General features: G+C 39.4%; 3 protein-coding genes across 3 annotated transcripts; 2 read left to right on the top strand and 1 right to left on the bottom strand.

The window, feature by feature from the left end:
- Window positions 1–23,953: 23,953 nt before the first annotated feature.
- Window positions 23,954–28,379, top strand: LOC149408084 (uncharacterized). The gene is made up of 5 exons (XM_089623807.1): window positions 23,954–24,468; window positions 24,513–24,844; window positions 24,943–25,427; window positions 27,421–27,840; window positions 27,945–28,379. The coding sequence occupies exons 1-5, from the start codon at window positions 23,954–23,956 to the stop codon at window positions 28,377–28,379; spliced, it is 2,187 nt and encodes a 728-aa protein (XP_089479933.1).
- A 1,994-nt stretch (window positions 28,380–30,373) lies between these two features.
- On the top strand, window positions 30,374–34,354 carry DGK6 (diacylglycerol kinase 6). The gene is made up of 13 exons (XM_089616213.1): window positions 30,374–30,520; window positions 31,064–31,278; window positions 31,379–31,501; window positions 31,568–31,696; window positions 31,774–31,859; window positions 31,959–32,082; window positions 32,166–32,214; window positions 32,298–32,380; window positions 32,599–32,666; window positions 33,044–33,118; window positions 33,260–33,347; window positions 33,470–33,586; window positions 33,748–34,354. The coding sequence occupies exons 2-13, from the start codon at window positions 31,084–31,086 to the stop codon at window positions 34,072–34,074; spliced, it is 1,464 nt and encodes a 487-aa protein (XP_089472339.1). The 5' UTR covers window positions 30,374–30,520; window positions 31,064–31,083; the 3' UTR covers window positions 34,075–34,354.
- Window positions 34,355–34,450: 96 nt separating this feature from the next.
- PSB29 (photosystem II reaction center PSB29 protein) lies at window positions 34,451–36,830 on the bottom strand. Its single transcript, XM_089616214.1, has 5 exons — window positions 36,471–36,830; window positions 35,675–35,942; window positions 35,284–35,497; window positions 35,073–35,188; window positions 34,451–34,854 (listed from the first exon to the last, which is right to left on the bottom strand). The coding sequence occupies exons 1-5, from the start codon at window positions 36,667–36,669 to the stop codon at window positions 34,764–34,766; spliced, it is 888 nt and encodes a 295-aa protein (XP_089472340.1). The 5' UTR covers window positions 36,670–36,830; the 3' UTR covers window positions 34,451–34,763.
- Between the last annotated feature and the right edge of the window lie 35,259 nt (window positions 36,831–72,089).

Below are 72,089 nucleotides of genomic sequence, written 5' to 3' on the forward strand. Positions count from 1 at the left end.
TTCATTTGCCGCTAGAATCAATCGATTTCAAGTTTTGTAGCTCGAGTTATGATGGCTTAAGCGCTAGTGGGTCAGGCTGTCGGGAATTCTTTTGACTTGTTTATGTTTGTCGAGCGTTCGATTCTTGTGACTTGATGGTTTATGAATGTTTGAAATTGGGGGTTTTTTATTTTGAACGTGGTATGGAGATTTTGAGGTTATTTTCATGATTATTGGTTTGATTTGAGGTTGGGTTTGTGTTTGTTTTGGATTTTTGGACGAGGTTGGTTTGAATTTTGTGATGTTGGCCGTGAGTTGTGCTTGGCCGCGAGTTGTGCTATCCACAGGTATTTCTCCGTCGTCGTCCCGAGCCCCTCCGAACCTCGCCGTACGCTCAGCCCCTGCTCACTCTCCGCCGTGCGCTCGCCTCGTCCCGAGTCTCTGCAGGTTAGTGTTTAGTTTAGAATTTGTGATTAGTTTGTGAAATTGTGAAATAGTAATATGTTTAGTTTAGTTTAGTTTGTGAAATTGTAATTAGTTTAGTTTGTGATATACTAATATCTTTAGGTTAGTGTTTACTTTAAATTTTTTTTAATTAGTTTTGATATATTGTAATTTATCAATTAGGAATTGTAATTAGTTAATGAAATTAAAATTAAGATTAATAATTGTAATAATGTAATAATGTGATTAGTTTATCAATTAGTTAATATATAATCAGCATATTAATTTTTTTTTTAAAGATAAAGAGCATCAGGTGCGACTAAGTCGCACCCAATAGTGTCGCACCTAATAGTATATACTATTGGGTGCGACATGTCGCACCCAATATTATTAGCTGCGGACTATTGTCGCACCTAAAGTCGCACCCGATAGTACTATCGGGTGCAACTTTGTGGGCATCAGGTGCGACTTTTGTCGTACCTGATGCCCATATTTGTAGTAGTGTTACGGATTGAGCTCACGAACTGAAACTTCAATCTTTCACAATCCGTCTTCAAACGCCTTGAGCTTCTTCTTCAAGTTTTCAGATCCTCGCACTCCTCTTGATGACACTGTAATATTCTGAGACGTAATCTCCTGATGAATAAAGAAAGACGGCGTGAGACCACACTCTTTAATCTCACTTGATCAAGAAACAATGTTGTTTCAAGATCTCACCCTTATTTTCTAAGAACGGAATTGAGTAATTTCAAGAGTTAGAGAGAGAGAGGGGGACGGCCACAGCTAGAGAGGTGGGCAAAAACTTGCTCTTCCAAAGACTTATATTTCTCTTCTCATGAACCCCTATTTATAGTAGTGCAAATGGTATATCCTTGGTAGTTTCCAAAATATATTATTTCATTTTATTGTGTTCACACTAACACTAGTGAATCAAAACTTAGCATTTGGATCTCATCTCATGAATCCTTCTTTCTCTCTTAACCATCAGATCAATATCTACGAGATTTTATTTTATGTTTAAATAGAGAATATTTAATTATGAGAGAATAAAAGAAATATCTTACTTATATTTAAATATTATTTTCTTCTAATATTCATGAGAGAGAATAAATGTCAATATCTTATTTCTTTTTAAGTATTATTTTCTCCTAATTTTCATGAGAGAGAATAAAGTACAATATCTTATTTCCTTTTAAATATTATTCTCTCTAAATATTCATGAGAGAGAATAAAAGACAATATCTTATTTCCTTTTAAATATTTTTCTCTTTCTTTTATTTAAACAACTAAAGAGAAAATATTGGTAAGTACTAATATGGTGATGAACGAATTAAACCACACGGCCAAGAGGGCATTGACGCAATCACTTGTGCTCATGTCACCAAATTTCGATTTCCTCATTTTGTGCAAGGCCCAATTGCTTAAAGCCCAATTAATTATTTATTTACTTGGTCCAACAATAAACAAATAAGTAATTGATTAATTATTTACTTGATCAAACAATAAATAAATAATGGATCAATTGATTATGTAATTGATCAAACAATAAATAAACAATTATACTATAAATACTTTATTAATTCAGTAAATACCCGTTTTCAGAATTTGATGCTGCCAGTCACCATTACAATCTATAATAATGAAACACAATATTATTAGAGGTTCTTTATTCGCTTATGGAAGCCGAATCGGGGACTATGGACCTAGTAATAGAAGCTTAACAAATCCGATGAAAAGACGAAAAAGTCATTTCTCTTTATCACATCGATTTGTCTAATCTTGGTAGACTCCACCTAGGTATGCCAAGACTGAACTCTCCTTTATACTAGAATTATATTTACTCATCGTGACGACTATTCACAAATCTAGTCAGTTCGTGATCAAGATCCTCCAGGTTCAACCCGTATCGAGAAAGGTCAATTAATCCGTTATACATTTCTTGATACTTATATACCCTAAGCATTGTCCCCAACGAAAGATTATTTCGAACGTACAGCCTTCGAAAGTGCTGGCAATCTATCGGTTCTATAATTAACCATTAGGTGAGTGAACATTGACATTCTTTTAGGAAGGTTGAATTCCATATCTGTCAACCACTTCACACTCGAATCATGCTTCGAAATTCCCAAGACATAAGCTGTGATTAGCATGATAGTAGCCTTTTAGCGAATGACTCAAAGAGCTGTTGTCAATGGTGCCCACAAGAAGAGTTGTAGTCTTTATTTTGTACATTTGATGTAATAAAGTCTCATGAAGACTCTTGCTTGTAATTGCCTATCTATTCATTAATAAAGTTGAAACGTTCATTCATTCTTTCTTTGTTTGAAGCTTTATGATAAAACCTTAGTCTTTTAGTCCATAAACAAACTTAACAACTTACGAAGAGACAAATGTAGATTTGCATGAACAAACTCTTCGTAGTTTGCTTAAAACGATATATTCGCAATCTTAGGGTCAAAGGACTATTGACCTCAGTATGATTGTTAGAAGAATCTATGATGTCTGGTTATGAGGCATTGAGAGTTGGAGACTCTATAGTTCTTCTAGGTATCTTCCGAAGGTACTGAATTGACCAGTGCACTTCTAGAGACAATATAAGAACAAACCATTTAAACTCTTATGTCTCGAAGTCACTATGTATGAATTGCATCATGCTTACCTTAATCCTGAAATGAGACATGCCATTTCACACCTTAGTATTCTCATTTGAGAAAGTCAAAGTTCGGACTCACTATGTGATTCCGAACAAGGCCTATTGGTGAAGTACTAAGTTGTGAGTCTGTCATGAGTAACTTTGTGAAGTTCTCATAGATATGGAATTCATGTACAAGATTGCTGAAATGCAATGTATGTCACCTCATGCTTTGTTCCTTGGAGTGTGAATAAATGAACTGGCCAGTGTCCAAATTGAGTCCTGACTCTTTTGGATGAAACAATGTGACTTGTTAGCTCCTCGTCAATACATTGTTTCTAACTTATTCACAAGCGACAAAGGAGTTGAGGAAATAACAGCTAGAAGGGTAAAATGGTAATTTAGTAAATCCCGACTAGCTAATGACATTCATGAAGGGTAAACATAGATAATATTCAGTGGATCCGCTCATCATAATTAGGTCGAATTCTTGAGTAGAAAATAAATTCATTTGAACCGAGAGAAAGTGTCAGCTCTTTAGTGGAGTCAGTTGGCATTAAGCTAAACTTGGAAAATGTTTGTGAACTTTTGAGTCCAAGTTTTTAGCTGAAGCTTTGTTCATTTGGGTCCATGAGGTCACTGTCACGAATCACATCGATATGAATAGTTAAACTGGAAGCTAAGTCAAAACAAGAACGAAAATTGGCAAAAGGGTATTTTTGTCTTTTGAGACATAGGATGAAATGGATGTCAATAAATTTTGACAAGTTCATTTGATGACTTAATGTCACTCGGCCATATTGAAATAATTGGGCCTGGTGAATTAATTTCATTTCATAAGAATTTTATTGAAAATTCTTAATGGGCCTTTTTCATGTTGTCATGAACAAATGGAAAAGCTTCTAGAAGCCTTTTCTAGAAGGCTATAGGCGCCCAACATACCCAAGAGATAGAGATAATATTTTGTGCATAAATGTATGAAGATACTTGCCAAAAGAAAAAGAGGAAATAAATTTCCTCTAAGGGAAACAAGAGGTAGGCGCCCAAGTTGAGAAAGAAGCAAGGCAAGGAACAAAAAAGGAAACAAATCCAAGGCTTAATGAAGCCTACCTTGGCCGAGTGCATCATAGAGGAAAAGAGGAAATTGGCTCATGAATATGTGATATTCTATAGAAGAGGAAACTACCTTATTGAAGGTGAGACCTCTCCTATAAATAGGAGCCTTATTCTTCTCATTTTTCTCATTCCACATAAGTTAGAGATTGAGAGCTTCTCTCTCTAGAACTTGTGGTTGCCGCCCCTCTTCTCTCTCTCTCTAAGTTTATTTTCGATTTTTCTTGTCTTGGGACCTAGGTCCTCACTCGACCTAGTGTTTAGCTATGCGACTTCGAGACTCGTTCTTAAGTCGAAGTGTTTAAAAGTGTCCACTCACTGATTCCTTCTTTTCGAGTGATTTAGTGATAGAAACTTTCGTGGTTGCTCGAGGTGCCGAGGAAAGAAAGAGAGACGTGCTGCGAGGGGAGACGAGCGTTGCCAACTTTCTAAGAGCTTCTCAAAGATCAAGCTTCAAGAAAGGTTAGTAAACTTCTTAGCTTATAATAGTTTTTAATTACATGTACTTGCTCTCTTGTCTAGGTTAGTAAAAACTGTTTTTACTTGTAAAAGAAAATTTTTAAAATTCCGCCGCTTACCGAAGCATTAATTATTTTCTCAAACCCTAGATCGATTCCAACAAGAGCGCGGTAACATGATCCAGTGTCCATGATCAATTCATGATTTAGACCATCATAGCGACCCTAGTTAGTGCGTCGTAACAGTACTTAAATGAGACATCTACAACCAAAGTCTGTCCGGGTCGTGCACTTTCCACAAGTGCAGAATGCTCGCACGTCGTGATCAATCTTCACTAGTGTTCCACATATATGACTTTAGATACAACTATCCAGACATGTATCAGTCATCGACCATTTTTTAGCTCACCGCCCAAACTCAGGTGCCCAACACGTGACTCAATTAAATACGGAGGCTACGGATGAAGCTTCTATTGATTCTGATATTCAGAGTTCAACCCACTAATCATATGATGCTAATAAAGTAAACTATTATACTATTTAGTAATCATATATGATTTATTCATTATCTCTCGTGGGCAAGAATCCCTAACAAAAACAACCCCTGCCAAGGCCCCGCCACACCTCCTCCGTGCTCCTCCGAGGTTGTGCTCCTCTGTCTTCAAGGTATTCTCTCTCTCTCTCTCTCTCTCCCCCAATCATTCTATTATTCTCTCTCTCTCTCTCTCTCTCTCTCTCTCTGAGCCTCCACAAACCTACCACAACCCAAAACAGCCCTGTCTAACACACCGAAACAGCCCCTTGAATACACCAAGCTCGAACACACCCACAACCCCACAACAGTCCCGCCACAGCCCTGCCTCGAACACAGTAAAACAATCCCTGCTTAACACTTTCATTTAGTGCAGCCCCCTCTTAGAATGCTCGCCGCTGTCTTTAAATACGTCGTTGCCTTTCAAACTCGTCGCTCCATTCGAGCTCTCGCTGCCTTGCGTTGCCTTCAAACTTGTCGCATCCAAATGTATCAACTCTCGCCATATAGAGTTTGGTGTAATTTGTATGGAATAGATTATGGATGCAACTTGTTGCATCCATGACATTTTTCTATATGGTATTGTATGTGATTTTTAATCGTATCCAATATCACATCTAAATGAATTTTGGATGCGAATTTTGGGCTTTTCGCATCTAAAGTCATCATTTGTCTTAGTGTGCCTACATATTATAGAATCTACCTCATAATTTTATGTTACTTTCGGGTAGGAACATCACTTTATGGTGTTGAGTAACAATTATTATTTTGCATCATGAATTCAAATTCAAAGGAAAAAAAAAATGTAAATTAATGCAAGGGTTTACTATGGGTGTGTACTCTTTTTATTTTATTTTAAAAAAATTAAGCCACCGCCGTTTGGAATCTTTGTAGACTGCAACTATATATAATATATCAATTTATCTATTTCCTTCAAGTTGCATTGCATAAAAAGAATTATGAATCAACATTAAGATGAAGGACAAAATAAAGGAATAAAAACAAACACAAAATATGAAACCAACTAACCAAGCAACCAAAGCCAGCAGGTCCAAAACAGACACTGTGTCACAGTTCTTGATGAGATCTGGCCACAACTAATAAACTAATAGTAGTTTCAATACTTTTGATATAAATAAATCAAACTATAGTTTTGGACACTTCTAGTAGTATATCTGATGTGCAATGTCCATCTTATCTTTAAATTAGTTTTCTTTACATTTTTTTTTCTTTTTTCTTTCTTTCCTTATAATTTTTACTCTCTCTCTCTCTCTGTGTTCTCTTCCATCTCTTCTCTCATCTTCGATCCTACCTCCCTCAACCTCCTCTCTTCCCTTTCTTTTTTTCCTTTTAAATCCTTTTCTCTTTAAGATATTTCATATGAAAATGGTTTATTTATTTATTTTTTATATACTTGTATTGGATGAATTTATTTATTAATTTTTTTTGTTTTTTTTTTCAGCTCATATCAATCCCATGTCTGCAATTATATTTTTATAATTTTAGACATACATGTCCACAAATTTTTGTAATTGTAGACATACATGTCTACAAATCTCAGATAAAATATTACTATTAATTTTAAAAAAATAAAATAATTCTAGAAATTTATGTCTACAATTTCGATAATTATAGATATGTATATCTATAATTTATATAATTGTAGACATGTATGTCTATAATTTTGATAATTTTAAACATTATGTCTATAATTATCGAAATTGTGGACATATATATCTACAATTATCGATATTCATATTAGAAATTTATATATATATATATATATATATATATATAATTATTGTAATTATAGACGCACATGTCTACAATAAAATGGGAAACGAAAAATAAATACATTTCTAAATATCAATACCGTTTTCTGTTTCTTAAACACCAATGCAAAATAAACACACATTCAGGGAAATTGAAATAAAATAAAATAATTCATTCCACAGATGAAAGAATAATTCATTCCGCACATCAGGCACACCAGGCAATCACCAATGAATGCAATTGGAGTTAGAGGCGGGTTTGAAAGGTTAGGCGCGCATCTCAGGCGCAGCAAATTGATTGGTGACTCTCTTAATTTATTACCATAAATGATCAAAACATATAAATGCAATGTCATGAAATCGTAAGACCATAGTATAAAGAGAATCTCGATAAAAAGCATATTATAAACAAACAATGAAATTAACAAAACAATGGACACAAATAAACATGCGTAACAGAAATGATCATCACCATGTATAGCAACAAAACTATACCATACCCTAATAAAACAAGTGAAAACATTTAGCATGGATTAATAGATTATGAACAAATGAAAGTGTGTCAAAGAAAAAGAAGAAAGAACCTGAATACGAGCAGTATCGTCTTGGCCAGACTGGAAAAGCAAAGCGATGAAACACCTCATCTGTTTCACCACGACCTCTCTTTGTTCTTCAGCAGCTTTATCCTCCCCACATCCATTTTTGCCGCCGTTTTGCTGTCAATATCACAATTTTTACTATCATTATTCACCCAATCAAGATAAAAATAAAATAAAAACCTAATTCTTGAAGAATAATATTTCAAGGATTCTTATCAATATGCACAAACCTCACCCAAATCGCTTCAAGTATTGACAAACAAATCATGGGGGACAGAAACGAACCATATGCGCTCCACAAACCTCCTTATCGTCCCAAGTCACTTATTTGAAACATTTTCTCTCTTCGTCAATCGAATTCCGAGCAATTTTCACTGAAACCAGCCCAAAACTAAAATTATCAACAAATACCAGGTACAAGAGAGCTAAGCAATCAAATGAACATGATGTACCCAAATTTACAGGAATCGGCCCAAACAGTAAATTCAAAGTCTTATATCGGCTCTATTTTTGGTTTTTTTTTCTGTTGGAATAAAGTTAATAAATATTATTTATTAACATGTGGATGGCTGATTTTGTTTGCCAAAAAACGGAACTAAGGTGAATGAGAAATTGACAAGGTCGAGCTGGACGAAGTGACGAAGTCATTCCAGCTCGACTGGGCGAGGTCGATCTGGACGACGTGACTAAGTCATTCCAGCTCGACTAGGTAGGTCGACTGGACGAAGTGACTAAGTCATTACAGCTCGACTGGGCTAGGTCGACTGGACGAAGTGACGAAGTCATTCCAGCTCGACAGGGCGATGCCAACGTACTCGAAGTGACGAAGTCATTCCAGCTCGACTGGACGAGCTCGACCAGACGAAGTGGTGACGAAGTCATTCCAGCTCGACTGGACGAGCTCGATTGAATGAGCTCGACCAGACGAGGTGACGAACTGTACATTTGAGAATTAAAGCCAACGGTTTGTGTGCTTTACTCAATGGTTTTGAGCTTTAAATGCGCATTATGGCTGTGTAATAATGCCATTAAGGCTGAAAAACGTTGGACTGTTCGCATGATTTGAATTCAGAACGTTGTGTTAAATGGTTGTAATAACCTGCGTCAAATGCCTTTAAGGCTGGACGGTTTTGAACTTCAAATCTACATAACCTAGCCTTGGCCTATATAAAGAGGCTTCAGCTCTCATTCAAAAGAAACAGAGATATACGAATTCCATAATTCTTCCACTGTTCCCGAGCTCTCTTTTTCCCAGAAAAATATTTTCTTCTGTTTGTCGTGGTGGTAGTTTTCTCACAGGTTCTAGTTCGCCGAGAGACAAGTGTATTTGTGCTAAGCTTGTCTCTGCTAGTCGTTGTATCCTGGGAGGCTTTCGCTCTCGTGTTCCAACATCCGTGGGAGAGCGATAAAAAGCTTTAAGGAAACCGTCAAACGGGCCTCGGCTATTTTTCCAGTTTTTGGTTTTTCCCGGTTCACAGGTTTACCTGGTTATTTGTAATTATTTTACGTGTTATTTTTCTTTCCATGCAAAGTGTCTTATTTTATTTCCCATCAATATTAATACAATATTGCTAACAATCTTAAAGCTTTTTATCGTTTAAGACAGGTTGCGAGGAAGGGAAAATAATTGTTTTTTCATTATTTTTGGATTTGATTTCAAGGTTACTGACTTGTGATTTTCTTTTGTAGAAAAAATGACTAACGCTAACGACACGACGATTGTGACTTGTGATGGGAGCCTCACCGAGAACCCCTCCTTGGTGAACACCCCGCCAAACCTGATCAACATCGGCCAAATCCCTGTGGCTTTGGGACAAGGCTCGATGGCGGCTACGGCCGGGAACGGACCCGCGGGTCTCGTTCAACCGATGGCGGGTTTGGGCCTAGACGGTCCAAACATGGGTGTGGCTCGAGGGCCTCCAACGGTGATGCCGGCCGAGAGGCCTGGGAAGTTTGACGGGCTCAACTTCAAACGTTGGCAGCAAAAGATGGTTTTCTTTTTGACAACCATCGGACTTGCTCGGTTTTTGACCGAAGATCCTCCGGCCACTCCTCGTGAGGGTGAAGCCGACCCACAAGTGCTTCGGGCCTATGTGGGGTGGAACGAATCCGACTACTTATGTTGAAACCACGTGTTAAATTGTCTCGCCGACTCTTTATACAACGTGTATAGCTCAAAAGCCTCTTCTAAAGAGCTTTGGGATTCGTTGGATCGAAAGTATAAAACCGAGGATGCGGGCTCTAAGAAGTACATTGTGGGTCGCTTCCTAGAGTACAAAATGGTGGACACAAAGACCGTGGTGAGTCAAGTGCAAGAGCTTCAACTCATTTTCCATGAGGTTCAAGCCGAGGGAATGACCATTAGTGAGTCTTTCCAAGTTGCCTCCGTAATAGAGAAGTTGCCACCGGGGTGGAAGGAGTTCAAGAACTACCTCAAGCACAAGCGAAAGGAGATGAGTCTTGAGGACTTGGTTGTTCGCCTCCGAATCGAGGAAGACAACCGAGGCTCCGATAGAAGACTTAGAACCGTCTCCGAGCGAGCTAATGTCGTCGAACATGGCGAGAACTCGAAGGGGAAGAAGCACGCCCACCAGCTCGGTGTCAAGGGAGGGACGTTCAAGAAGAAGTACCAACAAAAGATTGTTGGTAAATGCTTCAATTGCAACAAAGTCGGTCACCGAGCTGCCGATTGTAGAAAGCCAAAGAAGAAGAAAGAGGCCAATGTTGTGGAGGATGATAATGACCTCTGTTGTCAATGGTGCCCACAAGAAGAATAGTAGTGTCTATTTTTGAACATTTGATGTAATAAAGTCTCATGAAGACTCTTGCTTGTAATTGCCTATTCATTCATTAATAAAGTTGAAACGTTCATTCAATCTTCTTTGTTTGAAGCTTTATGATAAAACCTTAGTCTTTTAGTCCATAAACAAACTTAACAACTTACGAAGAGACAAATGTAGATTTGCATGAACAAACTCTTCGTAGTTTGCTTAAAACGATATATTCGCAATCTTAGGGTCAAAGGACTATTGACCTCAGTATGATTGTTAGAAGAATCTATGATGTCTGGTTATGAGGCATTGAGAGTTTGGGACTCTATAGTTCTTCTAGGTATCTTCCGAAGATACTGAATTGACCAGTGCACTTCTAGAGACAATATAAGAACAAACCATTTAACCTCTTATGTCTCGAAGTCACTATGTATGAATTGCATCATGCTTACCTTAATCCTGAAATGAGACATGCCATTTCACACCTTAGTATTCTCATTTGAGAAAGTCAGAGTTCGGACTCACTATGTCATTCCGAACAGGGCCTATTGGTGAAATACTAAGTTGTGAGTATGTCATGAGTAACTTTGTGAAGTTCTCATAGATATGAAATTCATGTACAAGATTGCTGAAATGCAATGTATGTCACCTCATGCTTTGTTCCTTGGAGTGTGAATAAATGAACTGGCCAGTGTCCAAATTGAGTCCTGACTCTTTTGGATGAAACAATGTGACTTGTTAGCTCCTCGTCAATATATTGTTTCTAACTTATTCACAAGTGACAAAGGAGTTGAGGAAATAACAGCTAGAAGGGTAAAATGGTAATTTAGTAAATCCCGACTAGCTGATGACATTCATGAAGGGTAAACATAGATAATATTCATTGGATCCGCTCATCATAATTAGGTCGAATTCTTGAGTAGAAAATAAATTCATTTGAACCGAGAGATTTTCAGTGTCAGCTCTTTAGTGGAGTCAGTTGGCATTAAGCTAAACTTGGAAAAGGTTTGTGAACTTTTGAGTCCAAGTGTTTAGCTCAAGCTTTGTTCATTTGGGTCCATGAGGTCACTGTCACGAATCACATCGATAGGAATAGTTAAACTGGAAGCTAAGTCAAAACAAGAACGAAAATTGTCGAAAATGTATTTTTGTCTTTTGAGACATAAGGATGAAATGGATGTCAATAAATTTTGACAAGTTCATTTGATGACTTAATGTCACTCGGCCATGACTTGATTATTGGGCCTTGTGGATTAATTTCATTTCATAAGAATTTTATTGAAAATTCTTAATGGGCCTTTTTCATGTTGTCATGAACAAATGGAAAAGCTTCTAGAAGGCCTTTCTAGAGTATAATAGGCGCCCAATACCCAAAGAGAAAGAGAGTTCCTTTTGTGCATTAATGTATGAAGATACTTGCCAAAAGAAAAAGAGGAAACAAATTTCCTCTAAGAGGCATAAGGGATTTCCGCCAAACAAGCTTAGAGAGAGCAAGGAATAAAAGAGGAAACAAATCCAAGGTGTCATTAAGCCACATGTTGGCCGTGTGACTTGGATGGGAATGGGCAATAAAGATTGCTCATAAAGGCTTGGAAAATAAGAGGAAACTACTTCTTTCCAAGGCCAACCCTTCTCCTATAAATAGGACCCTCATTCCTCTCATTCTATTCATTCCACATAAGTTAGAGATTGAGAGCTTCTCTCTCTAGACCTTGTGGTGGCCGAAAATCCTCTCTCTCTCTCTCTCTAGTTTATTTTCGATTATTTCTTGTCTTGGCACCTAGGTCCTCACTCGACCTAGTGTTTAGCTCTGCGACTTCGAGACTCGTTCTCAAGTCGTAGTGTTTAAAAGTGCCCACTCACTGATTCCTTCTTTTCGAGTGATTTAGTGATAGAAACTTTCGTGGTTGCTCGAGGTGCCGAGGAAAGAAAGAGAGACGTGCTGCGAGGGGAGACGAGCGTTGCAACTTTCCAAAAGCTTCTACAAGGTTCAAGCTTCAAGAAAGGTTAGTAACTTTAATAGCTCATATTAGTTTTTATTTACATGCACATGCTCTTGTCTAGGTTAGTAAAAACTAGTTATACTTTAAAAAGAAAATTTTTAAAATTCCGCCGCTTAACGAAGCGTTAAACTTTTTCTTAAACCCTAGATCGATTCCAACAAATGGTATCAGAGCTATGGTCAAAGGAATGCATGTGCATGTTTTTAAAATTATGAGCTTGAAAATCGTTTTCGAAAGTTTACTAATTTTGTGACAAGTTAGAATTGTAATCTTAGATTTTTTTTTAATTTATTGCTCATGCCTTTAAATTAAAAACCATGTTGATTTTCTATGAGTTTGGGATGATGTTAAAACACATTAGAATCAGTTCTAAAAGTTTTCAATTTTTTATATTGAAAAACGTGTTTTAAAGGTTTGAGATTTTTCGAGTAAATTTTGTGACTAGTTTTATTTTCTTGCTAGTTTCGTTTATTTACTTGAATCGTTTTATGCATGTTGTTATTTCTTTTATTCTATGTTATTACCCTGCTAATAAAACACAAATAAAAGCTTTAAACAACATCTTAAAACGTTCCGTTACACTCGATTCTTTTTCGCACCTAAAAGGACGAAGCTTTAATTTATTTCTTTTTCTTCGAGCTGGAATGTAAACCCGCATTAAAAGCGGCATAACTCTCTGCTCAGAAATCGAAATTTAATGATTCTTGAATAAAATTAAAGCTCTGTCTGTCCTCTGTCCAATGCCACCGGTTTCGACTGAAAAGAACATCGGAGCCGCCAGATATGGCGATTTTACTCCGAGGTGCGCGGCTGTCTGAAACTCCAGTTTTTTTTTAGAAATCCGGATTTTCAAACCCCACTACCATGAGTTATAGAACTCTAATGAGAAAATTTTCTTGAGCAAAAATGTTTTTCATATGATTATAAACATGATGTGTAAAGATTAAAAGTTTTGATTTTTGAAAGATTAATTGAAATTGAATTTTTACAAAACTAGTTTGAATTTTGAAAAACCGTTTTCACTTTCAAACTTGAAAATATTTTGTCATCCAAATCAAATAAGTTTTCAAAATGTTTTCAAAACTATATCTATATCACATATGTTCAAAATCTATATGCTCTTGAAAATTTGAGTGGGAGGTCTCCTTGTAGACAAGCCGAAAAATAAAAAGATGTGTAATCTCAAACTTTCAAGTGTTCGAGTGAGTTGAAGTTCACACTTCCCTCACACACTTTCCCGAAATAGAAAATAGGAAAAGATCGAGTATGTACCTTGTGCCTTTATGCACTAATACTGCTCTGAACATGTCGATCTAGGATTCTCTTCTAGTTGTCCGCTCTGTCGCTCTCTAACTAGGAAATTTGTTTCCGAACTTATAAGAGTCGATGAACCAACTCCAAAAACTAAGTGGGAGGGTTATATTCGTTGTTTGTAACCCGCGATCCCCAACACTAGTGAAAGATGCAATAACGTGGGACTAAGAGCCGCTCTTGCGACCCTCACTTAAATGTGAGTACTCCAAGGCGTTATTGCTTCGATCATTGCTCAATGAGCTACGTCCGAGAGTGATGCAATGATGGCAAGGCCTCCCCTTGGGGGATTGTTTTTCAAAGCTTATCTTTTGGACTAAGTGGTTGGTTGCACACTTAGGCTCAATCCCTAGTATCCTTCCTTAAGGCTCTGCGAAAGGATGTGAGTGATCAAACCAATTTACAAGGTGGCTAGTCAAAATAGATGTATTGACATCTTGGCTTAGCATTAATGATGTGTCATTTACTTATAAATGGAGATTTTTTGCGGCCTTCTCTTGAGGGAGTAAATTATCGTTTGGTTTATAACACCTTTGGATTTTACAAAGTCTTAATGAAACTTAAATCCTAAACCAAAGACTAATCATAAACTTGTTTCAACTTACATAGGCAATATGTCTCTCAACCATCTCTCAATCTTTCTTTCCTCGAATAAACTCGAAAACGAAAACTACGTAGATTTGAAACGTAACCTCGACATAATCCTTACCAAGCACAAATGGGTACTCACCACCCCGTGTCCTCCTCTAACGAATGATGATTCGACTCAAGAGGACAATGACGCCTTAGCGGCCTGGCTTCGATCCGATGAGATTGTGAGGTGCTATATCTTGGCATCTATGAACAATATGCTAAAAGAGCAACATCGTAACATCGAGACTGCCGTCGAAATGCTCTACAATCTCCTTGAGATGTTTGGAGGGCAAAGGCGTCAGGCAAGGCAAAAAGCAGTCCGACGGTTTATGAACTGTCGCATGAAGGCTAGGACTCCTGTTAGGGACCATATGATGCTGATCATTAGTTACCTAAATGAAATGGAAATCCTAGGATCTGAGATTGATGGGAAGAATATCATAGATATGATCTTAGAAACTCTCCCCGAGTCTCTTGATACCTACATGCTGAACTACTCCATTACAAAGCTAAAGTACACTGTTACCGAGCTTATGAAGGAGCTTCACACTGCTGTAGGTCTCAATAAGAGAAAGAGGAATCAAGGTGAGGCACATGCTACTGAGCAAAAAGCCTCCGCCTCTGGAACTAAGAAGAGACCTCACAAGGCCGATAAAAAGAACTGTCCCGCCTATCTCAAAGCAAAGGAACATAGTATTGTACTAGTTACCGAAGCATGCTTAGTAGCTGATAATGTATCAACGTGGATTCTTGACTCCGCTGCTACTAACCATATTTGTTGTTCCTTGAATGGTTTCAAGAAAACCAAAAGCTTAGAGGAAGGCGAGTTCTGTTTCAAATGGGGTGATGGGAGCCTGGTGTCTGCAAAGGCTGTGGGATCCGTGACGCTGTCTTTTGAAGACCACACTTTAAACTTGAATAATGTTTATTTTGTTCCTACCTTTGGGAAGAACTTAATATCCGTTGCTCGTCTTCTAGAGCAAGATTATTGTTTAGAGTTCATTAAGAATGGAATTCGTATTTCGTTTCCTGATAATTCTTTTGTCACTGATGCATGTATGAAGAATGCTCTTTTCTACATCTATCCCACTAAACCTTCTCTTTTAGACACCGAAATAGATAACGATCTAATTAGGGAGCCAAAGAGGATCAAACTTTCTGAATCCTCCGATCTAACAAAATCAACATACCTCTGGCACTTAAGACTTGGTCATATCAGTCTAGATAGGATTAAGAGACTTGTGAGGGATGGTCCACTCCAAGCCTCTGCAATAGGTTCACTACCTACTTGTGAATCCTGCATAGAAGGAAAAATGACTAAGCGACCTTTCTCCGATAAGGGTCGAAGAGCCACTGAGTTGCTAATACATTCTGATGTATGTGGTCCGCTCAACCAACAGGCACATGGAGGATACGAATACTTCGTTACCTTCACTGATGACTACTCAAGATATGGGTTTGTCTATTTGCTTAAACACAAATCCGAGACCTTTAACGTATTTAAGGTCTTTAGGGCTTTAGTGGAAAAGCAAACTGGCAAAGTGATCAAAACCCTTCGATCTGATCGAGGTGGTGAGTATATGTTTGGAGAGTTCGATGACTTTCTTAAAGAAGAAGGTATCGCTTCTCAGCTTACCGCACCTGGCACACCTCAACAAAACGGAGTGTCAGAGAGAAGAAACCGAACTCTTATGGAGATGGTTAGATCGATGATGAGTTACTCATCACTCCCGCTTTCCTTTTGGGGATATGCCCTCGAAACAGCCGCCTACATTCTGAACCAAGTTCCGTCCAAGACGGTTCCTGGTACTCCTTATGAACGATGGACTGGCCGTAAAGTGAATCTTGGCCGCATCCGAATTTGGGGTTGCCCTGCACACGTGCTGAGGCAAAAGACTAGCAAGTTGGCTAGTAGGTCAGAATTGTGCCTGTTTGTAGGATATCCGAAGGAAACCAAAGGTTTTACTTTCTATAGTCCCGAGGACGATAAGACTTTCGTTAGCACGAATGCTCGTTTCCTTGAGGAGGACTTTATGAAGGATGCGAAACCTAGAAGCAAAATTGTGCTTGAAGAAAAGTTGGGTGAGGAAGCTTCTACCTCGTCTGTAAGAACTGTTCTTACCCCAACTGAAACACAACCTAACTCATCAGAATCTCGTCAAGTAGTACTTCGACGTAGTGGGAGGGCTACTCAAAAGCCTGACAGGTACATGTCTTATGGAGACTCTCTTGTAGCCGTCTCCGACATGGATGATCCTGTTTCCTATAGCCAAGCAATGGCTTGTTCTGAATCAAACCTTTGGCTTGACGCCATGAAAGTTGAGATGCACTCGATGTATGTCAACAAAGTCTGGAAACTTGTAGACCTTACTGAAGGGATTAAACCCGTAGGGTGTAAGTGGATATACAAGAAGAAAAGGGGTCCTGATGGGAACGTTGAGACGTTCAAAGCACGACTTGTGGCGAAGGGTTATACCCAACAAGAAGGGATTGACTATGAAGAAACCTTCTCGCCAGTCGCGATGCTTAAATCCATCCGCATACTCCTATCCATAGCTGCAGCTCTCGACTATGAGATCTGGCAAATGGATGTCAAGACAGCCTTTCTGAATGGCAATCTTGACGAGCGCATTTACATGGCTCAACCAGACGGTTTCGTGGATAAAGATCAAGAGACCAAGGTTTGTGAGTTGCTTAAATCCATTTATGGACTAAAGCAAGCATCTAGGTCATGGAATATTAGATTCGATGAAACTGTAAAGAGCTTCGGCTTTGAACAGTCAATAGATGAGCCTTGTGTTTACAAGTTAATACACGAAGGCAAAGTTGTGTTTCTGGTACTATATGTCGATGATATACTACTCATTGGTAATGACGTGGGTAAGTTATCTGAGGTTAAGGTCTGGCTAGCAAAGCAATTCGATATGAAGGATCTAGGAGAAGCTGCATACATTCTGGGAATCCAAATCTTTCGAGATAGGAAAAACCGGACCCTGTCGCTCTCTCAAGCATCTTATATTGATAAGGTGATGGATCGCTTCTCGATGCAAGACTGCAAGAGGGGTCAAACACCCTTTAGGCATGGAGTTTCACTCTCTAAGGACCAGTCTCCCAAGACTGCACAAGAGATTGAAGACATGAGGAAGATTCCTTACGCCTCTGCCGTAGGAAGCCTCATGTATGCTATGTTTTGCACTAGACCTGATATATGTTTCGCCGTTGGCGTAGTTAGCCGTTTCCAATCCAACCCTGGACCCGAGCACTGGATTGCTGTTAAGCATGTTCTTAAGTATCTTCGAAGAACTAGGAACTTGATGCTTACATACTCAGGTACTGACCTGACTATGACGGGATATACCGACTCCGATTTTCAAGCGGATAAGGATTCCAGGAAATCCACTTCGGGATCTATGTTCATCCTTAATGGTGGAGCTGTTGTGTGGAGAAGTATTAAGCAATCTTGCATTGCTGACTCCACAATGGAAGCAGAATATGTGGCTGCTTGTGAAGCATCCAAAGAGGCTATATGGCTTAGAAAATTCCTTACGTATTTGGAAGTTGTTCCAAACGTCGACGAGCCCATGACTCTTTATTGTGATAATAGTGGGGCTGTCGCTAACTCAAAGGAACCTAGAAGCCATAAGCGCTCTAAACATATTGAGAGGAAATACCATTTGATTCGAGAGATCGAGGCGGAGACGTGGAGGTGAAGTAGATCTCTGGAAGATCCATTCACCAAGGCCCTAGCGAACATGGTCTTCGACCAACTTCGAGAGGGATTAGGCATGTAGGACTACTCACATCTTCTTTGAGTCAAGTGGGAGTTTGTTGTCAATGGTGCCCACAAGAAGAATAGTAGTGTCTATTTTTGAACATTTGATGTAATAAAGTCTCATGAAGACTCTTGCTTGTAATTGCCTATTCATTCATTAATAAAGTTGAAACGTTCATTCAATCTTCTTTGTTTGAAGCTTTATGATAAAACCTTAGTCTTTTAGTCCATAAACAAACTTAACAACTTACGAAGAGACAAATGTAGATTTGCATGAACAAACTCTTCGTAGTTTGCTTAAAACGATATATTCGCAATCTTAGGGTCAAAGGACTATTGACCTCAGTATGATTGTTAGAAGAATCTATGATGTCTGGTTATGAGGCATTGAGAGTTTGGGACTCTATAGTTCTTCTAGGTATCTTCCGAAGATACTGAATTGACCAGTGCACTTCTAGAGACAATATAAGAACAAACCATTTAACCTCTTATGTCTCGAAGTCACTATGTATGAATTGCATCATGCTTACCTTAATCCTGAAATGAGACATGCCATTTCACACCTTAGTATTCTCATTTGAGAAAGTCAGAGTTCGGACTCACTATGTCATTCCGAACAGGGCCTATTGGTGAAATACTAAGTTGTGAGTATGTCATGAGTAACTTTGTGAAGTTCTCATAGATATGGAATTCATGTACAAGATTGCTGAAATGCAATGTATGTCACCTCATGCTTTGTTCCTTGGAGTGTGAATAAATGAACTGGCCAGTGTCCAAATTGAGTCCTGACTCTTTTGGATGAAACAATGTGACTTGTTAGCTCCTCGTCAATACATTGTTTCTAACTTATTCACAAGCGACAAAGGAGTTGAGGAAATAAAAGCTAGAAGGGTAAAATGGTAATTTAGTAAATCCCGACTAGCTGATGACATTCATGAAGGGTAAACATAGATAATATTCAGTGGATCCGCTCATCATAATTAGGTCGAATTCTTGAGTAGAAAATAAATTCATTTGAACCGAGAGATTTTTAGTGTCAGCTCTTTAGTGGAGTCAGTTGGCATTAAGCTAAACTTGGAAAAGGTTTGTGAACTTTTGAGTCCAAGTGTTTAGCTCAAGCTTTGTTCATTTGGGTCCATGAGGTCACTGTCACGAATCACATCGATAGGAATAGTTAAACTGGAAGCTAAGTCAAAACAAGAACGAAAATTGTCGAAAAGGTATTTTTGTCTTTTGAGACATAAGGATGAAATGGATGTCAATAAATTTTGACAAGTTCATTTGATGACTTAATGTCACTCGGCCATGACTTGATTATTGGGCCTTGTGGATTAATTTCATTTCATAAGAATTTTATTGAAAATTCTTAATGGGCCTTTTTCATGTTGTCATGAACAAATGGAAAAGCTTCTAGAAGGCCTTTCTAGAGTATAATAGGCGCCCAATACCCAAAGAGAAAGAGAGTTCCTTTTGTGCATTAATGTATGAAGATACTTGCCAAAAGAAAAAGAGGAAACAAATTTCCTCTAAGAGGCATAAGGGATTTCCGCCAAACAAGCTTAGAGAGAGCAAGGAATAAAAGAGGAAACAAATCCAAGGTGTCATTAAGGCACATGTTGGCCGTGTGACTTGGATGGGAATGGGCAATAAAGATTGCTCATAAAGGCTTGGAAAATAAGAGGAAACTACTTCTTTCCAAGGCCAACCCTTCTCCTATAAATAGGACCCTCATTCCTCTCATTCTATTCATTCCACATAAGTTAGAGATTGAGAGCTTCTCTCTCTAGACCTTGTGGTGGCCGAAAATCCTCTCTCTCTCTCTCTAGTTTATTTTCGATTATTTCTTGTCTTGGCACCTAGGTCCTCACTCGACCTAGTGTTTAGCTCTGCGACTTCGAGACTCGTTCACAAGTCGTAGTGTTTAAAAGTGCCCACTCACTGATTCCTTCTTTTCGAGTGATTTAGTGATAGAAACTTTCGTGGTTGCTCGAGGTGCCGAGGAAAGAAAGAGAGACGTGCTGCGAGGGGAGACGAGCGTTGCAACTTTCCAAAAGCTTCTACAAGGTTCAAGCTTCAAGAAAGGTTAGTAACTTTAATAGCTCATATTAGTTTTTATTTACATGCACATGCTCTTGTCTAGGTTAGTAAAAACTAGTTATACTTTAAAAAGAAAATTTTTAAAATTCCGCCGCTTAACGAAGCGTTAAACTTTTTCTTAAACCCTAGATCGATTCCAACAACCTCCTCGTTGCTGTGGTCTCCGAGGTCAACATGATTGACTCGAACCCGAAGGAGTGGTGGCTGGACACTGGAGCAACCCGCCACATTTGCGCTGACAAGAACTCCTTCTCCACCCTTGAGGTGCTAGGAGATGGAGAAAATTTGTTCATGGGCAACTCTGCCACCTCTGAAGTCAAGGGGGAAGGTGAAGTCTTCTTGAAGATGACCTCTGGGAAGGAGTTGAAGCTCACCAAAGTTCTCTACGTGCCTGATATGCGGAAGAATCTTATCTCTGGGACTGTGCTGGATAACCATGGTTTTAGGATGGTTTTAGAGTCTCAAAAACTTGTATTGTCTAAGAATGGCATGTATGTGGGCAAGGGCTATGTCAAGAATGGCATGATCAAAATGAATGTAATGGCCATCAAGGCAAAAGATATAAATAAAAGTTCTTCTTCCGCTTATATGATTGAGTCGTCTAATTTATGACATGGTAGACTAGGTCATGTAAATTATGGCACACTGAGGAAATTGATTAATTTGGAATGTATTCCAAAGTTTAATATTGACTCAAATCATAAATGTGAAATTTGTGTTGAAGCAAAACTCACGAGAACATCCTTTCATAGTGTTGAAAGAAGTAATGAATCTCTCAACTTAATCCATACTGATTTATGTGATTTAAAGTTCATGCCCACGAGAGGTGGTAATAAATATTTTGTGACTTTTATTGATGATTGTACAAAATATTGTTACGTATATTTGCTTAAAAGCAAAGATGAAGCAATTGAGAAATTTGCTATATACAAATTGGAAGTTGAGAATCAACTTAATAAGAAGATTAAGAAAGTGCGAAGTGATCAAGGAGGTGAATATGTTGAACCATTTGGTGCTTTTTGTGCACAATATGGAATTATTCACGAAGTCACTCCACCTTATTCTCCTCAATCAAACGGCGTGGCCGAACGTAAGAATCGCACTCTCAAGGAGATGATGAATGCGATGTTGTTAAGTTCTGGGTTACCCCAAGAAATGTGGGGGGAAGCGATCTTGTCTGCAAATTATCTTCTGAACAAGATACCCCGAAAGAAGGAGGATAAGTCTCCGTCTGAGCTATTTATAGGAAAGAGACCTTCCTATAAATACTTGCGAATGTGGGGGTGCTTGGCCAAAGTAATGGCTCCCGATCCAAAGAAAATGAAGATAGGACCAAAAACTGTAGATTGTATCTTCATTGGGTATGCAAACCATAGTAATGCATATAGGTTCCTTGTGTATGATTCGAAAAACCCCGATATACACAACGATTCGATTATGGAATCTAAAAATGCTTCGTTCTTTGAACATATTTCCTTATAAGTCTAAGGAAGATGAACCGAGTTCATCAAACCATTTTCTTGAAGATATTGAGGAAATAACTCAAGATAATGATGAAGAGTCTGAAGAAGAGATAGAGTCTGAGGGACTTAGACGAAGCAAGCGAGCGAGGGTAGAAAAATCATTTGGTTCTGATTTTTTCACCTATATGCTGGAGGCTCCACCTCTAAATTATAAAGAGGCTGTGAACTCTGTTGAGGGTCACTTATGGAAAGAAGCCATAAGAAGTGAAATAGACTCTATCATGCAAAACCACACTTGGGAGTTAGGTTATCTTCCTCCTGGAAGTAAAACGCTTGGATCTAAGTGGATCTTTACGAGGAAGATGAAAGTCGATGGCTCAATTGATAAATATAAAGCACGACTGGTAATCAAAGGGTATAAACAACAAGAGGGTGTTGATTACTTTGATACTTATTCTCCCGTGACGAGAATAACTTCTATTAGATTGATAATTGCAGTTGCTGCATTACGCAATCTTGAAATTCATCAAATGGATGTAAAAACAGCCTTTCTTAATGGAGATCTCGAAGAAGAGATCTATATGAATCAACCTGAGGGTTGTATTGCACCTGGACAAGAAAAGAAAGTCTGTAAACTAGTCAAGTCGCTTTATAGCCTTAAACAAGCCCCAAAGCAATGGCATGAGAAATTTGACAACGTTATGATGTCAAACGGATTTAAGATCAACGAGTGTGACAAATGTGTGTACATTAAAACCACTGAACATGGATATGTGATTCTGTGTTTATATGTAGATGACATGCTCATAGTGGGGAGTAATGATCGTATGGTCCAATCCACAAAAGATATATTGAACTCAAGGTTCGATATGAAAGATCTAGGAATTGCTGATGTAATTCTGGGGATCAAGATTACCCGAACACCCAATGGGATTGTACTGGATCAAACACACTACGTTGATAAAATTCTAGACAAGTTTGGAAAGGACGATTCTGGAGTCTCGAGAACTCCCATAGACATTAGTCAACACTTGTCTAAGAATAAAGGTGAAAGCATCTCTCAAATTGAATATGCTAGAGTGATAGGCAGTCTCATGTACTTGATGAGTTGCACGACACTGGATTTAGCCTACACCGTGAGTAGACTAGCTCGATATACGAGCAATCCAAGTGCTGAACACTGGAAAGCAATCGTAAGAGTTTTGAGGTATCTACGATTCACTCGTGATTATGGTCTACACTATACGAGATATCCTGAAGTAATTGAAGGTTACACTGATGCAAGTTGGATATCTGATATTCAAGATTCAAAAGCCACAAGTGGTTATGTATTCACTCTGGGAGGTGCGGCCATATCTTGGAAATCCTCCAAACAAACTGTGATAACGAGATCCACGATGGAATCTGAGTTTGTTACATTGGATAAATGTGGGGAAGAAGCCGAATGGCTAAGGAACTTTGTGGAGGATATTCCTAATTGGACAAAACTGATGCCTGCAATATGTGTATATTGTGATAACCAATCTGCTATTGGTAGGGCACATAATGTGATGTATAATGGTAAGTCTAGACATATCCGTCGAAGACATAATACCATTAGACAACTTCTGTCATCTGGAGTCATTAGTATTGACTATGTTAGGTCCAAAGAGAATATTGCGGATCCGCTAACCAAAGGGTTAAATAGGGACCAAGTAGAGAAGACATCCAAAGGAATGGGGCTAAAGCCCATGGCAAATAAAGCCAAGGCAAAGGAAACCCAACCATGATGACTGGAGATCCCAAGATCTTGGTTCAAAGGGACAACCTAATTGTCAAAGGCTATGTGAGGTCACTGTGGGGGAAAACCCCAAGTCCTATTCCTATATTAAAACGGTGACTCCCGTACGAGGTTAAGCTTAGAGCTTTTAATGATTCTGTGAGTTGTGTTGTATTTATCGTGTGAGTTCGTAGTTAGAGTGAACAAGTGGTATCAGAACCCTGTTTTTTTCTTTGATATTTCGCAATGTCAGAATCAGAGGTTAAGGACGACGACGGCAACAAATCACCGCGCGTACGGATCCGCACCGATCCAGCGGCAAGCGGCACAGGACGTGAGCTTTCGCTACCGTAGGTGATGAAGGAGCCGGTCAGGTCGACAACCTATCCCACCCTGACGCGGTCGAACTACGGCGATTGGGTCCTCTTGATGAGGGTCATACTACAGGCGAGAGGCATGTGGCGTGCAGTCGATATCGGTGAGGACGTCGAAGACAAAGTCGGTTTCTGCAACAATCGCATGGCGCTGGAAGCCATCCTCCGCTCTGTGCCACCGGAGATGTTGGCAACTCTGGCGGTGAAACCCACCGCGAAGGATGCATAGGAAACCATCAAGATGCTGTTCATGGGGTCGGAGCCCGTCCGCGACGCAAAGGCTCAAACACTCAGGTCCGAGTTCGATGAACTCAAGAACAAGTCTGGTGACTCCATTGACGATTTGTCTCTGCGCTTGACCGGCATCGTGAGCAGGCTCTCCACGCTCGGCGACGAGATCAAGGAGAAGAATGTCATGCAGAAATTTCTCCGCGTCGTCCCCAAGCGTTTCTCGCAGATGGTCATGTCCATCGACAGCCTGCTCGAATTGAACATGCTCACGATGGAGGACTTGACCGGTCGATTCAAGGCGGTCAAGGAGCGATTCGAGGCGGAGGCAGCGAACGAAGGCGGCAACAAGCTTCTATTCACGGAGGCGGAATGGCTCGCGCATATGCGGCAGCGCGAGCAAGACGGCTCATCCATCAGCGGCTTCACTAAACGCCGTGGCAAGTCTCAAGACATGCGCGGCAAGGACAATGCATGCGACGGGAGCGGCAAGACAACGAGCACCGGCCACGACATCAAGAAGGACAAGTGCCGTATTGTGATAAACTGGGGCACTGGGCGATGGATTGCAGAAAGAAGGAGAGGGACGAGGTGGCGAACCTCACCCATATTGAGGAAGATGAAGAGCCTTCTCTACTCGTGGCCACAATGACATCTTTGTCTCTGGTCACCGAGAAGGAGCAGGACATGCCGGTGCAGGCCAGCGAGCTCATCCACCTCAACAAGGAGCGCGCCGAGGTCCACCTCAGAAATGAGGGAGATATGAAGGACAACGTGTGGTACCTCGACACCGGTGCTTCGAACCACATGACCGGGTGCAGCGAAGTGTTCTCCGAGCTCGACACCAGCATCCACGACACAATCAAATTCGGCGATGGCTCCGTCGTGGAGATTCACGGTCGTGGTACTGTCCTTTTTACTATGCACGATGAGAGGCACTGAATCCTCTCAAACGTCTACCACATCCCCAAGCTACACAACAACATCATTTCGCTCGGGCAGTTGGACGAGTCGGGGTGCGAGGTGCTGATCCGCGGCGGCGTCATGCAACTGCGGGACCGTCAACGACATCATCTCGCAAAGGTGGCACGGACGCGGAATCGGTTGTACACGCTGTCACTGAACATCACGCAGCCTGTTTGCACTCAGGGTGGCATGCTCGTTTCGACCACTTGAACTTCGACTCGCTGCACAGGATGGCGAGAATGGGCATGGTGCGCGGTCTTCCGCGCATCGAACACCTTGACCAAGTCTGTGACGGCTGCCTCGTCGGGAAGCAGAGGCGCGCCCTGTTCCCGCAAACCGCTAAGTACCGCGCCAAGGATCGCCTCGACCTCGTGCATGGGGACTTGTTTGAACCCATCACACCGGCCACTCATGGCGGGAAGAAGTACTTTCTCTTGCTCATCGACGACATGAGCCTTTATATGTGGGTGGTACTGCTCTGTTTCAAAGATGAAGCGGCGGCGGCGATCAAGAAGTTTCAGGCCAGTGTGGAAGTGGAGACGGGCAGAAAGCTACGCGTGCTCCATACCGATCGAGGAGGCGAGTTGTCACGTCCCGAGAAAGTGGGGTGTGGTTATATAAAATTAAACACTAATAAACATTACATAACTATCCCACGGTGCATACTCAGTTATTTACTTTACAAGTCCAAAGATACAAGAAAGAAAACGAAAATAAACAAACCTTCGACACTTGATAGTCTATCCAGCGAAAACCTTCAAACTCTCGACCACACTTAACTCCGGGTCGTCCTAACCCTTCTTCTTCTCACATCCTGATTGTAAGAAAAAAATTGAAGAAAATAGGGATGAGCCTGAGGCCCAGTAGGTGCTATAATAATGGTTTGATTTTTAAAAAGATTTTCGAAAATAATACTTACTTTATAATATAATATTCTTGTCACGTGTAAATCACCATACGCGTACAAGTATAACTTGCGGAAATGTAAATTGCATGAATGTAAATGATAGAAATTTAAATTGTGTCTCTAGATACATCTAAATGTGTACTATCTCCCGAGCCGCTCTGCCAACTTAACCCGTGGCAGTCCTATGATCAGAGCAAGGTGCACTCTCCGCACCGTATAAGTGTGTGTGTGTGAATCCGGCTTATCCAGGATATACGAGTTTCTTTCGTAAATACGGGATATATGTATAATATCGAAAATATTCTCAACTTCATAATCGGATATCTCAAGTTGAAGTTCCGCCACATTTTTTAAAAACGGTTTTGGGTTTCGTGGCACGTTCGCAACTATTTTCATTTCGAAAATAATATATACTTGAAGCTAAACCATAAAATCAGGAGAAAAGGGTTATAATAACCTACCTCGAGATTAAGTGTCTATGTCGCTCGTCCACGAGACGTTCACTCGCTCCGTGAACCTGAACGTTCACTAAAATCGAGAATCCAGACGTTCAATTATACCGCGAACCCTCTAAACGACTTTCAGTCTTGAGTCCTATCATGATAAATCAAACCGACTCTGAATCAGAATTCTACGAGTAATTCACGATACTCATACTCAACCGCACGATTTAAAACCGTAGGACCCAAAGACATATCTAACTATAAAATCCAAAGCTCGCATTCTCTGAACGAATCTAATTTCATTTATCCATAATGAAACTAGAAAATAATTCTCGTAAAATAAGTGTCGTTTCTTTTCTTTTATGAATTTCAAGGAAAATATCCAAATATCAAATGGAAAGCGAATCTTAATTTCCCAAAATCCATAGACGAGCGTGGTGAAATAACGTAATAATTTACTATTCTTTTCTTTTACGACCTACATCGGAACCGACTTAAAACATAAAAACGTACCAATCTGAAATAACTTGTACCAAAATAATTTAAATTTCGTGATAACAACATCGTAACAAAATAATTCGTGAAATCCTAAACAGATACTTCGCGAGTCTTCGAGCCAAAACCGAAACATTGGCCTCCTCTCGGTCTTGTCCGGCCTCGCCTCGTCGACGCTCGTGTGGCAGCTCTGTCATTCCTCGGCCACGTCCTCGCCGTCCCGAATAGCCATTGTGGGTTCTGCGATAGCCCGCCTATACCGAGCCTGTTGTCAATGGTGCCTACAAGGAGAGTAGTAGTCTTTACTTATGTACATTTGATGTAATAAAGTCTCACGAAGACTCTTGCTTGTAACTGCTGAATTATTAATAAAAGTTGAAACGTTCATTCATTCTTCCTTGTCTAGTAATTTTGAATCTTCATTTGTTGTTAGGTTTGTTTAAGGACTAAAGACTATAGTTTATCATAAAGCTTCAAACAGACAAAGAAGAATGAATGAACGTTTAAACTTTTATTAATGATTCAGCAGTTACAAGCAAGAGTCTTCATGAGACTTTATTACATCAAATGTACATAAATAAAGAAAGACTACTACTCTTCTTGTGGGAACCATTGACAATATGGAACGCCAAGCTCGATGACACTCCGTTATTGGTTGGGTTTTGCAAGAACGAGTCCGAACATGCAGTGTACACTCGGGGCTCCGGCGACGAGCGGCTGCTACTCGGCGTGTATGTGGACGATCTCATCATTACGGGTGCACACACACGAGTTATTGATCGGTTCAAGGATGAGATGAAGGCTCAAATCCAGATTAGCGACCTCGCCAAGCTGAGCTATTATCTCGGCATAGAGGTTCAGCAGAATGCCAGCAAGATCACTTTGCGACAAAGCACGTATGCGGCCAAGTTGTTGAAAAAAGCCGGCATGATAGGTTGCAACCTAGTTCATGTACCGATGGAACCATGGCTGAAACTGAGTAAGGTGAGCTCAAATCCACCGGTGGATACGACTCTATATCGGAGTATCGTCGGGAGTCTCTGCTACTTGGTGCACACGCGGCCGGACATCACGTTCGCTGTCGGTTATGTTAGCCAATTCATGGAGTCGCCCACCACCGAGCACTGGAGCGCTGTCAAACACATACTCAGGATATTGCCGGAACATTGTGTTATGGATGTTGCTACGTCAAGGACAATGCAGAGGTTAATCTCGTTGGGTACAGTGACGCCGACATGGCCGACGACATTGATGATAGGAAGAGCACCTCCAGCGTGGTGTTCCTTCTTAGGGGAAACACCGTGAGCTGGAAATCACAGAAGCAAAAGGTGGTTGCTTTATCGTCCTGTGAGGCGGAGTACATCGCTGCGACCACAGCAGCGTGCCAAGGCGTTTGGCTCGCGCAACTGCTCAGAGATTTGCTCGGAAAGGAAGTCGGCAATGCTACTCTACTTGTGGACAACAAAGTTATCCAACTTTGCAAGAATCCGGTCTTCCATGACCAAAGTAAGCATATCGAGACACGCTACCATTTCATCAGGCAGTGCGTCGAAAGCGGCAAGATCGCTGTCGACTACATCAACACTGACGAACAGCTAGCAGACATATTGACAAAGGCATTCAGATGAGTCAAGTTCCAGGGCCTACGCGCGAAACTCGGTGTCGTCAACACCTGAAGCAGCTAGATTAGAGGGAGTTTGTTGGTTAATTACGTTGCTTCAGTTATTTTCCCTTTTAGCTATTTTGTTTCAGTTTGAATAACACACGAGGCCACGATCTGTGTGTTCCATGCTTTTAGCTAGTCATGACTTTGTCAAGCACAAAGTTAGGAACGGTTATTTTATTTATTTATTTATTTCATCTACCTGTATAAAAGGAAGAATAAGAATAGAAACCGTTGCAACATTTTACACAGCAAAAAATTCATTGCGCTTTTGTGTTGTGTTTATCGTGTGAGTCGTAGTTAGAGTGAACATGGACGCCATCATCTAAAAATGAGTCGGACTCGATTGGGTCTTGTCGCACATCGGCGGCGGTAGAGACATAGGGTTCAAAAGCCTCGCCGTGAGGACCGAGTTGAACTTTGTGAAGCTCGACGCAAATGTCGACAACAACGACGAAGAAACGACAACAAGAGCAATTTGTATTTTTCTGCGTTTTCTACTCAGCGACAAGTATGCTTTGGGTTTTGTGTATGTGTTTGAGGTTGAGAGAGAGAGAGAGGACCGGAAAAAAATTAGAAAAGATGGGTGGGTGGAAAAAATAAAAAGTAGGATAAAAATAAACTTTCACACTGGACTCACTATTAGAAGTGTCATAAATTATAAATTATAGTTTGATTTATTTTAGTCCGAAACTTTCAAATCCCTTGCTTTTACAAAGAAATCAAAGAGTTTAAAACTATAAAATCCAAAACAGACACTCAACCACAATTCTTGATTCCTAACAAATTATACATATGCGAAAGCTTATAATTATTTTTGGCAAATAATTATTTTTGGCAAATAATTATTTTTCGAATTCTCTCTCTCATATTACTTATTTACTGAACAAAATTCCTAGTATTAGAGATATATTTTACAAATGCATGAACAAAGTCTGCTACAAATATTCAGAATATTTAAAAAAAAAAAATGTAAAAGTCAAAACGTTGGCTTTGAATCTCATATAAATATATCAAATATAAACTAAAATAAATCAAAATAAATATACATCGGTTACATACGCATCGTTTTCCATTCTCATTTCACAAAAAAAAAAAAAAAAACAAGTATCAACTTTTTGTTTTTTTGGCCGAACGAACAAAAAGTTAATAATGCCAAGTACGTTAAAAACGCTATTTAGTAAACATCCATTCAACGTCAGTAGTATAGCTTGGCCTAGGCAATTAAAATGTGAAGGTGGCTTTGTTACATTATCTATATATATATATATATATATATATATATATATATATATATATATATATATATATATATATATATATATATATAGATAATGTAACAAAGCCACCTTCACATTTTAATTGCCTAGGCCAAGCTATATATATATATATATATATATTAAAAATTAACAACAATAATATCTATAATTTGTTTGTCACTTATTAAAAATCAATCAAAACCTAAATATTAACACTTTTAGTATCAAATCGGTTACGAACTACAACCGGTTCGTAATTAATGTGTTACGAAATCAAGTCAGTTTTTGATCGATTTGGTACTAAATGTATCAATATTTAAGTTTTAATTGATTTTTGATATGCGACAAACAATCAGTATTATTATTGTCATCTGTTTGATTATTTTTTATTAAATTTTCAAATATTGATTATATTTTAAACGTGATGTTTGGAATGACATATTAAGTTATAAATTATATATATATATGTATATATGCCGAATAATAATTAATATCCAAGTAAAAAAAAAACATAATTTGAAAATAATAAATAATAATTAGTAACTGCATTTTACTGTCCACATGAATTGTTGTGGCTCTATTACACTCGTGCTTCTTCACGTTCGCTTATTCTTCACGTTCGCTTATTACTAGACTAGAATGTGTAAAATTTCGCGATCATTTTGTGTGTACTTTTGGATATTTAATAATTTAATTGCATAGTCAAAGCGTCCGATCATCATCAATAAACGTTCTCAACTCTCTCTCTCTCTCTCTCTCTCTCTTCCTTCATGCTTGTCGTGTTCTGGATCTGAATTTAATTCACAAGCTCCTCAGCGATTTCTCTATCGCCGTTTTTTTTTTCTGGGTACATTGAATTCTCTTCCTTCATTTTTTTATCCACTGAATTCTTGTATGCGTAATTTAAGTTCACTGAGAAAAGAAAAGATATTAAATAGCCGGAAGATTCCTATTTAACTGTACAAAAAGCTTCTCAATAGATGAATTGCGAATAAATTACCCAAGAACTAGACATTTTGATATATTCTGTATATTCCAGAATCCTAAGTTTAATTTTCTTTGAAAAGTAATAATAATTATAGAAGAAAAAACTGTCCTTTTCCTTTTCTCAACTACCCCACATTGTATGTGTGTTAGATTGTTCCTTTATTTTGTTTAGAAAATTTGGATTTAGTCGTGTGTTCATTCATTCATTTGTTAATAAATATCTGATCCCACCCAAACGTCAAACAAGTAATTAATGATTGTTCGACATACCTTTCAAATTCAACCGCAATAATAACGATGCTCACTGTTTTTGCTGAATTAAAGCTCATTTGATGTGTCTTTCGCCCATTGAATTTTCAAAGATTCACTCTTTAAATCTCTAATCCATGCAATTTATCCTCAGCTCTTTAGGTGGAGATTCTAATGGCAGAGTCTCATACCAACAACGATCTCTTGAAGGAATTTCTGATTCCCAATTACATATTAGTAGCTGAACCAAAGGACGAGATTCATCACATACCCAAATATCCGGTGATTATTTTTGTAAACTCCAAAAGTGGTGGTCAACTTGGTGGTGATCTTCTTCAGACCTATCGCTTGACTCTCAACCCCAATCAGGTAAACTCTTTATTTCTCTCCTTTGGTTACATGTTTTTTTTTTTGTTTTTATTTATTCAAGATAGTAACAAATTTTAATATATATATATGTTTCCTTCAGGTTTTTGATCTTGGAGAAGAAGCTCCTGATAAGGCTTTGAGTCAAATCTACAGGAATCTCGAGAGGCTCAAGGCCGAGGGAGATGAGTTTGCTATACACATTGAGCAAAACCTGAGATTGATTGTGAGTTTATTTGAAGCAATAATTTAAATAATTGAAATCTGCTTTGAAACTCGTTGAAATGTTCAGGTTGCAGGAGGAGATGGGACAGCTGGGTGGCTTCTCGGAGTGGTCTCCGATCTGAAGCTGACTCGCCCACCACCAATCGCAACTGTGCCTTTGGGAACTGGAAACAATCTTCCATTTGCATTTGGCTGGGTATCCTTAAATTTCAATATCTTAATTAATTGGTTTGATCATCCTTTCTGTGACATATTTACTTGGTTTTGCTGCAGGGAAAGAAAAATCCCGGGACAAATCGCCAGTCCGTGGAGTTGTTTCTTGACCAAGTGAAGAAAGCCAAGGAAATGAAAATAGACAGGTTCTCTTCATCTTCTTCTTCTTCTTCTTCTTTTTTTGCTTTCTTCTTCTACAAGGCAGGCGTTGATCTCTTTCCGGGTTGGCATATCGTGATCATTAGCTGGCATATTGTGATGAGAATGAGGGTTCCGAAGGAAAAATCGTGCGATCCCGTAGCGCCCTTGGACTTGCCTCACTCTCTTCACGCATTTCAACGCGTCTCTAAGGATGATGAGCTAAACAAGGTAAACAAGCTCAGCTCTAGTCTGACTTTACGGTTTCTTCAATCGACATTTCGTTCACAGTCGACTTCGGTATGGTTTTCTAGGAAGGTTGCATCACATTCCGGGGTGGATTTTGGAATTACTTCAGCATGGGTAAGACTACTGTCTGTCCCTGAAATTGCAATCTCAATCTGGGTTTGTAATTCCATTGTTGCCTATTCGTTGTTTGTTTTTAGGTATGGATGCTCAAGTGTCGTATGCGTTTCATACGGAGCGGAAATTGCATCCCGAGAAATTCAAAAATCAGTTGGTTAATCAGGTACTTATGGCACGCTGGATTATATGATTGTATCTTGAAGTATTAATAATTTACTTGAGCCAACTGTTACACCTCAGTTATGCACAAAACTATAGCATGTTGCTGATCCATGAAAGATTAAAATGTACCTCGAGACTATTCCTTGATTAACTTTATGGCGTTTTTTGTTTTTGTTGTTTTACAAAGAGTTCTACTTATATATCCAAATTCCGAAACAGAGTAATTATGCTAAGATCGGGTGTACTCAAGGCTGGTTTCTTGCTCCCCTTTTCCATCATTCGTCCCGGTGAGTATCTGAAGATTTGAAAGCAAATTACTGACTAACGCATCTCTCTTTACAATGTTCTTCAACGTGAAATATACCTGGATAAGTAACGAATTATCTTGATTGCTTTCTCTTTGGAGTTCATATATTCACTTGGCATTTGAACTCAGATAATATCTTATTTCTCTTTGAGCCATCAAAATTTTGTTTCGATGTCACTTCTCTATGTCTGTCAACTTCTTAACGTTTCAATGTCGTTTGTATAAGTCATAAGAGCCTTACAAACCTGGAAGAATATATTGTAAATGTATAAAACGCGATATGTTTTTTAGAATCCAAACTCTTGGATTCTTCGCATCCTTTTCATTATTGATTAATTTTATTTTTTGGTGATAAAGGAACATAGCACAACTTGCCAAGGTGTTTATAATGAAAAAGCATGGCACCTGGGAAGAGCTAACCATACCTCAGAGGTATATTCTTGTCCATGTTGATCCTCTTTTCACTGCAAGGAAATCTTAATTGCATTAAATATAATGAGCGGCTCATTGTTAATTAGCGTGATCTGGTTCCATTTTCTCATTAAAACTGCCTTATGATCGTCATCATCACAGCATAAGGTCAATTGTGTGCCTCAACTTGCCCAGCTTTTCTGGTGGTTTAAGTCCGTGGGGAACACCAAACAGAAAGAAACTCCGAGACGTTAGTTCATTTACACGTCTTTTTTTTAGAAAACATGAGTTGTTACTGTTGTGATTGAACTTTAATATCTCTAAAAGCTTGCAATGAAAAATACCTGTGTTTGTTTGTTTGTGGATTTGCAGAGAGATTTGACATCGCCGTTTGTTGATGATGGCCTTCTAGAGGTCGTCGGGTTTAGAGATGCTTGGCATGGCCTTGTTTTGCTTGCTCCGAAAGGGCATGGAACTCGTCTTGCACAGGTAAAAAAATGCAACTACGCAACTTCTGCAAGTTTCAATCCTCACACACGCACATAGAACCAGCCCTCTAAAACCCCAAGAGATGTGACAAAGAATTAGAGATCTCTAAAACTTCGACACTATATTATTATTCCTCAAGTCATATATTCTTTGATGTGTAGGCCCACCGAATCCGGTTCGAGTTTCACAAAGCCGCGGCCAACGAAACATACATGAGGATCGACGGAGAACCGTGGAAGCAACCGCTACCGGTGAACGACGAGACTGTTGTCGTGGAAATATCGCACCTCGGTCAGGTCAACATGCTTGCAACTCAGGACTGTAAGTCGAAAAGTGTCAACGATCCTTCGACGCCTTCAAATCACGGAGATGAAGAATATGATAGCGGCGGAGAGGATGTTACTGAGGAAGGGGAAGAGTATAGGAAGTTCGGCGCCGCCGACACATTTAAGATCCCCGATGGTGTTGAAATCTCTCACCTTAGTTGAAAGATGTCTTTGTGATCAAATCCATGATATTCATTTCTAATTTTTATTTGCATGCTTCATATCTCTTGGTAATCGTCCATTTTATTATATTTTTGTAAATTTGTATTCGATTTGTTGTCTTCGCTTTTACTTTTATGTATTCTTACAGTTCCATCATGTGGAGGAAAAAACAGGAAAAGTTGGTACATGTAATAATCCTTCGTGTTATTACGTTTGTTAAAAGTTTGATTTAAGCCATTTTGGTTGATAAATTCAGTTGTGACCTGTTGTTTTCTTCTGAGGTTTGAGGATTCTTCCATTGAGACCATAACTTGCGTAAATCTAATTGCTTCAGCGTAGTAGTTTGATTTCAAGAGAACATAACGTAAAATGAGTATTTGCAAGAGTTCTCAATTGGAATTTATAATGTGGATTAACTTATATAGTACATCTGTCAAAATAATTTGAAAGAAGTTTTAAACAAATGATAAACACATATCTGAACATGAAGGGTCTATAAAGGATAGGGAGGGATTAGATGGTTTGTGGTTTTCACAATATACCGAGATTTGATTTCTTATCTTCTTCAAATAAAAAAGACCATTCCAAGCCGATTAAGGTACCTAAACTGAGAAAACTCCCAACTCTGTAGCCCAAAACCATGGAATTGCGAGCACACGTTATTTCCGGCGTGATCGATACTGAATGAATCACTGGCCTGAAAGCTGGAAATCTCCCAAACACTTTGTAATGGCCTCATTGGCCTTTGTTCCCAATCTTTCTAAACTTTTCTGCTTTTCCCTGCAAGCCATAGGGTTTCAAAGAGAAACCAAGGTTAATTTCGTAGCCATTAACCACTCGGTTCTACATACTAATACTTTTAAAATGCAAAAAGCAGAATGAGATTCAATCCTTCCAATATAATTATTCATTTTTTTTTTCTGGATCATCGTATCCATTAATTCAGTTTAACGCGAACGAACAGAGAAACTGATCCAAAACTCAGAGATTGTTTATACCTGGCTACGTACTCCCTTAGGAGCTCTTTTGCCTGGACCAGTTTCGAGAGCAGATTGCGGTACACATCAAGATCTCTGTCCACACTTTTCTTGTTGACGTTCAAAGCTGCACAAAGCTGGGAATCCAAAAAACCTCAATCCAAAGATATTTACACACGTGATTAACTGATTCAAGTTCATACAGTGGAATATATGAGATACGGAAACAAACCTTTTCCAATATAGTTGGTTCAGTGGCATTTGCCAACTCAAGAATTCGAAAGAGTCCAACAGCAAAGAAACGGCTGTAGCTGAATTTTCCCTGGGTCGCTCTTTCCGAGATGTCCTTCATTATCCCCTCCACTTCTCCATCTTTCGACGAAAAGTCAACTAACGAGCTCGCATTTTGACCCCTAGCCCACTCTTCCATTTTTTGTGAATCAGCTCTGCAATGCCATACACAAAACGTATTTACTATCAGCAAGACTATGATTTAATCCTATCAGAGTACAACATTCTATAAGAAATTTATGGTGTCATATAGATCCTAAAGTTATTGTACATAGAGCAAAAATTTAAGGAAAAAATGAAAAACGAAACATGAGAAAGAAATGCTGCTGAACCTGTACTGATCTGGGTCCTCGTTCAACGCCTTTATGTAAGCCTGGAAAATGGATTCCCGGTCTTCATCGCTGGGGTATCCATCCATGAGCTGATCATATACGGTGACAAAGCCGAGAGCGAAGATTGGGTCATAACGGAATGACTTCTTGTACTTCATCAAGTGTTGCTGGACAAGCAGCTCGAGCAACACGGTGTTGTAAACACTCGGTATCGGCCGCTTATAAGCCTTCAAAAAACTTAGCTTCGTGTCCGCTACGGTTGGCGGATCTGCAAATTGAGTAAGCAAATATAATCTGGCAAATGAGAGTTCTTGGAAATTTCGCGATTTCGGGACGGATTAGATCTTGAGAGAAAAGCAGAAACCAGGTACATTAGCTTCATCTACGAGCCTAGTAAAGTCACTAAGGAAATAAAAACACAAGCTTTTAAAGCAAATTCTGGTAAGAACGTGTTTGACTATCAGCAGTTTATTATAAAAGACTACCACTTTAAATTGAGCAAGCAAGCAAACAAAATGTGACAAAAGTGAGATCTCTTGTAAATTTTTCGTTAGGTTTAACTACAAGTCTAGTCGCGTCACTAAAAAAATACACAAGCTTTCAAAGCAGATATGGTAAAAACCTGTTAATTTTAAAAAGAATTCAATTCAATATACAAGACAACCACTTTAGCCAATTAACTCCACCAACGAACTGTTTTTCTTCGGATACAAGAAATGCAGACACGCATTGAAACTTCTTTTGCACTCAATTCATTTTCTGAGTAGCCAAACATCGGAGGAAGAATTGAACCAACCTGAAGTCGATGACATGCATTTGACGACCATCCGAGAGCTTCCGTTCGAAGCTCTGAAGCCAACGAAGTGACATGAAAAGCTCGTTCGGACTCTGAACCACTCGGCGTTGGAAGATAAATTTCTGGAAAGCGGAGCTACGGCTTTCTTGTCGGAGCATTGATTTAAAGCCGAGAAAGAGAGCGAGGTTAGGGAAGCCATTTGCGAGGAAGGAAGGAGAGACGGCGATTCGATTTCAAAGCCGATAGTATTCCGTGAAAATGGTGGGCATAGTTGAGCGAGAATGGAAAGAGAGGAAATTTCGTTTTGTTTTGTGTTGGGATTGTAACGTTTTGTTCGGTCCACGATGAAGAGAAGGCTTATCCAGTGTGCGAAAGGTAATTAGAGTCTTACTGATTCTCTGAATAGCCTCTACTTACTTGCCACGTGGTGTTTCTTCTGACTGTGATTTCTCACTCGCTCCTTGTTTTATTATTTTGCTAAACACGCTGGACTTTTGTTTTGTGTACTTCCTCGTCTCTCTGGACTTGCTTTCAGCGGTCGAGAATGGCTCTAGATTTATTTATGGCCGGGTTAAGTCCACTCCTTTAAAATTGTAGTACACTTGTTAATATATTTTAAAAAATAACTAATTTATTAGAATAATATTTCAATATTCTAATAATAGCATTAAGGATTAATATTATTAATTGTCTGAATAAATAATATTAATCTTCATATAATTTTGTCAAATAATTTTATTAATAATAACAAGAACTATCGATAACAAGAGCAATAGTTAATCTTATTAACGGTAACAAGAACAAAAATAAATCTTATTAACGACATCAAAATATAAATAGTAAATCTTATTAACAGTAACAAAACAATAGTTAATGTCATAGTTAATCTTATTAACGGTAACATGAACAAAGTCAATCTTACTAACGATAACAAAAACAATAGTTAATTTGACAGTTAATCTTATTAATGGTACTAATAACAACAATCAATCTTATTATCGGTAACAAAAACAATAATTAATCTCATATTTAATATTATTAACGGTAGCAATAACAAAACTCAATCTTACTACGGTAACAAGAACAATAGTTGATCTCATAGTTAATCTTATTAACGATAAGACGAATATTAGTCAATCTTATTTTCGATAAGAAGAACAGTAGTCAATCTTGTCAACGGTAACGAGAACAAAAACTAATTTAACAGTTAATCTTATTAACGGTAATAAGAACAAAAGTAAAATTATTATCGGTAACAAAATCAATAGTAAATATCATTAACGGTAACAATAATAATAGTTAATCTCATAGTTTATCTTATTACCGATAACAATAACAATCGTTAATCTTATTAACCGTAACAATAACAGTAGTTAATCTTGTAACAGTAACAAGAATAATAGTTAACAGTTAATCTTATTTATGGTAAGTCTAATTAATCAAATAGTTAATAACACTAACTTTAACAATTAATGTTATTAACTATATAAATAATATTACCTGGGGGCTAAACATCAAAAGTAATTTCTACGTTCTTGTCTAACTAATCAAATGGTTAATAACATTAACCTTGACGGCTAATGTTACTAACTTTCAATGTAAATAACATCAACCTTCCCGGTTAGTAATTTTGTCCAATTGCTATTAATTTATTTAAGAAACTTTCATGTTACAAATAATTTTCAAGTTCTTGTCCAATAAATCTAATGGTTAATAATATTAACATTAATAGTTAATAGTATTAACTATCATTGTTAATATAATTAACTATCACAAAACTATGCAAATTTCCTTTGATCCATCCTTCATCGGATCTGCGATTTTCTCTTCGATCTTCCTGCACAGATATTCATCGATCTCGCCAAATAACGCTCCATAGCAGAAAGCTCGGTGGAGCTCACAACGAGGTGCTTTCGAGCTCCATCGGCAACAAGAATTGAACCAACTTCATCAACGCATCGACCCACAAGACCATTCTTGAGCAATCCACAACATACAACGATCCACAAATTAATAAATTATTAAAACCGTAAACCTTGCGCTTAATCATTGTTAATGCGCATTTTCCGCCGCTAGAAAATGACCCATCCAAAAGCAAAATAACTCAAGGCATGAGCCCGATACAAAGTTAGAATCAAGAAGCGAAATAGAGATGACTCATTCAAGCTTTCTATACCTCACTCTCAACATGCTCAACCACGCCATGCCACTGACTTACCATGCCTCGACCATAACGAGGTAAGCCTTGTCAAGCCTCGATATGCCTTGCCCTTATCATGCCACGACTTGACACGCCTTGCCCTTGCCATCCCGAGCTTCGACGTGCCTTGTACTCGCTCTGAATTGCCTTGAAATACCTTGCCAAGCTTCGACGTGCCTTGCCCTCGCTTCGAATCGCCTTGACACACCTCGCCAATGATTTGACACGCCTCGCCGGAGACTTGAGAGCCTCGCCAAAATCTTGGCACGCCTCACCAGAGATGTGACATGCTATGACAGAGACTCGCCAAGCCTTGCCACTTCCGTACGGTCAAGTCATGACTCTCAAATGGCCATACGGCTAAATGACCATACCGTACGGTCGAGTCATGACTCTTCCATGGCCGTACGATCAGCTGACACGCCGTACGGTCAAGTCATGACTATCAAATGGCTGTACGGCCAAATGAACCTTCTGTATGGCCGAGTCATGACTCTCCCATAGTCATACGACCAGCAGATATGTCGTTCGGTCGGGTCATGACTCTCTTGTGACCCTGCCTTGTCGTACGGCCACCCAATGACTCGAAGCATGCCGTACGATCACCCTATGACTCGAAACTTACTGTACGGCCATCCCATGACTCGAAACATGCCGTACTGCCCCAAAACGCACCTTATTGCCACCCCATGACTCGAAACTTGTCGTACGGTCATACGATCACCAAACAGGCCGTACGGCCATCCTACCATGCCCAAACCCATTTTTCACCCTTCTCTGACACATTCAACCATTTCCACCTCACCAATTCAACTCTAAACTAATACTAACCCTTCAAGCACCTTCCAAACACTTTCCTCACCCCCAAAAAGGAAATTTCATCTCAACTTCCTCACCCAACACCTTGAAAGTCCAATAAAAACCTTTCACGTCACCACATGAAAGGGCCCCTGAATTCTCTAGGAAAAACCTTTAGAGAAATTCATACCTCACCACCTTCTCTCAACCTGAAGTACCATTCCCAAGAAAGACCCTTGCAAGGACATTCTAAAAAATCCAATCTGTAGGAATCAATAGAAATGGCAAATCCCTTATGATATACTAGATCCGGCTCGATTATTGATAGAGTAAATAGATATGCCCTTTCTTGAAATCTATCTTCTGATTCAGAATTTTGGTGTAACGTGTATCCCCCCTGTCCCGGTCATGGAATAGATGATCCGCACTTATCAATTCCCAAACATTCCTATTCACATAACCCATTCCTAGCACATTTCTTCAATAATCACCACCACCCTCACCCAACTACACATCCAAATGGCTTCCTCCCACCTCATTTTGACTACCATCACCCCGAAACCTCTCCCTCATCTCACTACCATATATAGATAAGCATATTCCTTCCTTTTTCTCTAGAATTGGAGGAAGATCACACTCAAAATTCATCTTTTCTACACATTTCAATTTATTTACATAGGCTCAATGCCATACCAATGTTCTCTCGTTATGACTAAGAGCTTGTGAAAATACATTCCCTTGTTCTTCATCTACTAAGAGACAAATACATTTTTCGTCTTGTCTAACATCTTTGACTTAGGAAAGAAGGCGTCGATCATTATCCTTGGAGAGGTCACCCCCGAAGAAGAAGGTTCCACTCCAAGACCCCTTGAGAACCAAGGTTTCGACCGAGTACTTCATTACTCGGTGATCGTGCACACTCATTTGGCCTTAGAACCGACCCCAGAGACCATTCCCCAAGACCCTTGGAAGATTCACCACCCAAGAAGATGGTTCTATCCAAAAGCCCCTTCAGAACCACGGCTTCCACCGAGTAAGTCATTACTCGGCGACCTCACACACTCATTTGGCCTAGGAACCGATCTCCGAGATCATCCTCGAAGACCGTTGGAAGATTCACCACCCAAGAAGATGGTTCCATCCCGAGGCCCCTTAAGAAACATAATTTTGATCGAGTAATTCATTACTCAGTGACCGCGTACACTCATTTGGCCTGGGAACTAGCTCTAAAGACCACGCGCGTTTGGCATAGGAATCCACCACGCTCTCGCGGCCGACCGTTATGGAGGAATCTTAGGAATTTCTTCCATTTTCGGGGTAAAATCCCACAAGCGATATCTCCTTCCATACCAAAGGAAAGTCTACTGTCCATCCACCTCCCGGCACACATTCTCGGACCTCTCTGCGGTATAGGTGTCGCAAATGTGATGTGAAAACCCACATCAACAATCATTATTTTTACTTGATCAGTCAACAACATGCAAAGCTATGAGTGGTTCTGCTACCACCCGTCGAACGCTGAGGCTGGTTCCATCACTGTCGGTCGAGCCCAATTTTCTTAGAGAACTTTCTTGAATGCCTCCACAGATTGAACCTGATCATGGCTTCAACTTCATCCCTTGCCTGAGCATCTTGCCCTGGTCATCGCCGCCTTGTTGAAAAACCAACGTGATCGAGCTATGCAGCACCAGTTGCCATCACGAAGAAAAACACCATCGAGATCACAACCAACACAGCACCGAATTTCCTTTCACCGGCTAAAATTGGAGTCCGATGAATCGCTCTCAAAAAGTAGCGTGCTCTTCACAATCAACATCCTCGTCGCCATCTTCTCGAGAACAACGTGTTGAAGCACAGAGATAAATCTTCGAATGTCATTTATCGAGGAAAGGTCGAGACCGGCTGTTGGATCACTATCAAGACACTCAACAAACTCACTTGGTCTGATACTCATAATATTTGTCGCTGATCTCTCAATATTATGAAACTCCTGAAGCAAGCCCCCCCAATCCATGTCTCTCATTCCTCCTCCACTCCTCCGTAAGCCTCTCATGGATCGCCGCTACTAGCAGAGCCCACACCATATGTTTTGTCGCTGCCACATGGGTGATTCCCTCCGCGCTTCCGAGTCCTGATCTTTCCTTACACAAAATCGTTGCGACCAAGGACAACATCACAAAAGTCGTCACGACGCTTATGAAGTAAAAGGGAAAAAGCTTCGGCAGTTTCGCGCGACGGAGGTAGGTTTACGATCATCAAGTCATCACATTATCTCCATGCCTTTTCTTGAACCGGACCCTCCGGAGCTGTAATGGTCGTCGATTGACATCACCGCCGCGAGAGATACGAGAGCCTTCTTTGCTCTACGAACCTCGCATTTTCTGAGCGTTGTCACCATGAGCTTTTAGCAGTGCCAAAGTATTTCAACGCCGTGAGTCACGCTGTTGCAAATGCCCAAAGCTTTCACGCTCTTATCGAGAAGCTCTGGAAGGAGGAGATCCAATAGCGGGCGATACACCATTGACGGATCGCGATTTTCGATTAGCATTGCTTTGAATTCTGATTCGAAACATGGAAAGGCGACGAGAAGCTTCCTCTGGAAGGCGTTCTAGAGTAGATAAGATTTTTGATTGTTGTGACTTTCACAAAGAAAAATTTGGGGAGAACAATATTTTTGTTAACTCAAGTTAATGTTACCTATTTTCCTAAATAAGTTAACAATTTGGCTATTATTTTAATCTCACCCATATAAAGAGACTAGATAATAACAAATCTCTAAAAACATTTCTTTTAAACTAATGACAAGAAAAGAAAAATTATGTTTTCGTCATTTAAATCGGGAAAGTTATTCTTATTTTGACCAAACTATGCTAAAAATATAGAAATTAAGTTAATTACATCATGCGACCTCATATTAGAGCATACAACTTCCTACGAACCCAAAACAAAATTTACTTTCATAAATTATTTTAATAATTAGCATTCCATCACATGTATTCTCAATTATTCCAACGGTATACTAAGAACAACTACAATATCATGTATTTAGCTCCAACCACACAACAATTCTTACGTCAAATATAACGTGTGATACAGTATCACATTATATTTTCGTGATATTGTATCATCATTTTTATTTTTTAATTCTTGTATTAGTAATAGAATTGGCTACAGATTATATATATATATATATATATATATATATATATATATATATATATATATATACATGTATATATATTCCTAACAATATAAATTTTCATAAAACACCAAAGCTAATAAATTGACTACAAAACACATTAAAACAGAGTTCAGCTAAAACATAACAATTTAAAACATATATTACAAAGTTAAAACTAAACATACAAAATAAACATAAAACTAAAAACAATAACATAATTTTAAAGGACATAATAAAAATTAAAACATAATTTAATAACCGGGAAAATTATTTTCAGTTCCGCAAAAATAATTATAATACTGAGTAAAGCCTTGATCTTGATCTTGATCTCCTTGAGCTTGTCCTCCATGAGTTTGATCTCCCTGAGCTTGATCTCGTTGGGAACCTTCTTCTTGTTCTTTATATTGGTTTGTTTGTGCACTTTGAGCCAGTTTTCGAAGTTCATTTTTTTTTCGTCTGAACTTGAATTCTATCAAAACTAGTTTCTTTAATAGTTTGGACAAGACTCTCATTTTTGCTCCATCATTTTTTAAATTCTTCACATTTTTTTTTTGTTTTCTCTTTGCTTTTTTAACACCCATAGGTCTTCCAGATAAATTACAAGTGCCTTTCTGGTCGTTCATGTTAAAATCAAGTGAATTCATACCGAGGGTTGCCGCTAACTCGGTAGAAATTGATGACGATGACGTAAAATTATGACTTTCTGGAAATGTATTTGAGTTTTTATTAGCAAGTTTCTCTATAACATCGAATTTGAGAATACATGATCGAATTTGAAACCTCTCGTGTATTTGGGATATCCTCTACTAATAACATCTTGGATTGATTTAACTATTAAATATTGATAAAAGAATACTGTGAAGAATTTAGTAAGTACAAATAAAAAAAATAGTGAGCACAATTTATCCACAAAAATATATACTTACAATGTCTTGTGTCCAAAACACCGTTGAGATTCTTATTTTCAATTTGGTTAACACATCTCCTTAATTTGGAAACAACAGAAAGAATTGAGGCCATTCCAGTTTCTAAAGATTTTTTTGGTCTAACTTTATGGAATCCTTTTGAGTGATATTATGTTTTAATTCTTACCCAAAATTGATCTTTTTTTTAGAAATCCCTATGTTTGGGTTTTGAGAAATATCAAGATAGGTATGACTCAAGTGTATAACTTCGTGAACAAAGTATGAAGAACTGCGACTCGAAGTCTGAAGAAATGAGTTGAAGGAGGAAATGAGTTGAGGAGTAAGTCTTATTTATATAATGAGTTGGTAAAGACAAGAGGTGCAACACAATTCAACCGCTAGATAGTAGTCAAATAAATTCAATGATCTAGATCTATTTGTTCTTTTATGATAATGATAAAAGATAAGATTTAACAATACAATGAAACAGCTAGATTGTAGATCTAGAAATTCGATGGTCTAGATCAATTTGTTCTTTTCTAATAATGTTAATAGGAAATGTGACAACACAATGCAACAACTACATTATTTTTTTATAATGTTAAAAGACAAGATGTGACAACACATTGCAATGGCTAGATTGTAGATCTAGAAATATAATAATCTAGAACTATTTTTTCTTCTATAAATGATGAGTTTCATTTATGAAAAAATATCATCACCTTCTTTACCGTATACTTCTTCTCGTTATAAAAGATGAATTTTCAATATGGTAGTTCATCATCTTCTTTTTCTTCTTCTTCTTCGGATATTGACTTTTATGAAGATGTAGAAAAGCAAGTCGTATCTCAAATTACTTCAAACAACAATTTTTGCATCACTTATATCATAAATATCAAAATATCTCAATGTGGATGTACTCCTAGTCATATAGTTGTACGTTAATACGGTTTTTTACACAACATTTGTGACGCGTGTATCGCGGAAGAGTTTGGTACACACATCGAAAGGTGGAGATTTTCTCTCCTACATTCGAAAGGAATTAGAGTTATCGAGGGGTCAAAACGGCTTCCTTTGGCCACGAAGAAGTCAAGGCGAATGAGGACGAACTTGATAGGGCAAGAGTGCTTAGGTGAGCGATCTTAAGTGGTGACGAGCCTCCGGATGACTTCCACTAATTGGTGGGTTTTTTGGACTAAAACGACTTTTAGATATTTTCATTCTTCCTATTCATTTGAAAGTTACACTAAATGCGGGATGCGCACTCAAGTGACAATTTAATTCAAAATTTCAAATCATTAATATTTCCTTTTCTTCCCAAAATGAGATAGATATGGATCAAATACTTGTTCAGAATGATACGTTGACAAAGTAATCAAAGTTCAGTAAAGTTTGACAAATTTCATTGACAAACTTTATGATTATACTTCATCTCAAAACTTGTGATTCAAATTCGAACTACTGATACATGGAATGCTACCTTGGCTTTGGCTTTAATTACTCACCCTTTCAAAGGTTAAAAAAGGTTAATTTCTCATTATAGACAACCACAATCATCAATAGTATCAAAAATTTGAAAAACACTGCACATATAACTCACGTGACCTTCAAACAAATTATGAGATGGATTTATACAATGTGTTCTACTTCTATCTATAAAAGCTATATAAACTTATATAATTATTAAAATCTTTAGTGAGCTAGGCAATTATTGAAATTCTTGATTTTCGGCCGATTAAAATTGTGGCTATAGAATTGGGGTAAATTAAAAGAACACAGTTTTATTTTTCTCTTCTTGAAAATTGAAGATCATCGAGCGATTCTTTCACTTTTCAGCCGTAGAACATTATAAAATCTTCATCACTATCGAGGTTTTTTTTGCCTTAAATCAAATGTAAGAGATTTTCTTTTCTCATACAAATTAGGGTTATTTATTTTTAAGCTTTATTTTGAGTTATTTAGTTGATTTTAGAATACAATCTTTAATTTCCATAATTACTTTTAAGATCTTTGATTTTATCCAAAATTATTAGACATTTCTTTGATTTTTACAAATGATTATTGATTCTAAGCTTCGATTTTGAGTTTTTATAGTTGATTAAGAATTAATTTTGTATTTGAACCATTGTTTGACTAATCTTAAATTTTTGTTATCACATGCTGTTAGCAATGCTAACAAAATTCTACCCAATTCTTCATAAATGATATGTCTATCTTTATTTGGTATATATATATTGTCTAAAATGGTGAACAAACAACCTCACACATTCACTATTACAATCTACACCTTCAGGCATGACCAGAAACAAACGCGAGAAGTCGCGTCTGTTTAGACGGGATAAATCATGATACAGATGCAACTAGCCGTGTATGTTTCTAATTTTTTCAAAATATATTGGCCACATGATTTGACTCGCTTTTTGTGGAATTTGTTTGAGAATAGACATGTCGCGTATATTTCCTTTTAACCATGGAACTTCAAACACTATAGGTCGTGTCTCGTGTTTGGTTCTAGAATAGACTTGATTTTAGAAAACTGACGACGACTCTACCAAATTTTTCATAAGTGCTATGTATATCTTTAATTGGTGTATATATATATATATCTCGTCTAAGACGCTAAACAAACATCTACTACTACAATCTACACTTTAGGCACGACTGAAAACAGACGCGAGAAGTCACATTTGTTTAGACGGGATAAGTCATGATACAGACGCGACTAGTCGTGTATGTTTCTAAATTTCCTAAAATGTATTAGCCGCAAGATTTGCCATGCTTTTCGTGGAATTTGCTTGAGAATAGATGTGACATGTTGCGTTTATTTGTTTTTAAGCACAGACCTATAGATGCGATATGGGTCATGTCTCGTGTTTGTTGTTAGAATAGACGTGACTTTTATCGCATCTGCTTTATGTCTTTGATTTCAACGATGGCGACACTATAAATTATCAATGGACTATAGGTTTGTTTTATTTTTGTTTATGTTAATGTAATTAAGCAGCAATATAAAGTTTTATTTTTTGTTGATATAAAGTAGACAATATAAGTTGTAAGTGACGTTTGTGATTTTTAGATATGAAATTTATTTATTTTCATTTGTTTATTTCTAAATATGAATCCATTAATTTACGATTTACTCGTACGCCGCTAATCGACAAAAAGACTAATCTTTTAGGTTATTAGTATCCCGCGATAAGGGTAAGAGGTGGTCCATAAATATTTGGGAAATTGCTTACTTTATGTGTAATTTGAGGCCTGTTTCCGAAAATCTATATAAAAATAAATATTTACCTTTCTGTGAGTTGTACTTTTTAAATGACAGTGGCTATTACATTATTACCCCTAACTAATTCCCTCTATTTTTATTTTATTTTCTCCAATTCATCTGTAACCACCCATACACTAACCCACGTCCCTTCAATTGCCTTCTCATTTCCCGAAACTCCTTTAATTTCTATTCCCTGATTTTCTCTCGTGTGTTCCTTCATTCACGAACTACACAAACACCGAGAACCACCAAAAATTGATCGAAAACACCCAATATCAAGCCGAGAAACACCAAAAATAAACGTCGGCCACCATAAAATTATTGGGTAAGAAAGAATCGATCCATTTGCATGGTATAAATTTTAGTAAGAAGCCGATCCATTTGCATGTACATTATCGCGATTTGCAAAAGTGTAATGTTCACAGATCACACTGGCGTAGAGATTCTTGTCAACGTTAGCAACCCCACACTCTACGCCACGAAATCTATTACCATCGGCATCTTTCGACGTTTCAAGTCCACCTCGGAGTTCTAGGGTTAAGTCTTCTTCCAACAAGATTGAGACGTTGAAGAAAAGAAAAGAAAAACTTCCAAAGGTCCTCCGAGCAAGTTGAAGAATCCCAGTGAAAAGCGTTCTAAACCAACCACTATAGATGAAGATAGCTCGGATGGAGAAGACGAAACTATAACGCCTGAATCAGTAAGACTTTTTGTTTCTCTATGGTTTGTGATGATTCGGTTGTGTGCTATTAGTATTTGATGTTTGTTTGTGATTATCCGGTGCGATATGTCGCACAAAATACCCTTCCCGTCAAGGTATCCGGTGCGACATGTCGCACCTGATATGTTATTTTAATTAAAATAATAAGTTACAAATTCATATATTAAAAATCTAAATTAGAATTCTTATAGAATTAATTAAAAATAAAATTTAATTTACAAAATTATAAGTTAGAAATAAGATTCTGATATTAGAATTCTTATATAAACATACAAATCAAGTCTAATATTAGATATTAATATCTAAACGTTCAAATCCTATTTTTTTTTGTCTGTACAACTTATCGATAGTTGAATTTCCTCTTCCAAATAGGTCGCTTCGGGATCCACTGCGTCCTCTTCGTGCTCGTCCGCCGCTGCCTGTTCCGCTGCTGCTTGTTCCACCCCTTCCGCTTGGACGATCTCACAGGAATTCCTCATAACCTGGCGTCTGCTAAATTGTGGTTCCACCTGGTTGCGGTTTAGGCTGAGGCTTGGGATTCATGGGGGACTTCTGCAGCTCGGCTTGTTGGGCCTCCATCTGGGATTGTTGGCTTGACAACGCAGACTGCATCTCGCTAACTTATGGATCGGTCTGAGATGACGAACTTGACGAGCCTTCATCTAGTGCTCGAGCCATACCCAGGGATGACCTTGAGATCGAAGGCCCTATCCCAACTTTCCAATATCGGCGTGTCCCAAAAACTTCACGCACCACTTGGCCTTGCTCCTCTGCTTGTCGCATAATATCCGCCAGTAAGGCGGTGACTTTATCCTTTACAAAAAAAACCATAAAAAAGTATCAAATAAGAATGATAAGTAATTAAATACAGTAAATTAAACAAGTAACTTAGAAATTGCGACTTCGCGAAGTCCGTCGTCCACGATCTCTTAGCATCATGGTGTTTGTCCGACCATATCGCTAAAGCTGAGCCCATAGTCTCATCTTCCTTCCTTTGCAATTTTCAACGTCAAAATAAGACTACCATATGTATTGCAAATTAATATTAAACGACTTACGTTCTTGGAGCGATGACCCAAAAAACTTAGTGACCCCTATCTTGCCTTTGTCTTCTTCTTTGAATTTTCTCGGTTGCGGAAATACTTTGCCTGCGAGACATAATTTCATTTAATTCGATAATATAAGATATTAAAAAAAATTCAAATCATACCTTATGCTCTGGCGTGTCGAACACCTCTATTGCCTTCAACCAAGCTTCTTTGTTATAGCCCTCGGGTGTTTCATTTCTAGCAAGATCCTTACTCCCGCAAAACGTCTTAAAGAATAACTGCGACAATCTCAACTTCTGACCACGTCGCATCCTCTTGGAATTGTGAATGATAGCCATATCAATCTCATGACGAATGGGATCTGCTAACACTAGCTGACCAGTCCTAGGGTCACTGTACACGAAGAGGTACTCGTTATGGATCGTACTCATCAGAGCCGCCACACTCTAAGGGTCTACGTGTTTCCAGTCAGGGAGGTCGACATGAATGGTGCTCTTGATCAGGTTTCCAACGTGATTTTGGAAGGTGCCAATTAATGGATTTTGTTCCCTGACGTCTTGAAAGAACGCTGTTGTATCGGATCGTAGCAAACTATGTTCGCACCAAGAGTCCCAACTCTTGCTCTAGCAGACACGAGGCCAATGGTTGGTCCTCGCTTCTTCTTCGGTTCCCCAGAACTCAGTGTCAGTGGGGAATCATGGTCTCCTCCTAATGAATCATGGCCTCTGCTCACTCCTGAAGAAGTCGCCATCCTGCAAAATGAAAAATATTAGTATTACTCATTAAATGTCAATTTTACTCATTCATCGTCATCAATTATTAGTCTTCAATCGTGGTTCCATGGTATTACTCATTCCTCGTCATTGGTCGATGTAATGTTAGTACCCACTTCTTCACGGGAACACAAACACCGCTGTTCTGAGTGATTTGTTGGTTATCACGAAGACGAGTGATGAACTTCACGCCATTAACAAAGCATCTCGGATACTGATGAGCTAGTTGCAAGGAACTGGCACACAATGCGTAAAGCTCGGATACCATTAGCCAACAGCCTCTACAAGATCACGTGACAATCGTGCGACTTCAAACCTGTTAGCTTCCCGTCAGTAGTCACATTTTCCTTTAAATTTCCAGCGAGCCCGTCTGGAAATTTGACAGATTGGAGAAACTTGGTAAACCGCTGTCTCTGCTCAAGGGTTAAGGTGTATGCTGCTATCAGTTTGTACTACCCATTCCTTTGTTGTCTCAAGTGCATAGAGGATTTGATTTTTCAAGTCCATCAAGTCAAATCTCACCTTCTCTGTATCATAGTTCTTCTTTTCCAAGCTGAGCATGGTCATGAGATGATTCTCGCACATGTTCTTCTCTATATGCATGATGTCCATGTTGTGCTTCAGCTCTAACTCTGACCAGTACGACAACTCATAGAAGATGTTCTTTTTGGTTCAATTCAATTCTCACTCAGCTCGTTTTCGTTTGCCGGTGTGTTTGCTAGTTGTCGTGCAAGAAAAACTAGCGAACTGATCGAGTATGTCTTGCGGAGTGAACTTGATAGGTTTACGGCGTTTCTCATGACAATCTATGTAGTGATCGGTGATTTTCCTCAATCGGTAAGGCGTAGGTAAGAATCGACGATGGTCGTAGTAGAAGATCCTGTTTTTGACTTTCATAGGTGGCGTATCGAGGTTGCACATAGGGCACGCAAGATACCCTTGGCCACTCTATCCCGACAAATACGATCGAGTTGGAAATTTGTTTATCGTCCATAGAAGCACGACACGCAATCAAAAAATTTCATCATTCGCCCTATCTCGAACTTGGAACCCAGTATACCACAATTCTTTCAGCTCTTCAACAACTGGCTGTAAGAACACGTCCATGTCTTTTCTAGGTGAGCTCGGCCCAAGTATCAGAAGTGTTAGCATCATGTACAATTTTTTCATGCACAACCAAGACGACAAGTTGTACGCAGTTAGTACCAAGGATTTAAATGCCGTTTTCGATGCCGTTTCGAGCCCCCTGATTTACGAAAAATCGACAAGCCGACGGAAAACCGAACGAAAAATATGGAAAATGGCAAATGAAAATGCCGTTTTCGATGGAAAACAGACGTGGCGATGGAAAATCGAACGGAAATAATGCTACATAATATATTTAAAACATATACATATATACATAAATACATACATATATTTTTCAATTTTTTAAACTTGCAAAATGTTATATGATTTATAGACTTAATACATAGTATGTATAATTTTAATAAGTAGACAAAAATATTTATTTTCATTTTAATTTTTCGGACCCATAAACTAAATAACCACAAAATAAGAAGAAGACTTTTATTAACATAATATGTCTAACATATTAATTTAAGTAGGTCACTTTATTTATTTTCAATAGATATAGATAACTTTTTTATTTCATTTTTTTAAAACATTTTAAAAATCTATTTTTTATTTTTTGTCTTAATTAAAATGGAATAGATATACTAAAAAAAACGTACGCCAACGCAAACGAATCATAGGTCAAGTGGTTAGCATTATGAATTTGGACCAGAATGTCGGGTGTTCGAATTTGAGGTAGCCCATTTATTTTGCATTGTTTCCAACAAGTATAAAAACGACAAAAACGAAAAACAACGAAATGAAATAAAAACGACAAAAACGAAAAACAACGAAAATTGTCGAAAAACGACGACAAAGCGAAAAAAAAATGCTTTCACCGGTCGGACACCCACCGGTAGCGGCCCCGCCGCCGGAAATCGACGAAAATTGTCGAAATTTAAAACCATGGTTAGTACCATGGGCCACATACTGTATGCTAGACTAATTTCCCAAAACGGGTTGAACCCATCAGAAGCTAGTCCAATCCGTACGTTCCGAGACTCTGCTGCAAAATCTGGGTATCTCTCGTCTAGATTCTTCCACGTCGTACCATCCGCATGATGTCGCAAAATTTCTTCTTCCTTGATGCGATCTCATTTGTGCCACTGCGTCTGAATGATCTAAATGATCTTTCAGGGATAAGTATCGCAATATTTTTTGTGACATCTTCTTCCCGGTTGGCTTCCATCTGCTCTCAATGTAAACTGGGCACACTTCAGCTTCCTCGAGATCTTTTTGAAATAGAACACAATCGTTAGTGCACGCGTCGATCATCTCGTACCCTATGTTGAAACGCTTCAGCTTTGCCCTTGCTTGGTAGTGTTTTTCCGGAATGCAAAATTACAAATTGGATGAGACTTCTGTTGTCAATGGTGCCCACAAGAAGAGATGTAGTCTTTACTTATGTACATTTGATGTAATAAAGTCTCACGAAGACCCTTTCTTGTAACTACTTATTTATTAATAAAAGTTGAAACGTTCATTCATTCTTCCTTGTCTGTTTGAAGCTTTATGATAAAACCTTAGTCTTCAGTCCGTAAACAAACAAAACAACATATGAAGAGACAAATGTAGATTTGAATGAACAAACCCTTCATGGTTTTCTTAAAACAATATATTCGCAATCTAAGGATCAAAGGACTATTGATCTTAGTACGATTGTTACGAGAATCTATGATGTCTGGTTATGGGACATTGAGAGTTGGAGACTCTATAGTTCTTCTAGGTATCTTCCGAAGGTACTGAATTGACCAGTGCACTTCTAGAGACATGATAAGAACAAACCATTTAACCTCTTATGTCTCGAAGTCACTACGTATGAATTGCATCGTGCTTACCTTAATCCTGAAATGAGACATGTCATTTCACACCTTAGTATTCTCATTTGAGAAAGTCAGAGTTCGGACTCACTATGTGATTCCGAACAAGGCCTATTGGTGAAGTACTAAGTTGTGAGAATGTCATGAGTAACTTTGTGAAGTTCTCATAGATATGGAATTCATGTACAAGATTGCTGAAATGCAATGTATATCACCTCATGCTTTGTTCCTTGGAGTGTGAATAAATGAACTGGCCAGTGTCCAAATTGAGTCTTGACTTTTTTGGATGAAACAATGTGACTTGTTAGCTCCTCGTCAATACATTGTTTCTAACTTATTCACAAGCTACAAAGGAGTTGAGGAAATAACAGCTTGAAGGGTAAAATGGTAATTTTGTAAATCCCGATTAGCTGATGATATTTATGAAGGGTAAACACTGATAATATTCTGTGGATCCACTCATTACAATTAGGTTGAATTCTTGAGTAGAAAATAAATTCATTTGAACCGAGAGATTTTCAGTGTCAACTCTTTAGTGGAGTCAGTTGACATTAAGCTAAACTTGGAAAAGGTTTGTGAACTTTTGAGTCCAAGTATTTTAGCTCAAGCTTTGTTCATTTGGATCCATGAGGTCACTGTCACGAATCACATCGATTAGGAATAGTTAAACTGGAAGCTAAGTCAAAACAAGAACGAAAATTGTCAAAAGGGTATTTTTGTCTTTTGAGACATAGGATGAAATGAATGTCAATAAATTTTTTGACAAGGTCATTTAATGACATGTTCCACTCGGCCAATATTAGCCTTATTGGGCCTTGTGGATTAATTTCATTTCATAAGAATTTTATTGAAAATTCTTAATGGGCCTTTCTCATGTTGTCATGAATAAATGAAGAAGCTTCTAGAAGCTCCTTCTAGATGAGAAATAGGCGCCCATAATACCCAACGAAAGAGAGAATATTTGTGCATAAATGTATCAAGATACTTGCCAAAAGAAAAAGAGGAAACAAATTTGCATATGGATGCATTAGGGAAATCGGCCAACTAGAGAATGGAACAAAATAGGAAACAAATCCAAGCCTTTAATGGCATGAGTTGGGCGCCCAACATGGGTAAAGAGGAAACTAGTTTTTTGCTCATGAATATGTGATATTTTGTAGAAGAGGAAACTACCTTATTGAAGGTAATCCCTCTCCTATAAATAGGGCCCTCATTCTCATTGTTTTCTCATTCCAAAGTTTTAGAGATTGAGAGTTTCTCTCTCTAGACTTGGCCGATCCTCTCTGTCTCTCTCTCTTCAATTTCGTTTTATTGTTTTGGCACCTAGGTCCTCATTTGACATAGAGTTTAGCTCTGCGACTTCAAGACTCGTTCTTAAGTCGTAGTGTTTAAAAGTGCCCACTCACTGATTCCTTTTATTTCGAGTGATTTAGTGATAGAAACTATCGTGGTTGCTCGAGTTGCCGAGGAAAGAAAGAGAGACGTGCTGCGAGGGGAGACGAGCGTTGCAAAGTTTCCAAAAGCTTCTCAAAGTTCAAGCTTCAAGAAAGGTTAGTAAACTTCTTAGCTCATAATAGTTTTTATTTATATGTACTTGCTCTTTGTCTAGGTTAGTAAAAAACTGTTTTTACTTGAAAAGAAAATTTTTAAAATTCCGCCCTTTGTGAAGCGTTAAACTTTTTCATAAACCCTAGATCCATTCCAACAAATGGTATCAGAGCTATGGTTAAAGATTAGCATGTACATGTATTTAAAAATATGAGCTTGAAAATCGTTTTCGAAAGTTTACTAATTTTGAGACAAGTTAGAATTGTTTTCTTAGATTTTTTTTTAATTTATTGCTCTTGCCTTAAAATTAAATATCATGTTGATTTTCTATGTGTTTGGGATGTTATTAAAACACATTAGAATCAATTCTAAAATTTTTTAATTTTTTATATTGATAAACGTGTTTTAAAGTTTGAGAAAAAATTTCGAGTAAAATTTTGTGACTAGTTTTCTTGTCTTACTAGTTTCTTATTTTTACTTGAATCGTTTTATGCTTGTTGTTATTTCTTTTATATCATGTTATTACCTTGCGAATAAAACACAAATAAAAGCTTTAACAACATTCCTAAAACGTTCCGTTACACTCGATTCTTTTTCGCACCTAAAAAGGACCAAGCTTTAATTATTTCTTTTTCTTTGAGCTGGAGTAAATCCGCAGTAAAAGTGGCATAACTCTTTGGTCAGAAATCAAAATTTAATGATTCTTGAATCAAATTAAAGCTCTGTCTGTCCTCTGTCTAATGCCACCGATTTCGGGTCAAAAGAACATCGGAGCCCCCAGTTATGGCGATTTTACTCCGAGGTGCGCGGCTGTTCCGAAAGTCCAGTTTTTTAGAATTCCGGATTTTCAGCCCCACTACCATGAGTTATAGAACTCTAATGAGAAAAATTTCTTGAGCAAAAATGTTTTTCATAAGATTATAAACATGATGTGTAAGATTAAAATGTTTTGATTTTTGAAAGTTTAATTGAAATTGAATTTTTACAAAACTAGTTTGAATTTTGAAAAACCGTTTTCGCTTTCAAACTTGAAAAATATTTTGTCATCCAAATCAAATAAATTTTCAAAATGTTTTCAAAACTATATCTATATCACATATGTTCAAAATCTATATGCTCTTGAAAATTTGAGTGGGAGGTCTCTTTGTAGACAAGCCGAAAAATAAAAAGATGTGTAATCTCAAACTTTCAAGTGTTCGAGTGAGTTGAAGTTCACACTTCCCTCATGCACTTTCCCGAAATAGAAAATAGGAAAAGATCGAGTATGTACCTTGTGCCTTTATGCACTAACACTGCTCTGAACATGATGATCTAGGATTCTCTTCTAGTTGTCCGCTCTGTCGCTCTCTAACTAGGAAATCTGTTTCCGAACTTACAAGAGTCGATGAACCAACTCCAAAAACTAAGTGGGAGGGTTATATTTGTTGTTTGTAACCCACGATCCCCAACCCTAATGAAAGAAGCAATTAACGTGGGACTAAGAGCCGCTCTTGCGACCCTCTCTTAAATGGGAGTACTCCAAGGCATTTTTACTTCGATCATTGCTCAATGAGCTACGTCCGAGAGTGAGACGATGATGACAAGGCCTCCCCTTGGGGGATTGTTTTTCAAAGTTGATCTTTTGGACTAAGTGGTTCGTTGCACACTTAGGCTCAATCCCTAGTAATCCTCCCTTGAGGCTCTGCGAAAGGATGTGAGTGATCAAACCAATTTAAAAGGTGGCTAGTCAAAATTGATGTATTGACATCTTGGCTTAGCATTAATGATGTGTCATTTACTTATAAATGCAGATTATTTGCGGCCTTCTCTTGAGGGAGTAAATTATCGTTTGGTTTATAACACCTTTGGATTTTATCAAAGTCTTAAATAAAACTTAAATCCTAAACCAAAGACTAATCATAAACTTGTTTCAACTTATATAGGCAATATGTCTCTCAACCTTCTCTCGTTCATCCTTTCCTCGAACAAACTCGAAAACGAAAAATACGTAGATTCGAAACATAACCTCGACATAATCCTTACCAAGCACAAATGGGTACTCACCACCCCGTGTCCTCCTCTAACGAATAATGATTCAACTCAAGAGGACAAAGACGCCTTGGCGGCCTGACTCTGCTCCGATGAGATTGTGAGGTGCTATATCTTAGCATCAATGAACAATGTGCTGCAACAACAACATCGTGACATCGAGACTGCCGCCGACATGCTCAACAATCTCCTTGAGATGTTTGGAGGTCAAAGGCGTCAAACAAGGCTACAAGCAGTCCGACAGTTTATGAACTGTCGCATGAAGGCTGGGACTCCTGTCAGAGATATTATGATACTGATCATTAGTTATCTGAATAAAATGGAAATCCTAGGATCTGAGATTGATTGGAAGAATATCATAGATATGATCTTAGAAACTCTCCCCGCATCTCTTGATACCTCCAAGATGAACTAGTCCATAAACAACCTAGAGTACGCTATTACCAAGCTTATGAAGGAGCTTCACACTGCTGTAGGTCTCACTATAAGAAAGAGGAATCAAGGAGAGGCACATGTTGCTGAGCACAAAGCCTCCGCCTCTGGAACTAAGAAGAGACCTCACAAGGCCGATAAAAGGAACTGTCCTGCCTATCTCAAAGCAAAGGAACATAGTATTGTACTAGTTACCAAAGCATGCTTAGTAGCTGATAATGTATCAACGTGGATTCTTGACTCCACTGCTACTAACCATATTTGTTGTTCCTTGAATGGTTTCAAGAAAACCAAAAGCTTAGAGGAAGGCGAGTTCTGTTTCAAATGGGGTGATGGGAGCCTGGTGTCTGCGAAGGCTGTGGGATCCGTGACGCTGTCTTTTGAAGACCGCACTTTAAACTTGAATAATGTTTATATTGTTCCTACCTTTGGGAAGAACTTAATATCCGTTGCTCGTCTTCTTGAGCAAGATTATTGTTTAAAGTTCATTAAGAATGGAATTCGTATTTCGTTTCCCGATAATTCTTTTGTCACTGATGCATGTATGAAGAATGCTCTTTTCTGCATCTATCCCACTCAACCTTCTCTTTTAGACACCGAAATAGATAATGATCTAATTAGGGAACCAAAGAGGATCAAACTTTCTAAATCCTCCGATCTAACAAAATCAACATACCTATGGCACTTAAGACTTGGTCATATAAGTCTAGATAGGATTAAGAGACTTGTGAGGGACGGTCCACTCCAAGCCTCTGCAATAGGTTCACTACCTACTTGTGAATCCTGCATAGAAGGAAAAATGACTAAGCGACCTTTCTCCGATAATGGTCGAAGAGCCACTGAGTTGCTGGAACTAGTACATTCTGATGTATGTGGTCCGCTCAACCAACAGGCACGTGGAGGATACGAATACTTTGTTACCTTCACCGATGATTACTCACGATATGGGTTTGTCTATTTGCTCAAACACAAATCCGAGACCTTTAACGTATTTAAGGTCTTTAGGGCTTTAGTGGAAAAGCAAACTGGAAAAGTGATCAAAACCCTTCGATCTGATCGAGGTGGTGAGTATATGTCTGGAGAGTTCGATGACTTTCTTAAAGAAGAAGGTATCGCTTCTCAGCTTACCGCACCTAGCACACCTCAACAAAACGGAGTGTCAGAGAGAAGAAACCGAACTCTTATGGAGATGGTTAGATCAATGATGAGTTACTCATCACTCCCTCTTTCCTTTTGGGGATATGCCCTCGAAACAGCCGCTTATATTCTGAACCAAGTTCCGTCCAAGACGGTTCCTGGTACTCCTTATGAACGATGGACTGGCCGTAAAGTGAATCTTGGCCGCATCAAAATTTGGGGTTGCCCTGCACACGTGCTAAGGCAAAAGAGTAGCAAGTTGGCTAGTAGGTCAGAATTGTGTCTGTTCGTTGGATATCCAAAGGAAACCAAGGATTTTACCTTCTATAGTCCCGAGGATGATAAGGCTTTCGTTAGCACGAATGCTCGTTTCCTTGAGGAGGACTTTATGAAGGATGCAAAACCTAGAAGCAAAATTGTGCTTGAAGAAAAGTTGGGTGAGGAAGCTTCTACCTCATCTGTAAGAACTGTTCTTACCCCAACTGAAACACAACCTAACTCATCAGAATCTCGTCAAGTAGTACTTCGACGTAGTGGGAGGGCTACTCAAAAGCCTAACAGGTACATGTCTTATGGAGACTCTCTTGTAGCTGTCTCTGACATGGATGATCCGGTTTCCTATAGCCAAGCGATGGCTTGTTCTGAATCAAACCTTTGGCTTGACACCATGAAAGTTGAAATGCACTCGATGTATGTCAACAAAGTCTGGAAACTTGTAGACCTTCCTGAAGGGATTAAAGCCGTAGGGTGTAAGTGGATATACAAGAAGAAAAGAGGTCCTGATGGAAACGTCGAGACGTTCAAAGCACGACTCGTGGCGAAGGGTTATACCCAACAAGAAGGGATTGACTATGAAGAAACCTTTTCGCCAGTCGCGATGCTTAAATCCATCCGCATACTCCTATCCATAGCTGCAGCTCTTGACTATGAGATCTGGCAAATGGATGTCAAGACGGCCTTCCTGAATGGCAATCTTGACGAGCGCATTTACATGGCTCAACCAGACGGTTTCGTGGAAGAAGGTCAAGAGACCATGGTTTGTGAGTTGCTTAAGTCCATTTATGGATTAAAGCAAGCATCTAGGTCATGGAATATAAGATTCGATGAAACTGTGAAAAGCTTCGGCTTTGAACAGTCAATAGATGAGCCTTGTGTTTACAAGTTAATACACGATGGCAAAGTTGTGTTTCTGGTGCTATATGTCGATGATATACTACTCATTGGTAATGACGTGGGTAAGTTATCTGAGGTTAAGGTCTGGCTGGCAAAGCAATTCGATATGAAGGATCTAGGAGAAGCCGCGTACATTCTGGGAATCCAAATCTTTCGAGATAGGTAAAACCGGACCCTGTCGCTCTCTCAAGCATCTTATATTGATAAGGTGATGGATCGCTTTTCGATGCAAGACTCCAAGAAGGGCCAAACACCCTTTAGGCATGGAGTCTCACTCTCTAAGGACCAGTCTCCCAAGACTGCACAAGAGATTGAAGACATGAGGAAAATTCCTTACGCCTCTGCCGTAGGAAGCCTCATGTATGCTATGCTTTGCACTGGACCTGACATCTGTTTCGCCGTTGGCGTAGTTAGCCGTTTCCAATCCAACCCTGGACCCGAGCACTGAATTGCTGTTAAGCATGTTCTCAAGTATCTTCGAAGAACTAGGAACTTGATGCTTACATATTCAGGTACTGACCTGACTATGACGGGATATACCGACTCCGATTTTCAAGCGGATAAGGATTCCAGGAAATCCACTTCGGGATCTGTGTTCATCCTTAATGGTGGAGCTGTTGTGTGGGGAAGTATTAAGCAATCTTGCATTGCTGACTCCACAATGGAAGCAGAATATGTGGCTGCTTGTGAAGTATCCAAAGAGGCTGTATGGCTTAGAAAATTCCTTAAGTATTTGGATGTTGTTCCAAACGTCGACGAGCCCATGACCCTTTATTGTGATAATAGTGGGGCTGTCACTAACTCAAAGGAACCTCGAAGCCATAAGCGCTCTAAGCATATTGAGAGGAAATACCATTTGATTCGAGAGATCGTGCAGCGCGGAGACGTGGAAGTGAAGAGGATCTCAACGGTGGACAACCTAGCAGATCCATTCACAAAGGCCCTACCGAACAAGGTCTTCGACCAACATCGAGAGGGATTAGACATGAAGGACTACACACATCTTCTTTGAGTCAAGTGGGAGTTTGTTGTCAATGGTGCCCACAAGAAGAGTTGTAATCTTTATATTCTACATTTGATGTAATAAAGTCTCATGAAGACTCTTGCTTGCAATTGCTTATTCATTAATAAAAAGTTGAAACGTTCATTCAATCTTCCTTGTTTGAAGCTTTATGATAAACAATAGTCTTTAGTCCATAAACAAACTAAACAACTTACGAAGAGACAAATGTAGATTTGCATGAACAAACTCTTCGTAGTTTGCTTAAAACGATATATTCGCAATCTAAGGGTCAAAGGACTATTGACCCCAGTATGATTGTTAGAAAAATCTATGATGTCTGGTTATGAGGCATTGAGAGTTGGAGACTCTATAGTTCTTCTAGGTATCTTCCAAAGGTACTGAATTGACCAGTGCACTTCTGGAGACAAGATAAGAACAAACCATTTAACCTCTTATGTCTCGAAGTCACTACGTATGAATTGCATCGTGCTTACCTTAATCCTGAAATGAGACATGTCATTTCACACCTTAGTATTCTCATTTGAGAAAGTCAGAGTTCGGACTCACTATGTGATTCCGAACAAGGCCTATTGGTGAAGTACTAAGTTGTGAGAATGTCATGAGTAACTTTGTGAAGTTCTCATAGATATGGAATTCATGTACAAGATTGCTGAAATGCAATGTATATCACCTCATGCTTTGTTCCTTGGAGTGTGAATAAATGAACTGGCCAGTGTCCAAATTGAGTCTTGACTTTTTTGGATGAAACAATGTGACTTGTTAGCTCCTCGTCAATACATTGTTTCTAACTTATTCACAAGCTACAAAGGAGTTGAGGAAATAACAGCTTGAAGGGTAAAATGGTAATTTTGTAAATCCCGATTAGCTGATGATATTTATGAAGGGTAAACACTGATAATATTCTGTGGATCCACTCATTACAATTAGGTTGAATTCTTGAGTAGAAAATAAATTCATTTGAACCGAGAGATTTTCAGTGTCAACTCTTTAGTGGAGTCAGTTGACATTAAGCTAAACTTGGAAAAGGTTTGTGAACTTTTGAGTCCAAGTATTTTAGCTCAAGCTTTGTTCATTTGGATCCATGAGGTCACTGTCACGAATCACATCGATTAGGAATAGTTAAACTTGAAGCTAAGTCAAATCAAGAACGAAAATTGTCAAAAGGGTATTTTTGTCTTTTGAGACATAGGATGAAATGAATGTCAATAAATTTTTTGACAAGGTCATTTAATGACATGTTCCACTCGGCCAATATTAGCCTTATTGGGCCTTGTGGATTAATTTCATTTCATAAGAATTTTATTGAAAATTCTTAATGGGCCTTTCTCATGTTGTCATGAATAAATGAAGAAGCTTCTAGAAGCTCCTTCTAGATGAGAAATAGGCGCCCATAATACCCAAAGAAAGAGAGAATATTTTGTGCATAAATGTATCAAGATACTTGCCAAAAGAAAAAGAGGAAACAAATTTGCATATGGATGCATTAGGGAAATCGGCCAACTAGAGAATGGAACAAAATAGGAAACAAATCCAAGCCTTTAATGGCATGAGTTGGGCGCCCAACATGGGTAAAGAGGAAACTAGTTTTTTGCTCATGAATATGTGATATTTTGTAGAAGAGGAAACTACCTTATTGAAGGTAATCCCTCTCCTATAAATAGGGCCCTCATTCTCATTGTTTTCTCATTCCAAAGTTTTAGAGATTGCGAGTTTCTCTCTCTAGACTTGGCCGATCCTCTCTGTCTCTCTCTCTTCAATTTTGTTTTATTGTTTTGGCACCTAGGTCCTCATTTGACATAGAGTTTAGCTCTGCGACTTCAAGACTCGTTCTTAAGTCGTAGTGTTTAAAAGTGCCCACTCACCGATTCCTTTTATTTCGAGTGATTTAGTGATAGAAACTATCGTGGTTGCTCGAGTTGCCGAGGAAAGAAAGAAAGACGTGCTGCGAGGGGAGACGAGCGTTGCAAAGTTTCCAAAAGCTTCTCAAAGTTCAAGCTTCAAGAAAGGTTAGTAAACTTCTTAGCTCATAATAGTTTTTATTTATATGTACTTGCTCTTTGTCTAGGTTAGTAAAAAACTGTTTTTACTTGAAAAGAAAATTTTTAAAATTTCGCCGCTTTGCGAAGCGTTAAACTTTTTCTTAAACCCTAGATCCATTCCAACAATTTAGGCCTTGTAGCTCAATTTCATTTCATAGAATTTTACTTGAAAATTCATAATGGGCCTTTCTTATGTTGTCATGAACAAATGAATAAACATCTAGAAGCCCCTTCTAGATGATTATGGCCGTCCAACCCAATAAAGAAAAGAGAGATTATTTTGTGTATTAATGTATGAAGATAATTGAAAAAAAAGAGGATATAAATTTCCTCTATGAAGAAAAGGGGAATTCGGCCAAGCAAGAGGGAGAACAAAAGAGGAAACAAATCCAAGGCTTCTAGAAGCCTAGTTTGGCCGTGTGACTTGAAGGGAAGGAGAGCAAATTTTGCTCATGAATATGTGATATTCTATAGAAGAGGAAACTACCTTGTTGAAGGTAAACCCTCTCCTATAAATAGAGCACTCATTCCCTTCATTATATTCATTCCAAAGTTTTAGAGATTGAGAGCTTCTCTCTCTAGAACCCTTGGCCGTCCCCTCTCCCTCTCTCGCTCTCTCTCTCTCTAGTTTTCTTTCGTTTTTGTTTTGGCACCTAGGTCCACATTTGACCTAGTGTTTTGGCTCTTCGACTCTTAGACTTGTTCTTGAGTTGTCGTGTTTAAAAGTGCCCACACACTAATTCCTTTTTTTCTCGAGTGATTATTGTGATAGAAACTTTCGTGGTTGCTCAAGTTCCCGAAGAAAGAAGAGAGACGTGCTGCATGGGGAGACAAACGTTTCAACCTTCCTAAGACTTATCAACGTTCAAGCTTCTCCAAGGTTAGTAAAAAAATAATGCTCATTAATAGTTTTAATTTATATGTACTTGCTCTTTGTCTAGGTTGATAAAATCGTTTTACTTGTTTTAAAGAAAAATTTTAATTTCCGCCGCTTGCTCGAAGCGTTAAATCTTTTCTTAACCCTAGATCAATTCCAACAGATGGTATCAGAGCTATGGTCAAAGATATGCACGTACATGTGATTAAAACTATGAGCTTGAAAATTGTTTTCGAAAGTTTACTAATTTTGTGACAAATTAGAATTGTTTTCTTAGATTTTTTTAATTTATTGCTCTTGCCTTTAAATTAAAAATCATGTTGATTTTCTATGACTTCGGAATGTTATTAAAACACATTAGAATCAGTTCTAAAAGTTTTAAATTTTTTTTATAATGAAAAACGTGTTTTTAAAGTTTGAGAGGTTTCAAGTAATTTTGTGAATAGTTATATTGTCTTGCTAATTTCGTTTATTTACTCGTCATAAAGGTCAATTATTTCGTTATAAATTTCTTGATACATATGAGCCCTAAGCATTGTTGCTTCCCCAACGAATTCTTTCGTATGTACTTACTACGAAAGTACGCGCAATCAATCGGTTCTGGAATCAACCCTAAGGTGGGTCAACATTGACCGTCTTTCTAGAAGGATGGATTCTGTATCTGTGAACCACTTTCCGCTTAGATGTATTTATTAATCTTCAAGTAGCCATTAACGAATGAGTCAAAGAACCCGATAATACAACCTAGAAGTCCGTGACCACTTTAGGATTTATATTAAGTTTCACTGTGACTATCATAACGACATATCAATAACCAAAGTCTGTCTAGATCGTACACATACCAAATATGTAGAATGTTCTCCCCAAATGATCAAATTTTCACTTGTGTTCTACATATGTGATTTTAGATCCAGCTATCCAGGCATGGATCAATCACCGACCATGTTTTCACTCACTGCCCGAACATAGATCCCAGCATGTAACTCAATTTAATATGGAGACTATGGATGATAGTTGTTATTGATTCTAACTAGAAGATAACCTAGTAATCAATAATGCTAATAAAGTAACTTCATATGATATTTAGTAATCATTCCTGTTTATCTTATTATCTTCAGCGGACAATATTCCTAACAATCTCCCACTTTAACCAAAGAAGATAAGGCAGTGTCCTTAGATCACTAATGCTCAGCCATCGGTTGTTGTTTTCTTTTATACCATGTTAATAAAAAACATATAAAAGCTTTAACAATTTTCTAATATGTTCCGTTACACTCGATTCTTTTTCGCACTCAAAGTCCGAATTTTAATTATTTCCAGTTTTCTTTGAGCTCGAGAAAACCCGCAGTAAAAGTGGCATAAATCTCTGTTCAGAATTACAAATTTAATGATTCTACAATTATATTAAAGGTCTGTTTTACCTCTTTCCAATGCAATTAGTTTTAGGTCAAAAGGACATCGGAGCCGCCAGTTATGGTAATTTTACTCCGAGGTGTGCGGCTGTTTCGAAAGTCCAGTTTTTTAGAATTCCGGATTTCAACCCCACTACCATGAGTTATAGAACTCTAATGAGAAAATTTCCTTGAGAAAAATTGTTTTTTATAAGATAATAAACATAATGTGAAAAATTAAAATGTTTTGATTTTTGAAAGTTTAATTGAAATTGAATTTTTTACAAAACTAGTTTGAATTTTGAAAAACCGTTTTCGCTTTCAAACTTGAAAATATTTTGTCATCCAAATCAAATAAGTTTTCAAAATATTTTCAAAACTATATTTATATAACATATGTTCAAAATCTATATGCTCTTGAAAATTTGAGTGGGAGGTCTCCTCGTAGACAAGCCGAAAAATAAAAGATGTGTAATCTCAAACCTTCAAGTGTTCTAGTGAGTTGAAGTTCACACTTCCCTCATGCACTTTCCCGAATAGAAAATAGGAAAATGTCCGAGTATGTACCTTGTGCTTTTATGCACTAATACTACTCTTCCTTGAACATGAAGATCTAGGATTCCTTTCTAGAAGTCCAGTTTATCGCTCTGTAACTAGGAAATTTGTTTCCGAACTTATAAGAGACGATGTGCCTGTTGAAATTGATCTAGGGTTAAAATAATATTTAACGCTTTGAGCAAGCGGCGCAATTTAAAAATTTTCTTTTAAACGAGGAAAACGATTTTACTAACCTAGACAAAGAGCAAGTACATGTTCATTTAAAACTATTAAAAGCATTACTCATTTACTAACCTTTGTGAAGCTTGAACGTTAAGAAGCCATAGGAAGGTTGAAACGTTCGTCTCCCCACGCAACTCGTCTTTCTTCTTTCTTCGGGAAACTCAAGCAACCATGAAAGTTTCTATCACATGAATCACTCGAGAAAGAAAAAAATTAGTGTGTGGGCACTTTTAAACACGACGACTCAAGAACAAGTCAAAGAGCTAAAACACTAGGTCAAATGTTGACCTAGGTGCCAAAACAAAAATGAAAAGAACTACAGACAGAGAGAGAAGTTGTGCGGCGACAAGGTCTAGATAGAGAAGCTCTCAATCTCTAACTTATGTGGAATGAGAAAACAATGAGAATGAGGCCTCTATTTATAGGGGAGGGATTACATACATAAATGTAGTTTCCTCTTCTATAGAATATCACATATTCATGAGAAATTATTGTCTTCCTTTTCTCTCTTTTGGACGTGCAAGCTATTGGTGCAAGTCCTTGGATTTGTTTCCTCTTTTATCTTGCTCTCTCCTTGCTTTAGTTGGCCGCCCACTTCAATTTTCCTCTAGAGGAAATTTGTTTCCTCTTTTTCTTTTGGCAAGTATCATCATACATCAATGCACAAAATTATTTATCTTTCTCTTGGGTTTGGGCGTGTACTCCTTCTAGAAGGGGTTTCTAGATTTTTTTTAATTTGTTCATGACAACATAAGAAAAGCCCATAAAAAAATTTCAAGTAAAATTCCATGAAATGAATTTAATCCTCAAGGCCCAAAATCTTATCATGGCCGAGTGTTAATATGTCATCATATGACAATGTCAAAAATTTACTGACATTCATTTCATCCTATGTCCAAAAAGACAAAAATACCCTTTAGAAAGTTTTCGTAAAACTTGTCTCGTTTTTGTTTTGATTTAGCCTCTAGTTTAACTAATCCTACGCGATATGATTTGTGACCGTGACCTCATGGATCCAAATGAACAAAGCTTGAGCTAACATACTTGGACTCAAAAGTTCACAAACCTTTTCCAAGTTTAACTTTATGTCAACTGACTCAACTAAAGACTTGACACTGAGAATCTCTTGGTTCAAATGAATTTATTTTCTACTCAAGAATTCAACTAAATTGTGATGAGTGGATCCACTAAAAATTATCTATGTTTACCCTTCATGAATATCATCAGCTAGTCGGGATTTAGAAAATTACCATTTTACCCTTCTAGCTGTTATTTCTTCAACTCCTTTGTCGCTTGTGAATAAGTTAGAAACAATGTATTGACGAGGAGCTAACAAGTGACATTGATTCATCCAAATGAGTCATGACTCAATTTGGACATTGGCCAATTCATTTATTCACATTCCAAGGAACAAAGCATGAGGTGATATACATTGCATTTCAACAATCTTGTACATGAATTCCATATCTATGAGATCTTCACAAAGTTACTCATGACATCTTTGTTACCGGTCGTTTTCGGGACACCGGAAATTCAAAAACGATTCAAGGCCGGCCGGAAGCCCAACGGGCCCCGGCCCACCAGGCCCGAGCGCCCCAACGCACCCACGGCCCGGCACGGCCGGTGCGCGCGCACCTGCGCCCCCGGCCCAATGGGCCTCAGCGCGCCCTATCGCGCCTGGCTCGCGCGCACTCTGCGCCCCGGCCTCCCGGCCCGCGTGCGCACTCCTACGCCCCGACCTCCCGGCCCGCACGCGCGCTCCCGCGTACCCCGGCCTCCCGGCCTGCGCGCACCTCGGCACCCCGGCCGAGCGCCCCTGCTGCCTCAGCCGGGTGTCCCTGCAACCTCGGCCACCTCGGTCGAGCGCCTTCGCCAGCTCGGCCACCTCGGTCGAGCGCCTTCGCCAGCTCGGCCACCTCGACCGAGCGTCTTTGTCAGCTCGGCCACCTCGGTCGAGCGCCTTCGCTAGCTCGGCCACCTCGGCCGAGCGTCTTCGTCAGCTCGGCCATCTCGGTCGAGCGCCTTCGCCAGCTCGGCCACCTCGGCCGAGCGTCTTCGTCAGCTCGGCCGCCCCGGTCGAGCGTCTTTGCCACTTCGGCCACCCCGGCCGAGCGTCTTTGCCACCTCGGCCGAGCGTTCTTGCCACCTCGGCCGAGCGTTCTGGCCACCTCGACCGGGCACGCCCGCTGCCGGGCACGCCGCGCCCGGCCAAGTCCCGCGCCTGGCACGCCCCGCGCCCTTCCAGGCGACATGTCCCACGCGCCTTGCGCCCTCTTAGGCGTGAGGCCTCGCGCGCCTCGCTCCCGGCCACCCGGTGGGCCTCAAGGCGCCGGCCCAAGGCCTCCCCTACAACACTATAAATACCCCCCCCCCCCCTAGGGGAGAAAAAGGAGACGCTGATTCAGCCTAGGGAAATCGATACATTTCGAGAACAATACTTCCCTTCTCTGAAGAATTCTCTCGTGCTCTTGTGACATTCCAAGAACGCGCACTCCTCCTCCCTCGGCTCAGAAAGTCAAGGACCCCCCTCCACGAGAGGGAACGCGCTCCTCTTCTGCGACCCGAGCCTCTGCAGTACATACTGCCCTCCTGCTTCTTGGCCCTTGAGCTAGAACTCCGAGCTACGAGCACGCGACCCCTCTAAAGACTTCGGTAGAAGCTACGAGCGGGGTCCTACTCTAAAGCCTTGGATTCACAAAGCCTCCGAGCCCAAGATAGCCTCCCCACACAAATTGAACTACGTTCTGACCTGATCCCTACTAAAGGGTACGTAGGCAGCCAACCTTTGGCACGGTCACACCCCCCCAAAACACACCACAGGGTTTGGAGGGTGCAGCTCGGTCCACGAGCTCTCGTTTTTGGTCCGGGCGCGATCACTTGGTCCGGCCTTGGATCGAACCGCCCGAGGTATTTAATCGTTGTTCATTTTCGCGCGACAACATTTTGGCGCTAGAAGGAGGGGACTTCCCGACTTACACAGCCCGAAATCCCTTCTACAGCTCGACCCCTTTCTTCTCGACTCGAGAAGGACATGAGTGGTCAACCACCTGTTCATTCTGAGGGCGTGAACAACCCCGAAAACGCAACCGCGGTGAAGAAATACTTCCTGCGCTCCCCAGCGCAAGACGATGAGGAGTCTCTCAACGACGAGAGCCCCACTCCCTCGTCCCCTTCTCTTCAGGACAGTCGGGACGACCGCATCCTTGAAATGGAGGAGAAAATCCGCCAGCTGAAGATAGCCAATGCAAGGTACCACCGCCAACTGGCGGGCAAGGCTCCTGCACACGGCGCCCCTCACGGGGAATTTGAGGACCACATGGACGAGGGACATGATTATGACCCCGACTATGAAGGCTTGGAAATTTTGGCGGACGTCGAGACTTCTCTCACCAAGGACGAGGAACTCCCTGTTGAGATCGAAGTCGGTTCGTCGAAAACGAAAGCAATACCGGTCTCCTCTCAAGAAGAGACCTCCCGACGTTCGGCCCATGACCGACTCGTTCAAAGAGGCAATGTCAGGGAAGGTACATCAACTCGGCGAGTAAGGTGCGTGGCTCGAGGCGCACACCCCCATACCGCCGGGCCGGATCTTAGAGATCGACTTACCGCCCAACGGAACAACCGTGGCGAAGACCTCCGAGAGAGGATGAGCGCTCGTAAGGGTCACTGTTGGAATTGATCTAGGGTTTAAGAAAAAGTTTAACGCTTCGCAAAGCGGCGGAATTTTAAAAATTTTCTTTTCAAGTAAAAACAGTTTTTTACTAACCTAGACAAAGAGAAAGTACATGTAATTAAAAACTATTATGAGTATAGAAGTTTACTAACCTTTCTTGAAGCTTGAACTTTGAAGAAGCTTTTGGAAAGTTTGCAACGCTCGTCTTCCTCGCAGCACGTCTCTCTTTCTTTCCTCGGCGACTCGAGCAACCACGAAAGTTTCTATCACTAAATCACTCGAAATAAAAGGAATCAGTGAGTGGGCACTTTTAAACACTACGACTGAAGAACGAGTCTTGAAGTCGCAGAGCTAAACACTAGGTTGAGTGAGGACCTAGGTGCCAAAACAAGAAAAATCGAAAATAAACTAGAGAGAGAGAGAAGAGGGGCGGCAACCACAAGTTCTAGAGAGAGAAGCTCTCAATCTCTAACTTATGTGGAATGAATAAAATGAGGGGAATGAGGGTCCTATTTATAGGAGAAGGGTTGGCCTTGGAAAGAAGTAGTTTCCCCTTATTTTCCAAGTCTTTATGAGCAACCCTTTATTTCCCATTCCTATCCAAGTCACACGGCCACATAAGCCTTCATGACACCTTGGATTTGTTTCCTCTTTTATTTTTCTTCTCCCTTGACTTGTCTTGGCCGACATTCCCATTGCCTTGAATAGGAAATTTGTTTCCTCTTTTTCTTTTGGCAAGTATCTTCATACATTAATGCACAAAAGGAACTCTCTTTCTCTTTGGGTAGTGGGCGCCTATTATGCTCTAGAAAGGCCTTCTAGAAGCTTTTCCATTTGTTCATGACAACATGAAAAAGGCCCATTAAGAATTTTCAATAAAATTCTTATGAAATGAAATTAATTCACAAGGCCCAATGATCAAGTCATGGCCGAGTGACATTAAGTCATCAAATGAACTTGTCAAAAAATTTATTGACATTCATTTCATCCTTTGTCTCAAAAGACAAAAATACCCTTTTAACTATTTTCGTTCTTGTTTTGACTTAGCTTCCAGTTTAACTATTCCTACTCGATGTGATTCGTGACAGTGACCTCATGGACCCAAATGAACAAAGCTTGATCTAAACACCTGGACTCAAAAGTTCACAAACCTTTTCCAAGTTTAGCTTAATGCCAACTGACTCCACTAAAGAGTTGACACTGAAAATCTCTCGGTTCAAATGAATTTATTTTCTACTCAAGAATTCAACCTAATTATGATGAGCGGATCCAGTGAATATTATCTATGTTTACCCTTCATGAATGTCATCAGCTAGTCGGGATTTACTAAATTACCATTTTACCCTTCTAGCTGTTATTTCCTCAACTCCTTTGTTGCTTGTGAATAAGTTAGAAACAATGTATTGACGAGGAGCTAACAAGTCACATTGTTTCATCCAAAAGAGTCAGGACTCAATTTGGACACTGGCCAGTTCATTTATTCACACTCCAAGGAACAAAGCATAAGGTGACATACATTGCATTTCAGCAATCTTGTACATGAATTCCATATCTATGAGAACTTCACAAAGTTACTCATGACATTCTCACAACTTAGTACTTCACCAATAGGCCCTGTTCGGAATCACATAGTGAGTCCGAACTCTGACTTTCTCAAATGAGAATACGTAAGCTGTGAAATGGCATGTCTCATTTCAGGATTAAGGTAAGCATGATGCAATTCATACATAGTGACTTCGAGACATAAGAGGTTAAATGGTTTGTTCTTATCTTGTCTCTAGAAGTGCACTGGTCAATTCAGTACCTTCGGAAGATACCTAGAAGAACTATAGAGTCTCCAACTCTCAATACCTCATAACCAGACATCATAGATTCTTCTAACAATCATACTGAGGTCAATAGTCCTTTGACCCTTAGATTGCGAATATATCGTTTTAAGCAAACTACGAAGAGTTTGTTCATGCAAAATCTACAGTTGTCTCTTCGTAAGTTGTTTAGTTTGTTTATGGACTAAAAGACTAAGGTTTTATCATAAAGCTTCAGACAAGGAAGATTGAATGAACGTTTCAACTTTTATTAATAAATAAGCAGTTACAAGCAAGAGTCTTCGTAAGACTATATGACATCAAATGTACATAATTACACACTACAACTCTTCTTGTGGGCACCATTGACAACAGTCACAACCCTACGGCCCCAATCAATGGGGACCCTCGCATGGCTCAAGGCTCGAAAGAAAGGCGACAGGTGACTCCTCCTGAACAAGGAGCGACCCCCAACACTGGCCTCGACGTCGTCTCCATGATTCACAATCTCCGTAACGAGGTGCGTGACCTGCGTGAAGGCGGCTTGGCCGGTGATACATACGGGGTCGTGGAAGAACATTCCTCTCCCTTCACCGTCCAAATCCTTGCTGAGGTGTGCACGGGAAATTCAAACTCCCGAATCTCCCTCCATACAATGGGAAATCTGATCCCACGTATCACATCCAACATTACGAGACTTGGATGACGATGCAGGGCGTCTCACCTGGGGCTCTGTGCCAAGCTTTTAGTCTTACCCTCACCGTACCCGGTTTCGGGTGGTTTAAGAATCTAAGACCAGGGAGCGTCCAATCGTTCAAAGACCTGAAGGACATGTTCCTGGCACGATTTGCTACATCCATGGTCCAAAAGAAGACCAAGATGTACTTATGGTCAATCACGCAAGAGAATAACGAGTCCTTGAGATAGTATCTCACTCGATTCACCACAGAATCGAACAACGTCGACCGCTTTGACGACAGTGACGCAATTACAGCCATCATCGAGGGCTTGCGCACTGGAGACTTCCTAAAGTCCGTCGTCGGCAGAGTCCCTTCTACGATGGCCGAGTTAATGAACCGAGCCAAAACCTTTATGGGGGTAGAAGAATACCTCGACGGCCGCAGGAGCAGCAACCAAAGCTCCCGCCGTCGGGACGAGTCCGGCAACGAGCCTGCCAATCCCCGTAAGAGGATAAACAAGGGAGGTCAAGCTTCCGATAGCCGACCCCCCACGTCTCAAAAGCCGCGTCTTGCGAGCAATTTTAGAGACTACTCGGGTTACACTCCCTTGAACGCCCCGGTAGAGCAAATCTACGCTGTGGCGCGTGACAAGTTCGTCGCTCCGGCTCCAATAAGAGGCAACTCCGCGTCTCGTGACCGGTCCCGCTATTGCGAGTTCCACTGGGATTACGGTCACACGACCGCTCAGTGGTTCCATCTTAGGAAACAAATTGAGACGTTAATCCAGAAGGGAGAACTCAAAGAGTTTGTCCTTCGCTTGGTAGGAGCGACAACCCCCACCGACAACAGGCCACAGCCTGAAAAAGGTGGAGGGACCAACCCAAACATCGACCGCACGGAGGTCACAGCTACGGCTGATGCGCAACTCCACGTCGTCACCACCATACTAGGTGGCTTGCAAGACGGGGACTCGGCCCGGCAAAGGAAAAAGCTCCTCAGAGCTGCCTCCCATGAAGGCCTTGCCGGGCAGGTTAACCTCACCTACGAGGAACACCTCCGTCCGTACCTTACGAGACGATACAATTCACCAATGAAGAGGCCAAGCGAGTTGTGCACCCGCACAATGACGCTATAGTCCTTAAGGCCCAGGTGGCCAACAACTTGGTAAAAAGAGTTCTTATTGATAACGGCAGCGCGGCCG

The sequence above is a fragment of the Urtica dioica genome, chromosome 1 (genome assembly GCF_054948205.1).
Source record: "Urtica dioica subsp. dioica isolate 48M chromosome 1, U.dioica_male_clone48M_v1_H2, whole genome shotgun sequence".
NCBI lineage: Eukaryota > Viridiplantae > Streptophyta > Magnoliopsida > Rosales > Urticaceae > Urtica > Urtica dioica.

Coding starts and splice junctions, on each gene's coding strand:
- LOC149408084 (XM_089623807.1), top strand. CDS start 23,954: ATGCTGTTCATGGGGTCGGAGCCCGTCCGCGACGCAAAGGCTCAAACA. Junction 24,845..24,942: donor CGTGGAGATTCACGGTCGTG/GTACTGTCCTTT, acceptor TCGCTCGGGCAG/TTGGACGAGTCGGGGTGCGA. Junction 27,841..27,944: donor TCACGTTCGCTGTCGGTTAT/GTTAGCCAATTC, acceptor TGCTACGTCAAG/GACAATGCAGAGGTTAATCT.
- DGK6 (XM_089616213.1), top strand. CDS start 31,084: ATGGCAGAGTCTCATACCAACAACGATCTCTTGAAGGAATTTCTGATT. Junction 31,279..31,378: donor TGACTCTCAACCCCAATCAG/GTAAACTCTTTA, acceptor TGTTTCCTTCAG/GTTTTTGATCTTGGAGAAGA. Junction 31,502..31,567: donor AGCAAAACCTGAGATTGATT/GTGAGTTTATTT, acceptor TGAAATGTTCAG/GTTGCAGGAGGAGATGGGAC.
- PSB29 (XM_089616214.1), bottom strand. CDS start 36,669: ATGGCTTCCCTAACCTCGCTCTCTTTCTCGGCTTTAAATCAATGCTCC. Junction 35,498..35,674: donor GAGGACCCAGATCAGTACAG/GTTCAGCAGCAT, acceptor ATGGCATTGCAG/AGCTGATTCACAAAAAATGG. Junction 35,189..35,283: donor AACCAACTATATTGGAAAAG/GTTTGTTTCCGT, acceptor TTGGATTCCCAG/CTTTGTGCAGCTTTGAACGT.